The sequence below is a fragment of the Hetaerina americana genome, unplaced genomic scaffold (assembly GCF_022747635.1).
Source record: "Hetaerina americana unplaced genomic scaffold, ioHetAmer1.1.p SCAF_3, whole genome shotgun sequence".
Lineage (NCBI taxonomy): Eukaryota > Metazoa > Arthropoda > Insecta > Odonata > Calopterygidae > Hetaerina > Hetaerina americana.
Window position 1 is genome coordinate 19,866,261 of NW_027286874.1, and position 72,089 is coordinate 19,938,349.

General features: G+C 37.2%; 1 protein-coding gene across 1 annotated transcript; it reads left to right on the forward strand.

The window, feature by feature from the left end:
* The first annotated feature begins 8,312 nt into the window (after nt 1-8,312).
* LOC139690711 (protein yellow-like) lies at nt 8,313-35,796 on the forward strand. The gene is made up of 3 exons (XM_071588222.1): nt 8,313-8,551; nt 27,789-28,911; nt 35,026-35,796. Exons 2-3 carry the CDS (start codon nt 27,808-27,810, stop codon nt 35,215-35,217), a joined length of 1,296 nt encoding a protein of 431 aa, XP_071444323.1. The 5' UTR covers nt 8,313-8,551; nt 27,789-27,807; the 3' UTR covers nt 35,218-35,796.
* Nucleotides 35,797-72,089: the final 36,293 nt, after the last annotated feature.

Below are 72,089 nucleotides of genomic sequence, written 5' to 3' on the forward strand. Positions count from 1 at the left end.
CGTTATCATATATACATGCACAAGCGTGTGCTCATAAAATCAAGCAATAATGTATGTTTTTATTTTATGCTTGAATTGAAAAATCAGTTCGATTTCGGTATGAATTGAGAACAATGACACAGTACTGCTTAATAAAATAATAATGGCGACCAATAACTGTAGAATCAATAAAATATCTAGGCATCGTTTTTACCCATGATCTCTCATGGGATAAACATATTACGCAGATATGTGGCGAAGCTAACCGAAAATTAGGATTCGTTGAGGGGATATTGGGGAAATACAATGAGAAAGTGAAAATGCGATGCGACTCCTTGCTTGTTAGACCTCACCTGGAGTATGCAGCCAGTACCAGGAATCCTCATGATGCAGGTTTAATTAAAGAGATAGACCGCAAGCATCCTAGGGCAGCGAGATTGGTGAACGGAGTTAATGACGCAGAAAACAGTGTGAAAAAATTGTTGAAAGATGAGGGGTCAATCAAAAATGACATCCTAAATCCATCTATTCTGCACTTAATCTCTCGAAGTTTATTGACATGGTCTCTCCTACCGTAATACGAAGGGGCTAATAACGCATTTTCAACATCATTCCTAAAGAGACATCCTTCCAATTTATACAGGAGATTTAATCTGTAATTTTTCTTTCGCTTCGAGAGTGATTCCCAACCTAGATCCTCTAATAACTTTGATACGCTACTTAGTTTTTCATAACAGCGTTACACAAATCTAGCTCCTCTACGCTGCACACGATTCAATACGGCAAATAATCCAACTTCATGAGGATCCAATATACGTGCTAGCAGCATTATTACGAACGATTTGAAGAAAAGGAAGCTTTGCGCGCGTACCGCGGCGAAAAACACTCAATTTTTGGCCAAAAAAATGGTTCCTCTGATCAGCTACTCTCCGTACTCAGAGATACTTGAGACCTTCTGACTATTTCCTGCTTCCCAAATTAAAGATGGACTTGAAAGGGAACTCTTTCGCGTCGATAGACGAGATACAAGAAGCCGTTGCAATAAGGTTAAACAATATTTCAAAAAAGGACTTTTCGAAAAGCATAAAAAGGCTGACAGATCGTTCCAACATGTGTATTACTTCTCATGGCGACTATTTTGAATAAAACATATGTTGAAAAAATGTTTGTAATGTTTTGCTTTATAGCTACAGTCTTCAAACTTATGGGACACACTTTGTATTCCAAATGATACCTAACGAGGGGAAGGTAACATTTCTCTTCAACCTTTTTATCACATTTACACAATTCTCTTCTAATAAATCCTACTTTTTTGCTATTTTGCCCGAATATTCCCCGTTTACGTTTCACCCATGAGAGGTCGTAACGCCTTAGTATTTAATCGAATCTACACTTACTATCTCGGTGTTCCTGATGCAGTAGGAGTTCGGAAGGGAATTTATCTTTTTCAAAAATTCATCACCACACACTTTTTTACATTAATTCTAATTGCCATGAGTCGTACCAGAGTTTTGACTGAATCTCGTAAATATATTTCAGAGCGATTAGTTTCCCAAGGATATTCAGTAGATTTAAAAATCCCTCGTTACTATGGATCATTTATTCATTTATTCATTCATTAATTTGTTTCATTCATTTATTTGGATCATTCAATTAAGATTGGAGAGATAGAACGAGAATAGAGCTGTAGAACGGATAGGTTTAAGATCACGTTTTTTCCGAAAAAAATTAGAGACAGTAACAGCTGCTACTCCCATCAACTAGGATGAAATAGAATCATCATAACTTACATATATATATATATATATATATATATATATATATATATATATATATATGTTAGCATGTATATGCGTACAAAATTTAGTGTATCAATAGGCATGTATTTATCTGCGGGCGTATGCGTGTATACCTATTTATGCATACACAGCGTACACATTTTATAAGTTGTCGAGGTTTTATTAAACATCAAATCGGCTTCGGTGGCGGCGCGGTAACGTCCACGCCTCGCTTTTCAACCCAGAGATCGCGGGTTTGATTCCTTCCTAGATGGGCTTTTCTCCACCTAGGCCTTGGCTGTTTGTAATTGTTCATACTGTTATATCATTTTTTAAAGTCCGATGTAAAGTCCAAGTTTTCTGATTAATGTGAAATAAATAAAAATGCCACTCTTGTTGCATGATTTTACTAAAAATGGTGTTGGTGCTATGTGCATTTCTCTTAAGTCCGATAAATGGCTAGTAGTTCATTGCATACCTAATTTTTTTTTCTGTAGTAGTCACATGCATCGTGCGTAACTTGGTTCGTGAGCTATGCATGCCTAGTGTGGATACACCCCTGCCACACACCTTCCCGGTGGCTTGCAGGGTATTATGTAGATTTAGAATGGATGCTTTCAAACGATTCAAAGACATTTGCTTGCAATTTTCTGGTTAGTTACTGAGGAAATGAAGGCGGTACAGGGAAAGGAAATGATTTCCCTATTCTTAGGTGTGAATTTCACACGCCGTAGGGCTAAGCACGAGGTGAGCTCTACTACCCTCGCCTGCGAAACTGAACTTCCGGTAGATTACTGTGATTCCGTTATCACTGGGCAGTTTGGTTATCGCTAGTTGGTAACCACTGTTTCAATAGAAACAAATACAAATATGCATATGTAAATACAAAAATGTATACAATAACCTATCTATCTAAACAGGCTTCCTGAACTGTGTTTATATAAAGCCATTTGAGGCAGCGTGGCAGCCTATTAGCAAAGGGTGGGGCGTTCGGAATGGAAGGATCTGGGGTCATTTGGCTTGCGCTTCTGGACACTTTCAGATAAAACCGATCCGCGTGACTTTCTTGACGTAATTACATAGGGAACGGCAGAAACGGAATGTGCCCACAGCCCTCTGGATATGTGAATTTCACATGCCGAAGGGCTTAGTGCCAGATGGGTTACGCCTTCACCGATCAAACCGACCTTCGGTTTCGAAGATCTTCGTGGTAAGCGCTTGACCTTGGGTAAAATAATTCGAAAAAGGAGTCATTAGCACTAAGAGAAGAAATTGGAAAGGTGTCCATTCTTTCTATTGTCTTTTTCTAAGACTTTCAATAAGGACATGGCTAGAAATAAAGAGACTTTCACAAAATTATCGGTGTCTAAAGAGTCTGGTGTTGACAAACTTCGTCCATCCGATAAATGCTTGAGCACAATAAGTTATGCAATCAATGGACTACCTGAGGTACAGTGATTATTCTCATGAATAGAATCGAATGTTTTGACAAACACGTTCAAATACTGCTAATTTTAAGGGATTATCGTCTTCGAGGAAAGTTAACCGAAACAGCTCACCTTCTATGCTTTTAAGTAAAAGAAACTGATCAGAGAAGCAAGCTCATACATTTTTCAAGTTGTAAAAAGAAGTTATCTACCGACTGAAAACATAAGTTAATAGGAGAAAGTTTCAAGCAGAAACTCTTCCTTGGCTGTAAAGACAAAGCCACGCAATGATAATTTTAACATCTGTAAAATGTGGTCTTCACAGTTTGTGGCTCGAATTATGTCGCGGTCGAATATTGTTTCGACAGTGTGGCAGCGTTTTTCATTGAAATAAATTACCTCAAATGCAAAAATATTAAACAAGGTTCATCACAATGGCTGTTTTTATAAGCTGCAAGTAATTTTACAGGTCCACTGGTGCCAATCGTAAATGCGACATAGAATATTGTAACTCACATATCCTAGGTTATGTGCATTTGATACATTTCGGGACGAAATGAACTCATTAGAAGGTTACAAGTAGTGAAATAATATATCATCTTAAACTCAATCAAAGGCAGATACTACATTCGAAAATATTTTACTGTGTAACTATAGCAGTTAACCCTTCGGGAACGAGACCTTACCTCAGAATGGTGACCGAATGTCTTCCTAAATAGGAACATAAAGTCAAAATATGAAAAAATTATATTAATATTCAAACTAAATAAGAGATAAGTAATCACGCGTTTGTGCTGCCGGAGAGAAACCAAATCGGCAGTAAACTTCACAAGCAGATTCAGAGAATTACTGACCACAAAACGTTATAAGCGTAAAGAAGCGCAAATCACCAATTATCTTGCACTGACGAATACTATACAGAGTTAAGTTCTTGATTAGATGATGTTCGAAAATGTTACTGTTATGTTTTGTGTGGGTGTTGAAAAACAGGCCTAACTGTCGAACTAGGTCACAGCTGCGAGTGTCAGCTTTAAAGCAGACATAGCTGCCAAACAGATGTCAGCACTCAAGAATAGTTTAGTCTCTCGATTCATGACGTGGCCAGTCTCTTTATTTCACAATTTATCGGCTGCTTCCCTACCCAGCACCTATACTAATCTTTTACATTAAAGTGTTATTCGAAAGGTGTCTTGGGTTCCCCCGAACATTAGAATCACAATGGTCACGAAGCTTCGGGATTCACCACTAGGATACGGTAACCGAAAATGTCGAGATCTGTGCAAAAAATAGTTACTGAGAACTGAATAACAACCAGGTAAAGGGTAACTGAGATCGGTTCTCGATTTTAAAAATTATATTCCCAATGTATGTTGATGTATACTACTCCATACGCTACCTAGTGAGGTATAAATATTTATCAACGCCCATTCATACAAAGTCAATTCAAAGCAAGCAATCGTATCCCATTGATTAAGTGGTATTTTTATTGGTTAGTGTTGATCAGATCACACTATTGCGTTTTATTTTACATGCAAATTCAACAAGGCTACAGACTCATTTTGAAGCGATTTCATTGATCACTTTTCCTGTCATTTTATACATCAATTGAAAAATTAATAGGTTCAATAGATACAAGCACTTGCTTAGTATTTTAGATATTAAACTGAATAGCTTCGACGCTACGGCTTCGCAAAAAAATCATGATAGTAAACTTTCAATTACATTTAATATTACATCAAAATTAAAATTTTAAAGCAGATTACATTCTAATGTTAACATTAAAATCTTTATCTTCAATTAAAATTTTATATAGTTAACTTTAATAATTTCCTATATCATACACTCCAACGAAGATAGAAAATATCTCTTGGCATATCACAGTGGCTTTTGAATCTAGGGGACGGCTTGAGCATTTTTAGAAAAAATATCAGTGATCAATTGGTTATTTTCCGCGAATTGCAGAATATTTAATCGCTACGCCATTAATTGAAAATGAAAGATCCAGCCTTCCTAAATTTGCTTACACCCTATCGGTTGCTACAGTCGCACACATTATACTGAGCGATAAATGCTTTTCATCCTTCTCCGGCTAACACTGCGGGGGTGCAAGGACGTTTTATCTTAATGACATAGAACGAACAGCATGCACCCCTGACACTGCAACGGGGTATGAGGCCCACACTGAATTTGGCAAAAAGATTAATAAATAACAGCCAAGATGATGGCATTGCGTATTTCCAACTTCATAATTTTGCGTGAGAGCAGCTCAATGAAGAGACGCCCATGATTACAGAGATTCTTGGAATAATCATTACACGGCAAATTAATGGCTCACGATTTGAAATATTAACGTTTGAAACGTGTTCTCGAAGAGAAGACTTCACGCATTGCGAGGAAAAGCCCTTTATCATTCTGCCAATCATAAAAGCCGAAATAAGGGATTACACAGATGGGCGAATTTCAGACTCAAGAGACTGCTGCGGAGATTCCAATTGCGTCACACACGCGGTTACGACTACGCCGCTCGGATTGCCTTTCCGCTTGTTGATTTCTTTTACATTTTATTGCTATCCCACACTGTCTACAACGTATTTCTGTTTTCCTGTCTCAAAATCTACCTCCCGTTTCCTCTCTCAAAAAGTTTCATTTATTTCCAGAACACGCGAGATATTCTCATTTGACGCGGCAAATCCACCCCGCGTGATTCAGCAAATTCGCACCTCATTAAACGGGCGAGCACCTCCACAAGCATGATTTCAACCGCATTTAAAACTCACTGTTGTGGTGAAAAAATGCAAAACCACGGACATAACGACATCTTTTAATCCTTTTTCCTCCTTGCTATTAATTACGTCAGAATTCCGCCAATCGTCTGGCCTTTTCTGTCACAAGTTCCTCAACCATCATGGAAACAAGGTTCGTAAACGGAAAAACCACCCGAATCCTTCGAACTCTAGCATAACTATGTATAGTAATTGATCTTGTGGACATTTGAGACATTCTCCAGACATTCGCAGCCAATTATGGGAATAGTCGGAAAGAGGTCTCCAGATCCGGGCGACCACCTTATCACAGTCGTGTTCCCGCAACTTCCTGGGAACCCTCTCATTTATTTCCCTTTCACTGCCACCGCACCCCTTTCCTGTGTGTATCTAACCTCATGAACTCTTTCTGCCGTGGGCAACCACAGTGGCGAAGTAAACCTGACCTAACTCTTCCCAAAGTCTCTCTAATCTATTTGTTTATTTTTTTTCATATCATGGTAACCTGCATAAAAGAAAAACAAATGGGATAGGTCAGAAAATATGTTTTTCATATGACTTACAAATTAATAATTGCACGTCAAGCCAGAATCGGAAGAGGTTTATACAGAAATTCATTAGTTGGTCACATAAATTAAATAAGGCGACTCATAATAAGCGAAGCCCATAGTTTTATTTGAATGATTAAAATACTTATTAATTTATTTATTTTACATTGATTATTTATGTAACTGTTGTTGCGTCAGCCAAAAATGTAAAAATATTTGGTGCCATTTTGGTGACCTTAGAATAAATGAATACATATTTATTGGAAGCTAATACATAATTTGACGAATAGCAAAGAACGAGATCATAAGCATAAGCAAAAAAATTGATGAACGGGCTGTTCAGTAGAGTATGCATAACTTATTTTCGCCACACACATTGATAACGTTATTTGATAGCAGCTTAAAAGAAGAGGAGTTAAAAAAGAATATAGTTTATTTAAAGAGAATACTTTCTGCGAGTGGATGATAGCTGCTAAATTCCAAAAGCGAAAACAGTTAATAGCAAAATAAAATGATGAAACCAGCATGATAACAATTGGTTCAGATTGTTCTTTCCACTTGAACTTACGATGGACTAAAAATATTCCGCAGAGAATACGGTTTGTGCAGTGATTAGTGTACTACCTTTCTACCCTTATGGCCGAAGTGTTCGAATCCTGAGTGTTTTACGTCCCATTCGTCCAATGGCCTTTCGCAAATGCCTACGCCGGATTTCTCTCCGCCCTTATCCCATTCTCTAAATATCCTGCCCATACCGAATTGCCCTCATATCGCCTTAATCGGAAAATGGCCTTTGCCTCCCCTAGGAGGTGAAAGATTAGGTCTAAAGGTTCCTCAACGACATGGCGGCGAGCTAATATTCAGGGGCATACAACAACTGCCTAAGCGCCAGCAGAAATACATCTACCTAAATAGTGATTATATAGTATAATACAGAAATTTATAAACTTTAAAAAATGTATCCATTGTTAAAAATAGGCGCTTCCTCAATTTCTATTTAATTGGAGATTTTCCTTATGGCATTAACCTCGTACTATCTAATTCATTCCGCAGTGAACAACTACTTGAACGAGCTACGGAACGAATGAAATGAGGTTTCGTGTGTTTAGGGTGTATGCACAATAAGTGATAAGTACACAATAGGGTAAACTAAGTACTTTGGTATATGTCACTAAAGTTTCGTACGCTGAACAAGAAACGTGTAAGTTGGGTACCCAAATACTGAATCCATTACGTCCAATGTCCCAATAGAACGTATTTCGGTCTGAAATATTTTTCCACGTAATATCAATGAGTAAAAAAAGGGAGTCCATTGACCTGAAGACTTATATCAGTGCTTTCTAAGAAAAATATGAAAATACGACATGCGTACGCCTAGAGAGCAAAAAAACTTACACTTAATAAGGTCTATATTGAATCGGAAAATAAACGGGGATGGCTATTTTTTTACACACTCGGGATGGCAGTTGTGAGCAAAAAAGGGGAAAAAATCACGATATCATTAAACAGAAATATCAAATTATTAATGTGAATCATGTATTTTTCATCTTTCCTTATCGCCTTTCCCGTCAGCCCGGTGACCCCTGCCCTAGATGGGACCTCCTCAAAAGTTCCTACTCTTCCTTTCCCGTCACATACTCACTCTTCCTCGATATAGTCCTGGTCATCCGCGGTGTTGCGGTTCACTCCTCACACCCCTCTACGTACTTCCCCTCTTCCTCACACCCCTCCTGCCTTCCACTCTCACCCCTACGCTTCCCCCTCTCTATCTCCCCCGGGAAGAAACCCCGTCATAACCAAAGCCGCGCCAGGCAGCCGTCTCTCACTCTGTCGCTGCCCTCACACCGTTCGCTCCTTGCCAATCCTTGATCGGAACAGCGTGTCGGTGCGCCGGAGCGTTTTCGGCCGTTCCAGAAAATCGGAGACCAGGAAACAGGGGAGGATTCGCGGGCGGGACGTAGCCGACCCTGAAGTTCTGGCAGTGGAGGCCTGAAGAGATTCATAATTCCTCCGTTCCCGCGGGGAGAGGAGATAACCGGAGGAAAAGGGCAAAGAAGGTACCTATTGACACTACACCGGAAATACACTTTTGGCACAACTAATCTGAAATAGTGTTCGCGCGAACGGAGAAAATGCTTTTTCCCGGAGAGTTGCTCTCTGCGTTGCCAATGAAAATGGTTACTTTCGAAAGCATAGACCTATTAGTGCATTTCTGATTTATAGGAGTCGTTCTTGTATGTATTGAAAGTACATTTTCAGAGGTAGTGACAGCAACAATTTATATATAGTAGGTATTTATGTGAAACCCCGGTGACCATAAACGTGCATCGCGTATCTTCTATAGTTACCGCCGGCGCACACATTCACAAAATTCTCGACCTCCTGTCTATAAACTCCAAGACGCAGTCAAAAGGAAATAGTTTTTCTTAAATGGTTTTCATTATATTATGTCGACCCCTATGTCGGGAATCACTCCAAAAATATGTCATGATTCTTAAATTTGCTTAGAAATTTTTATCTATAACTATTGCAGCCCATATAATCTGGTTTAGTCGAGAAGCCCTGAATAACTTGCACCTATCTATATTTCGTCAAAATCGTTATTCCGGATTACATATTTGGACTTCGCCTCTCGTAGAAGGTACTTCGTTTAAGTAATGACTCCCGATGTAACTCTATGACAGTGAATGGGTTACTAATAACTTTTTCTGATGTCTAAAATGTACGGAAGCAAAAGAAAATTACCGTTCCTTTGACTGCCGCCCGGTGGTGATGGAAAAATCAGCAACTATGAAACAGTTATAAACAGATGAACTCTGTGAACCGTTAAGTGCCAAGCATGTTCAGGATTTATTTCGATATACCGTTTTAACATAGCAGCGGGGCTCTTTAAGCATTAATTTAATAATATTAAAATGTTAAAAAGTACAAAAACTAAAAAAAATATTTTATGTAAGCCAACCTGTTGTTTCTTTCTTATCTTTCTCATCTGGGACGACAGCCGCAAAATATGTAAGCATTATTAATCTACATTGTTTTATTTCGTTATACAAATTCAGAGTAAGGATCAAGATAGGAATGATAAACTTACTTTGTCATTATATATCAGGTTAAAACTATTCATTTAAAAGTGTTATCAAATTATCAATCCAGAGTGCATCATTTATCAAGTTTCTGCAAACACGTTTAATAGCACAACCCAATTACTTTGATCGGTTACTTGGTGTCGGATGTATATTGATAGAAATTATTTTTTTCACTCTAATCACCTTATAAGAAATTTTAATCATTCCTTTATTTATAGTATAATTTGTTTAACTCCAATCCTGGTGTATAAAATAAGATTAATGATCAATGAACTGAGCTCCATCAAAGGAGAAAATCAGCTGCTCACATCCGGGGTTTTTACGTTCCATGAGTTTACTTTTTTGGGGGATTTGAAGGCTGGAGTTCTGACGAGACCTAAAGAAATAGAAATTTTTCGAGAATATTCCCTCTAATTTCCAAAAAACTTGTCACGCCACGTTATGTAGGAAGGAGAGGCCCTAATGCGGCCGTTTCCTGGAGGTATGAAGTTAATTTCTTTCGCGTCAAAAAGAAGGTACTCGCTGAACTCAAATAGTTTGAATATTAGTTACCAATGTTCAATGTGGATCCGTGACTTTTCTCCATTGGATTTTTTTAATGAAGAGGAAAAAATTATATAGGGCGTTACTAATAAGTCCGACAAAAATAACGGGGTGACTTCCTTGACAAAAAAATGAGTATTCATATCATAATCGGAGATATACGGTTCTATTAGCTGAATTCTGTAACCTAGAGGATTAAATTTATTTGATAACTCCTTTCGTTATCCGATTATCCGTACAAATTATCATGAGTTTATGTTTAATTCAAGTTTTCCCTCGTATAAAAGCCGAACTCTTTTTTCAGCCCAAGTCAAAAAAAGATAAAAAGTATGTCCACTTACAACTTTTTTAATGCTTGAGGTACTGACAGCTGCTCAAAATATCTTCCGTTGCCATTGATATTGGGATCACTAACTTAATTAGAGTTGAGATAGGTATACCACTGAACTAAGCACCGGCTCAAAGATATCCGACAAGCCGCATCGAAAGCTGAAATGCTTTATACTTCGATGTTCCCTCTGGGCTCTAAAAGGATGTTATTGATAAAGGGTTCGTATTTGCCTTTGGCACTCAGTATGTGAGCGAAAAAGTAGAAACGGACATTGAATGCTCGTACGGTAATCTTGGCTGATGTTGTCGATTGTGTTTCCTAACATTCTGAATGCAATTCCAAAGTAAACACAGCAATATTCATAGAGTTCTATGGATCATTAAATTACTTAGTGGGAAATATTTGTTACTAAAGAATTGAGAATGCGATCACTATTTTTTCCCCTTTTAACGGGGCTACTGGTTCGTCAAAAATGAATGTGGGAGAAAACAATTATGAAGCCTTCTTGTCATTCTTTATTTATTGTGAGGACTGCGGCGATATGCATGAATACCACAAGGAATCTAATTCACCCACATGGGTAACTCTTTCTTATTCACTTAACATGTTCTCGATTTTTATTACTATCCGTAAAAAATGTGGAGCTAAATAGAATTACGAAGTACTGACGAAAATAAATTTTTTTCGATGAAATCCGTGGTTTATTTAATGGCGTTTGATATGGGTTTATCTCTCGCACTTAAGGTCCAGTCTAAGAAATGTTCATCGTTATAAATATTCTATAAGATAATTAAATCCACATCAATGTTCCCGATAATTTCAGATTGTGTTTTTTGTCACTCTGACTCTAGCGCGTCCCATTTCAAATCCAGAGGTCAGCGAGCCATTAAAAATAAACTCCCGCACGGAAAACGCAGTGTTTGACGACAATGTCAGAAAAGATAGCACAAAACAGCGTAAATATACAATCGGAAGCGTTTATATTTTCTACATTACGAACAAATATCCGCACACCAAGAAATATAATCAGAAGAAAGATTCAAGAAATCGGACAACTTAACCTAAAACCATCAATCTAGAGACAGAATTCTATCTTCACTAGCGGTAATATTTTTGAACACACACAAAGTCTAATGACTAATAGACGAATTTCGTCAGTAGTCTATGTACCTTAGAAAACAGCATCAAACCATGGAAAAAGTTAAACACTCGTACAGTTATTACTCATAACCGCCATTTAATATTTGATTTATTTGTACCCAGGAAGATGGGAAGACAAAGTTTACGAAAAAAACATATGAGGACACGAAGAATTGTGCAGAACTGATTGCCCTAACGACAACTCTGCTAAATTATATTCTATGCGTCTCAAAATTTTTAAATTAAAATTTATTCTGATATATATAAGCAAAATGTATTAACACACAGTTTTTCAATCTGTATGGTTCTTTGGGTGCCATAGGTGAATTTCAGACGACTACAAGGCTTAGTATTATCTGAGTTCTACTGTGACCCATGAAACTAACCTTCAGATTGACTACAATGATTTTTTTCGAGTTTCTATGTGTTGAGGATCTAATGACCTCCAAGATACCTATCGCCGATTATATTCTATAGGATGAATTATATTTCATGGAATAAATTATATTCCAAGGAGTGAAAATCATTTCCAATCAGATTAAAATATATTTTCACGCGAATATACTAAAACTATTTTCACGATAGGTCTAATCTAAAATATAGTTTTTAAATGCTAAACTACTCTTTATATTCAAAATAATTTTGACTAATTCAAGAAAATTTTATAATAACGCATTACTAGTTGCTAATGCGTATCAAAAGTCACAATAATTAGATCGAATGCGAAAACACATAATTGCTATCAATACTTTGTTTTTACTGTGGAAAAAAGCGACGTTTATGATGGTTCAAATTTCATCACTTAATATGAACTTTGAAAAAACAAAATAACGGCGCCCAGGTTAATGTAAGATCAATTTAGCTCACAAAATAAAAACTATGATTCTTAGATGAAATCACAGGCACGATTACTTGAAAAACTGGTCTTACTATTCAACCAAATTTCTGCCGACAAATTAAACAAAAGGCTATAAATACTAAGATAACTCTGCCTCTTTCTAATTACGATTAATATGCAGAATACGCGTATTTTATTGGTCTGTTCTTAAATTATCATGCTAAACAAACCATTATGATCCGCTATAGGTAAATCAATATCCATCATATTATAGCTCATAAAATAAATAAGCAAAGTTGAAATTTTGCCTTGATACCCACTTAAGTTCTGCGCTGGCTAAACAAAAATAGACCTGGTAAATGTTTAGTTTTTATTTTTACATACCAGACTCCAGTGACTGTGAATCTGAATGGTAGAACCTGAAAGCCATTCGCGTATTTTTAATTCTATGCATTCTATTTTACCTTCCTAATCATAAAATATTTCATTTTATTATAACTAATAATTCTCTATGTACTTTTAAATTATTTATATTCGGTACTGTTAACCACCAGTACAGAAAATGGCTCTCATTCGCGAAGTCCTGTGGATGACGGAAAATTTGTTTGAGGCTATCATAGCCTCAAGCAACGCAGGTCAATTAATCAATTCATGAGAAATTCTCTGACAAACATAATTACTTTGAGAATTGCGTGTAGCGGAATGATGAGGAAGATCAACTTTTATCTATGTTCCAAACAACAATAGGTACTCAAAGTTTTCACGAAAAATGCATCAAGCATGTGGATATATGATGAAAATTATGCAAAAAAATGTTATCACATTTGTTAAAACAGTTGATATAATGATGCTAATATCATCTATAATTTTAAAATTTGCTAGATCACAAAAATGCTCTCCGTTCAACGGATTCTTATAAAGAAATGATCACATATTTGGTCAGTCGATCGGTCGAAAAATTTAAATAACTTTAAAGAATAAGCGTACGCACATATTTTACTAAGCTAAAGAGAAGTAATAAAGGGACGAAAATTTACAAGCACGAAGGTTAACATCATCTAAATATTAACAGAGACCGGAATTCGGACCGGTACTTTTTTGAAATGTGATTTGAATCTGAATGGACACAGTAGTGAGAAAAAAACCAAAAAGAGCTACTGCTACCAAGCGCGTTTAAAAACTTTTTCTCAAGGCATTTATTGGAGGTCAACTCTCTACGGAAATGGTATCAATGGACAACGATGGCAGCATAAGAGAAACTACAATAATGGAAAATATGGTGATACAGGAGAATAAGTTTGCTGAATAATTCCAATTACTAATAATGAAGATATACCAAGAAAAAGGAGAGAGAAACAATATCTCATAAAAAAGTCTAAACGAAGATGGAAAATCATAATGGAGGAGGAAGGCATCATCACTTGATGAAGATCATTGTTGGAAAATTGAACTAGAATAAATACAAATTAGGTCGGCCCTCAGATAATGTTTATGAAACAAAGCATGACCGATTTAAAAGCGAGGAAATGTAATGATAAAAATAAATCGATAAGAGGACTAATAATGGTGATGAGCAATGGGCCGGGGTTTTTTGATAATTTAAATGTTTCACACGGCTAAGAATCGTAAATACAATAACTTCTCATTTTACAACATTCGTATGGGCATAAGCGGCAAACCAGGAAGTAATATATGCCAGTGAAAACCATAAACATTAATATGGAAGATTGAGCTGTTGCGGCTTTATAACAAGAAGAAGCAATCTTCCATCACCTCTCATTTGAATACAACGAAGAATAAATAGAAGTTGATAGGAGTAAGAACTTGGAAGGATGCGTAAAATGATACGCATTTACTCTAGGAAGTTTCATGATAAACGTTTGCCTTACCTGTGTGCTTATTGTCGGCCGTCACAAGGTCAATGCATATAGCGAACCATTATGAGGTTGTTATTTCTTACTTATCTGCTTGTATTCCATTTGGTCGCCACAAAAAATATACTAATATATGTATATATTATAATAATATGCATAAAACACATAATATACTATATATATAAATATATAGACACACACATGTAAGTAAATCCTCTTGATACGACTTCTTCGACTACCGGCCCACAATCATCTATTTTACTCTATCATTAAATACAATGGACAGAAGAGAATACGGGTCTCCATATTTTGCAAGTCTTAGACTAGTGTCTCCTAAACGTATTTAAATGGGAAGTATGTATAAATTGACAGTTTAAGGATCACGAATCAAAGACTTCAACATTATTTGCCCAGGTTCAAAGTCCATCTTCGACTGAAAACACAACCATGAGTGAGACGATGCTAGCAGTTCGGCGCATCGCGAAGGGCAAATGCGCATGAGAAAATGCGGGAAGATAATTCTAAACGTCTGAGGTGAATATATACGAACGCCGACGACAGAAAGATAGCGCAGACTACATCCTTATGCCGCAACACCAGCGAAAGATATTAGTTTTATTTATTTTTTTTTAAATTAGACCTTTGGCCCTACACTCGCGCATTTTCAATCGCGCTGCGTGACCATGACCTTTCAGCGACTATTTCCTGTTCTACGGCGCTCCACTGATGTTCTAATCCTCCTATTCAGACCTCTCCACCTGTTGCCCCGAAGCAAGGATCACGTCTCCTCAGCTTGCGCACTTCGGCCCATTATTCCTCCTCTCCCTTCCTTCTTCTCTCTCCCTTCATGGGGGCTTTCCCTCTCCTCTTCTCCGAAACTACTTATGGGGAATCCATCAAACAGCCTCTTCGCACGAGGAGTGACGCAGTCAAAAGTGAAAAACTCCTCGAATGAAAAATAAACGAAGGGAAGCCTCTCTCCGGAAACGGGCGCCCAGCCCATCACGCGCATTTGGCTTTGATTGCGAAAAAAATTTCCGAGATTTTTTCCGTCCGACTTAACCTTGAGGATTTCTCGTTGGAGCGAGCGATGACCCAAGGAAGACCAGATCGCCGTATGGCCACTGTATTCCTTTATTTTTCATCTTTTCTTGACGTGATTCTAGGAAATGCTAAAGCATTTCCTCGCATCGCTCTGGACAAATAGCGCTCTGCAGAAAGGAGTTACAAATCCTCCTTCACAAACAATAAGGCCTGTGCACATTGGCAACCTTTTAGTCTGCATGTTGACATCCTGCACGTTTTACCTCTCTCTTTTTTTTAGAAACAATCAGCGTAGTTTTATTAATACTGTCCCTCTTTCTTCTGATACATTCAAGATGTTTACAGTAACGATCCCGTCGTCAGACTTCCTGAGAGCCCAGTGTATAACCACGTAAGTGAAGGCACACGGTGGAAGAACCGCTACTTTCTTAGGCTGACATTGAGTCGACAATACATCATTCGACGTTCAAAATCTCTAAATGAATTTTGACGAACCTACCAGACCACAGCGCCATTAGCCAAGTTATTACGCCACAGTAACTTCACAGTACCACGGTAATTGCTTTCGGTTAATGCGTGCGTCAAAACTTAAAGACTGAAATTGGAAGAACTATCATGAATTTTATCATGGTTTTTGCCACGTAATATAATGTGTGCTAATTACTTCAGAACTCGGGGGCAAATAAGCATGATATTTTAATTGGCTCCATGTTCTATAAATAAATGACGGATAGGTCACTTTACGTAGCACGCGCACGTTTTTCTTCGGCAACTTATGGGAATATAGTCAATATAAAAAGCCGTTTATGGTACAATATGGTGATATGAGTTGGATTTGTTGGGCTGTTAAATTTCATCTTAGACATTTTCAGCTAACTATTTATGGTATGTTTTGATATTGGAACAACCAAGACTCACACCCGAAAATTCATTTTCTCCTTGCTGTCATTCTAAAAAATATTACGGACTATTTCAAACTTGAATCTCCTTAATTTATCGGCCACTTACATTGCTTTGCTACTATATTCTCTATCTTGATAGCCACGGTGTTTTAATCTTATTACTTATGCCGTAGAAAATGAAAACAATTAAAAGATCACGTAAGTAGTATAAATTTCTAAGCTGCGGAAAACGCTTTAAAACGTTTCACGCAAAGAAAAATTTCAAAATAGCAAAAGCAGCAGCACGCAAAAGTAGCAAATTTAAAATAAATCGATCCGGTAGTTTTTCTGTATTAGAGTAAAAGGTACGAGACACCAGAATGCAGACTCCAATTATTCTATATAATATAACATGGATGATATAAAAGAAAAAGTCTTATCAAAGTTTTCTTCAGATGGTAAAACATTCAAACGAATTGTTGTCATTGATCAGAATGACACCTTTAACTCCTGCATTTTCGGGAGCAAAAATTGAAAATTTCAAAATCAAGTCTCAGCATGATTTAATTTTCTGGCAATCACTCCATGAGTATTTAAATATTTTATTACCCCCGAACCTCCTTCTGCTACCATTTGAAACCATTAACACATTCCGGACAACTTTCGGTTAGAGGACCTAAGCAAGGTGAACTCGTTTTTCGATCATAACCTTCTGTGCCTTTTCTTTATATTTCTCATGAATTCCTCTCACTTCTCCTTTGAAGGAATGTTGAACTTGATTTATTTCGGCTTCCTAATGGATTTTAATACCGATGACTCTTATCAGCTTAAGCAGGCTCCTTCCTGTGGTACGCATTCAAAATTCGTAAGTTTAGAATAAAAGTTACGATCCATTACATTTCCTTTCCCACTCACTTGTTCCCGTAAATATATTTATTGGAATTAATAATGGGTATGTTGAACTATTCTAAAGAGGCAAATGCTAATCGGATATCCCCTAAGACCTTGACTAATATTAAACAAGTCTACAGGAGCTAAATGCTTTTGGAAAATACTACTAGGATTCCATAACTTTAAGCCAAGAGATGATATTCATCATTCATATAATGCTGCCTGAAGAAGAATGGAAAGCATAAAATTGACGGAAGGGAAAACAAACGACCAAATTCTGGGCATGGCAGAGGATGAATGACAGCTGGCTCTGGGGAGAGATTCGAAAAGTAGGTGCAGAAGATCCTGAGGCCCAATGAGTTGCTGAAAACTGTAACATAGGGGATAACACTGCAACATTGAGGTAAATAATAGGCATTTTGGATGGAGTTGAGTAAAGAAGAAAGCATTTAGAGTTGAGGAACAAGTTATAATGATATTCACCATAGGTGTTGAAGGTATTTGGTACAATTTAATCAGGGCTTAGGAGTGCAGTAGAGTGTAGTTGAAAATATACCCTAACTCGGTAGACTACTGATAATAATTCTGATATACTACCTTGATCAAAGAGTTCCCGGAATAACCACCGTGTGGCGCTCCCATCGTTCCGATTTGAGTTCTGTTTTTTTTGTTAAATTGGTACATCTGTTGTTGATATTCCCTTTAAATCTTAGTGTCATAACTTGACATTTGCAAAAGTTACGTAGCCAAGAGTACATCTATCTCTGTGTGTGTTGGCGATTTTTTACAATTTCAGAAATGGATTTAAATTTGCAACGTTGGAAATGTTGGAAAAGTGTTTCGGCAACGATTCTCTAAAAAAACGGTCGTTTACCAGTGGCACGAGCGGTTCAGAAGTGGTCGTGAGTCAATCGAAGATGATGAACGCAGTGGCAGACCATCGACATCGAAAGTCGGTGAAAAAATTGATAAAGTAAAAGAAATGTTGGTCGATAACCGCAAATTAACCATCAGAGAAATAGCGGAGGACTTGAACATTGCCTATGGATCCGCCCAAGACATTGTGGTTAATGATTTGGGTTTCCGTCGTGTAGCAGCAAAGTTGGTGCCAAAAGACCTCAATTTCATGCAAAAAAGAGACCGTGTTGACGTCGCAAAAGACATGATTTGCGAGGCTGAATCCGATCCCACATTCATCAAAAGGATCATTACTGGAGACGAGACGTGGGTTTATGAGTACGACACGCAATCCAGACATCAGGCAAGTGAATGGCGTTCACCAAATGAGCCGAGACCAAAAAAACCACGTCGTTTTCAGTCAAAAAAGAAGGCAATGCTGACGGTTTTCATGGATTACAACGGTGTAGTGCATCATGAATTTTTGCCAGAAGGCCAGACAGTAAACAAAGAGTATTATTTGGGCGTTATGAGACGTTTGCGTGAAGCAATTCGCCGAAAGAGACCAGAAATGTGGGCAGAAAACTCGTGGATTTTGCACCATGATAACGCACCGTCGCACAGTGCTGTCATTACTCGTAATTTTTTGACGAAAAATGCAACAAATACCATCCAACAGCCACCGAATTCACCTGATTTGGCTCCCTGTGACTTCTTTCTGTTCAATCGAGTTAAAAAACCATTACGGGGAACGCGTTTTAGCAGCCGAGAGGAAGTAATGGAAAAATCGCAGGAAGCACTGATGGACATACCGAAAACCGAATATAAAAAATGTTTCGAGGATTGGATCAAGCGCTGGCATAAGTGTGTTGCAGTCGATGGGGATTACTTTGAAGGGGACAATATAGATTTAGATGAATAAACTTGTATTTTTAATTTTCTGAATAAATTCCGGGAAATTTTTGATCAAGGTAGTATATCTGTCTTATACTGATTCTGCTGTCAGCAGAGTTGTTGACCAGGTAATCACGAATAGGTTAGGAAATTAATATAGAGTTACACAATGTGATCATTTAAATGGCAAAGCATTACTCATATTTCACCAAATTGCATTTTATCCTATTTTTCACGAAAAAAGAAGTAAATTCATTATATTTTTTTCAATTTTCTCTAAAAATCATGCATTATGATAGTTTCATAGTTTACATTTGTGGTGCAAACCGATTCCAATTCACAATGGGACCACAATAATTCATATTATTAAATAAAAATCAACGCAAATGGCCTTTACTGAGAGTAGACTCCTCAATAACTACTACCCCCTTCTTCCTGTCACCCCGAAGGTTACTTTTGAAAGGAGAGGGTGGAGTTCACTGTGTACTAAACCTTAAGGAGTGGGAAATTCACATCTCCAAGGCAGAATTTCCAATGATACATGTCCTGCATTGCCCGGGATTTAAAACCGAGACCCTTTGATCAATAGTCAAATCTCCTGACCACGTTTAATGATTACAGCAAGCTGCGGTGATACAAAAATAAAATTCGGCGACGAAGAGTTCATTTCAGTTAGTTAGCACTTAAAAAACGCGCCATTCAAAAGTTATCGTTTGTAAATTTCCTTAATATCTCTTCAATGACAAGACTTAAGAATATCAACATCGTTATCACTAATTACCCAACCCATAAATCAGTTTAAACCAGATCCTCATGGAGTACAACATTAATTAGTGTTCCATACACACACCTGAGAGACCTATCTCATAAAATAATAACGCAAGGTAAGAAAATATTTACCATCTCAGCAGATTCTTCTCTCAGTTCTCCTCTCTCAAGCTAATCCCTTCATGTCTACGTATTTTTTCTATGACATATGTCATTATTTCTTCGAGGTTATTTTATTTCTTCCAGGTCATTATCTCATCCTAAGGCTCGTGTTTCCTCTCGTTCGCCTTTCCATCCTTAATTGTTTTCATTCAGTCATCAACTTTAAAAATATATCCGATTATATTAACCCTCTTTCTTCTAGAGTCCCCATTATACTTCTCCTTCCATATAATGTGAGAACTTCTTCGCTGGATATCAGTCCATTTGGCCAACAATATTTTCCTCTAGCACTACATATATTTTCAATTCCTCCAAACTACGCTGCTGTTATTATCCATACCACACTGCCACAGAGAATCATGGTAATAATTCCCGTTTCAATGAAGTGCCTCCTAACTTCAAGGTTTGAGTTGCCGGCTATCTGTAGTCTTTTATTCTAGTAGACATATTTTTGCGTCGACTATTCCACTAATTATTTCCTAATCGTTTCTTTAATTGACTGCTGCTGCTTCCGATATAAAAAAATATTAATATTTAAAAATCTCATTGGTCTCTGATGGAGACTCCATCTAAGATCCTAATTTAGTTTCATAACTCTGCAGGAGATTCTTGTCCAAACCTTCGATGAAAGCTTGGTCAGGTTAATGAAATGAAAGCTTGTTCAAAGTTAGATGAGATAAAAGATACTCCTTTCATGTGTTCACTTAATTGTCATCGTAAAATGAAATTCCATCAATCTTGTCGGGAATTGAATGAAATCATACGCTGTATTTCTAGAAGCAATGTCTTACTATCTAATAGATAGCTGCAAACTTTTTCTGTTTTCCAATGTTTTTTTCCCTTCTCTAAATTCTCAATCCACATTTCACTGACGTTTATAGAGTTCAAGCTAGTTTCATTTATTATCCTAACAAAACAAAAATCTCCTTCGACAGTCCTCGTGTTCTTATATTTTCTTTTCTAGTCAACAAAATGTATTACTACCTATGGGATCCCGTGCTTCCCCTTCCCATAGCTTATTGTCCACCTTCTACATGACCGTATCAATAAGCCATCCAATGTAATGCCTATAGCAAAATATTTTCTTAGTCCTATATTTGAAGGCTATCCTTAGTCGAGTTTTATTTGTTTTTGCTGCTTGCCAACTATTCTTCGCGGGTTTCTCGTTTCTTAAATTTAAGATGGCTTTCCATGATCGCTAAATTGATAAAATTGTTGGTATCAGAAGGGTAATTTTTGCAGTCTATGACTTGTCTCCTGAGTACCTCATTTGCTAAAATGCTATTTAAATTCTTTACGGAATTCTTATGTTTACCAACTGTACATTCTCCTGCGAGCCTTCGATGCTGCTTGCAACTAATAATTGCTGTTGCCCTCTGAATTCTACTAGCCTATCTCCGCTTTTCTCCCGGTTTCCCAATCCGTATTTTCCAAACGTCGTCCATTCATTTTGGAAATCACCTCCTCTTCCTAATCTTCATATCTTTCCTTCTTCGTCTGCCATCCTTAAGCATGATCACCATTTTAGTGCCCGCAGGCTAAACTGCTATCTCAGACATAACTATCTGTTTGCTATACGGCAGGACGCTCTTTGCACGCAATCTTGCGATAATTATCTCCTCCCTGAATTTTCCTTCATTTACCAAGGGAGTAGTTTGTGTCTATCCAAAACCTACCTTAACCGGTAGATTACCTGTTATCATTATATTATTATATCAAGGAAGTACGATCCTTTATCTTCCAAAAGACTCCCTCTTCGAGTCCAAAATATCAAAGTTTATTTTTTTTCATATTCATCATCAGGTCCTCATGTTTTGCCGAGTTTCTGAGTTTACATTGGAGGTTTTAATATTAAATTATCACAATTTATTGGTATACTTTATTGAATAGTCCCTACCAATTCGGGAACAAGTTTACCACTGGTAGGTTTAGATCGAGACGATTCCAGATATTTGTTTACCTACAGGTATATCTACATCATACCACACAAAACCGCCGCAAGGTTGTCTAGCGCGGGAGTTTAGTACACTAGCCATACATACATTAAAATGAGTCCTTGCATACATTTTAATAATATCTGAGTACCAATAATCTGAAAATTGATTTGTTTACTTGGGAGTAAGCTTTTCTAATTGTTTGCATAAGTAGGAAACAATACAAAAAGTAACATAGGGTAGGTCCGATTTATAAACTTTCTCCTGGATGTTTTGGATATAAAAAATCGATCTTTCGGAAAAAAATTCACACACAGTTGGAAGCACGTTTCACTAAGAATTTAGATTTTAATGATTCACTTCAATGAGGAGCGACAGTTCAACTGTCGCATTCTTTCTCCGGCCACTCCATCATTTACAAATGTATATTAGGATATCTGAGTGGACGCTTCGTATATTGTGAATAGCTGCTGCAAAATTCGACATTCTCGGATTATTTCTTTAAATTTTAACTTTAAAGGTGCATAATTTTTTCGGTTCAACGGTCTCGAGTAATGTCTTTCAAAATTAAACTTTAAAAACCATCAGTTCGTTCTTTCCAATTCATGGTTCATTATGCCAGTCAAAATCAAATCTCATGTATTTCAATACTGACCAAATTATGTAGCACAATAAACTGTACTACATTAATGATCAAGTAACATGTACTAATATTTGCTTCCAGAGAATTATTTCAGAATTATGTCGTATACCAATAAAAGCAATTATTTAGTTCAGAATTATTTATATTTTTACGTACACAATTCTAGCACCTTACACAAGTACATCCAGATGCCTATAATAGGAATAAAATTCATTTAGAGCTGTAGGGATGGATTTTTCCGGTGAAGACGGCATAGCCGCTGGTATGAATTTATATTTGCTCATATACACAGACAATCGAGCACATACACAAATGCATGCCTAATGATATGTACCATGCAATAATTGGCGAGATTGACAGAATAATTCAATTACGGTCGCTAATTAAAAATATTCGCGTGCTTGACTTCGATTTCGTTGTGAGTGTCTGAATCTGTCAGAGACGGTTTCTCTCTTCTTTGTCTCTGAACGAATTATTCGACGAAGGAGGACCCATCTCGTTATTCAAACGTTTGTATGTTGGATAAGGAAAATTATAACTCTTAATTATGCACAGGCTTTCGAGATTTTCCAACAAATGATATTTACGATGTCCGCCCGTTGCTTTCCGCTAAAATGAGTTGAATAATCCAAGGTGCACTTCACTCAAACACTTTAATGAGATATCAATGTACACGCCAAGCTAAAGATTGCTAATGTTTTCAGAAACATATAAAAGCTTATATTCAAATATTATAAATTCATTTACATAATGAGATCCATTGATTCGACAACCTTCATTTTTAACATGCTAGATGATATCTACTAAAAAATTATTTTATATTCAACTCATTAATTTTCAAAATTATTTGGATGTCGTATTGAGCTTATTTAAACAGAATTGTTTGTATGCCAGTGTTCATGCGTGTCCAAAAAAAGCTGGCATACTTGCAGAAGACCCAGGAGGTTGAAATTTGACACGGTAGAAGATTTTACTCCTAATCCGACAGAAAATTAGCGAAACATCATGTGGGGTATCTCACACCCTGGGCTGAAAAAATATTTATGTAGTCCTGATAGAATGTATGGGAAATACAACAAAAATGCAATGCAGCCCTTCATTCATTCCGGACATTAAAATGCCTAAATATTAACGGATATTAATCGTAATGTCTTACTTCAATCGCATGTGGTACCAAATATTTTTCTAATGCTGATAATTATCTCTGTTCTCTCATCATATTTTAGAGATTTTGGCCTAAGAATAAAATGATTTTGTGGTCTGAAGAGATAGCATGTGAATTTATCCCATTGTCGTTCATTTCTTATCTAGGTATTGACATCAATACAAGAGTAAAGCTTTCATAATTTAAAACAAGGAAATAGATTTTCATGGATAACTTCGTGCGTACCAAAAGAGTATCCGCTTCAAAAGGAGCACACATATTCTTCCTTGTATCCTCCGCGTAATTTTTCCTGTCAGTTCCTCAGATTCAACAATATACGAGAATTCCCAGGCGTACTTAGAAAAGGGAATATTAAAAAAAGTTTCCTTTTATAACCCGTGCGAAGAAATTGAGAACTCAACTACTTGTGAATATGAATAATTCAAGCGAGTAAAAAAGCCGTTCTCATTCACCAACGCTTCTGTTTTCAACACAAAATTTGCAATAAAAATATATGGCACGTTAAATGTAATAATATCGCTATATATTCCGATCATTGTACGTAAAAATTCATTTTTAATTATTTACACAATGCAATTTAACTCCTATCAGATTACATCATTTTATGACCAATAAATTCCAAGTTCAGTACGCATATCACCATGATATTATCATTTTAAACAAGAAATTCCTCCCGCGTGTCAAATAGTCGTATATTGACTTTTCATGCTCTGGCATAGTGTACAAATAATTCGCTCGTGTACCGAATTTCGGAGATATATAGTATAGCAAATATCGAGTAAGTATGCGGACAAGAAATATTTTTGTATATTTACGTGATCTAATGGGTAAAACTATGATTCAACCTAATACCATAGTCATTAATTCCAGCGGTTAGTAGGAGAAAGCACAAAGCTCCTGTTTTATAAACGCGATACAACAATAGTAATAATTTTAAATCAGAGTATGGAAAGATCCAATGACTCTCTTTGATTTTTGATTTATTTCGATAGTCGAGTTATGAGGAGAGGGACAGAACTCTGAGTTCTGTCCCTCTCTTCCTCTTTGATAAACCACCGAAAATTCGAAAAATAGTGAGTCTCTTTTTTGTGTGTTTCTGTGTGTTTTTGTCTGTGTCGACTAGTGCTAAGTGTTATACATTATTATTCACGTCCGTGAGACTTTCAAAAAGTGTTATATATATATATATATATATATATATATATATATATATATATATATATATGTGTGTGTATTTATAAGTATATATGTATATATATAATATATATAAACTATATATATATAAATATATAAACTATTTTTATAAATATATATATAAACTACACATAAACAAATAAATATGTATATAATATGTGTGTGTGGGTCGCGGTAGTCCAGGGGGTAGAGCGTTGAGCTGCTGACCAGAGAGGCCCGGGTTCGATTCCCGGGCAAGGTACTCTGGGCATCTGCAGCTATACCCAAGCTAAGTGATTTTTCGGGTGCCAGGTCTTCCTGGGAAACCATAACCGGCACAGGGAAAGGAACTGGCCCCCCTACCCTGATGTGTGAATTTCGCACACCGTATAGGTCTTAGTACTGGGTGAACTCTACCATCTCCTATCAAACCAACCTTCGGGTTGATTACTATGTTTATGGTTTATACATACATATATATATATGTATATATACACATATATACATATATATGTATATATATGTGTATGTATATATATATATGTATATATATATGTATATATATATGTATATATATATATGTATATATATATATATATATATATATATATATGTACCTAAGAAACCACGGATTAAGAATATTTTATTGCCTTGAGTTACCCTCTTTCACTCTTCTTAAAACATTATACATTATGTGTACATACGTCGAACGGCTACTTTTATTAGGTCAACTAGATGTTTAAATTCAGCAGCCCAAAATTTCATGGTTGTAAATGATTCTGCTGAGTCCCCGCAAAGAGCATCCAACTCGTATTTGAATGACGTAGGAGTATTGCCTTTCAAACACAAATATTAAATGACAGTTCGATACTTAATTTTTTCCATTTCCACAAAACTCCTCACTACGAATCACTCAAACGATTGTCAAACACCAACTGAATGCCCTAAATGGCTGACATTGTGGCGAGTACCTACAATGCATGCGCAAACACATTCATTAATTTGTGTTGAAGATTGCTGCCATACCGTCATACACTCGTACATGTTGATGTCGGATACTTTTCAGACAACCGTCGTACAGAAACCACATACAGATACAGGTAATATGGTGAATTAAACCGCAAAGCTTTAAACCTAAGATCTATATTATTTTTCTTTTCGTCTTACTTCGAGAAAAATAACTTGCCTTCACAGCTGCATCAGAATTTTTATTGAACTACATCATATGACACATAACACATGTCATATGATTGACATGATGCCTACTAAAGACAGTTACGATTAGAAATGTGATCTAAAATGGTTGAGTTTCCATCTATTGTGCATCACAGGAACTTGAAAAAAAAACTAATTGAGAACCACAGACCGTAACCAGGAAGGAGGTATAAACGGTCATGAGCGACGAATTCTGTAACAGGAACGCATTGTCACGCCACCAACCTATCTTCAGACAAACGCACTGAAGTTATTGGGGCGTGAAGAGATATTTGCCATTAGTTTCTTGCTCACTATCACCCGAAAACGTAGAAGACATGCCTAAAAATACCCAAACCCTTTCGGAAACCAAGAAAGATTTTTCTAGAACAAAAACTTCCGGGAAACGAATTGTGGCGACCCAGAATTTAAATTTCCGTTGGTCAGGTTATTCCACACCACACTAGCACTTGCCAGCCGTGGCGTGCGACTTTGGATTCAGGACCTTTCCCATAACAACGCCAATATGCGTTACCTGAAAAAAATATATTTCCAGTGGCTTGGGAAGTATTTGAAGCGCTCCATAAAGGAATCGCGATGAAATATGATAGTTCATTTTCAGTCACAACTATAACACGGAAACAAAAATTATCACTAAATCATCAGTTACATACATGATGACAACGAGGTGATTGAGTCGCCCCCGCGTTGTTCCATTTGGCTGGACGACTTATTCGCTAGCATGGCAGTCAGCCATTTCAGGTCCGAAGTTTCTAAAACTAAAACCGTCGTGCCCTAAACCCTCTGCTAGGCCTTCTTTTGCCGACCTTTTTTCAAAGAAAAGAATAGGGCTATCAAATAAGGATAACTCCCCAGTGGACAAAAAAGTATATATAAGAGTTATAAAAAACTATATAAGAGTTACGCAGTAATAATTACTCTAGGGGCAGGTACGAAGGAGAAGACGAGTGATGATACTAAATCGAAGGCGTTTAAAATATTAAACCCCAAAAAACAAAGGATTAAAATTTAAAATACCACAAGGACTAAGAATAACGCGATTGAAATCGAAACAGAAAACCAGGTAATCGAGGAAAAACTTAGCAAATGTAAAGAATTCGCTGTAAACAATCTGTTAATAAAGATACCATTGAAGGTACTACCAAGGTTGGCTTTATATGCGATGAAGGCTAATATAGAACAAGAAGACATTGTGGAAGGGATTAAAAATAAGAACTATCTAATCCCGGAGAGTCAAGTCAAGCCGATGTTCAAATTTGGCAAACTAGAAATGCAAACAACGAATTGGGTCATTGAAGTGGATCCTAACAACAGAAAACAGCTGCTAAATAACAATTGGGTATTCCTAGATTTTAGCTAGCATAGGGGGAAAGACTTTATATCGGCCACAAGGTGCTATAAATGTCAGAAATATGGACACACCACCAAAAATTGTAATGGAGGCCAAGGTACATGTGAACACTACCCTGAGAACCACGAGTCCAGCTCACGATGACCGGTCAACAATATGCAACGCCATTTAAGGTCACAGAACTACTTACGTTGGAATATTTTTTTGTTTTCGAACAGCTGATTCTATGGCGTAGAAATGCGGATTATCTGTTAATTATGTAACTTAAGCGCACAAAAAGAGATGACGCATGACTAAGGCCAAACTCAAGCACAAAAAACGCATTGAGCTCAAGTAACCCCTTTCAAGGACATAAAATAACTTTATTGTCATAAAATACAATGGATGCCTGACTCCATGCCAGGCCGAGGCGAATTGATATTCACGGAACAACCCGATCTAACGATTCTTTCTCTTCTCTGTAGAACGCCGACACCACCCGCGATGGCGTTCCGTGCGACGACGTGCGTCCTGCTGTTGGCGCTGTCCATAGCACCCATATGCACCGCGGAAGGGAACTTCCCCGAGATCTTCGGATGGTCGACGTTGGACTTCGAGTTTCCGAGCGACTCCGCCAGACAAAGCGCCCTTCGCTCTGGCTACTTCGTTCCCGGCAACAGCCAGCCCATCGACGTGCAGGCAGTGGGAGACCGAGTCTTTATCACGATGCCCAGGTGGAAGGAGGGAATACCCGCCACCCTCGCCTCGGTGCCCCGTTCCCCGCCAGGGTGCACCGAAGGAACGACATGCTCGCCCCTACTCAACCCCTACCCAAACTGGTCCTGGAACAGCGGAGACAAGTCATGCGACGGCCTCACCTCCGTGTTCAGGGTCAACGTGGACAAGTGCGGAAGGCTCTGGGTCATCGATTCCGGAGCCGTCAGCATTCTCTCCGCCGAAGGTCGCAAGACTCTGTGTCCCCCTCAGCTGCTGTCCTTTGACCTAACCACAAATCGGCTAATCAGGAGATACAGGTTCCCCAAGACAGCGCTCAAGGAGGGAACCCTACTCGTCACTGTGGCCCTCGACTCGGTGTCCACCGCGGATAACTGTCTGAACACCTACGCGTACCTGGCAGACGTCACCTCCTACGGCCTAGTGGTCACCGACACCAAGAGGGGTAACTCTTGGAGGGTAGAAAACAAACTCTTTTACCCATATCCGACGTGGGGAACGTTCAACATAAACGGGGGTACCTTCGACCTGATGGACGGTGTGCTTTCGCTCGCTCTTCACCCCGAACTGAACCCTCAGAATAGGAGGCTGTACTTCCACGCCATGGCGAGTGCGCGCGAGAACTATGTTCCTACTTCAGTTCTTCGAAACTCAAGTCAGGCCAATTCCAGACCAAGGGAGTTCGTCATGTCCTCGGGGGAGAAGCCATCGCAATCTGCGGCTTCCGCATTTGACAGCAGGGGAGTCCTGTTCTTCGGACTCCTAGGCAGCAATTCATTGGCTTGCTACAACCCAAATAAACCACACAACCCATCCAATATTCACACTGTAGCAAGAAATGATCTGACTATGCAGTTTGCTAGCGGTATCAAGGTTAGTTTCCTTATACAATGCATTTATATTTTGACATAGCTTCTTATAGCTTAAGTTACGCCCGACGGTCCATCTCGGCATGATATTTCCTGTGAAGCATCATAAAAAAAATTATAGTGCACACACTTTCTAACCTTCACCCACTTTTCTTAAAGTTGTACTTGGGATGCTTTCTCGCTCTCTTTCAATATGTCCTGATTATTTGGACTAGTTTTCCACAAAAATCTGGGTCCTCATAGAGTTGTTGCTCTCAGGGTAAGGAATAATAGCACAAGTGGGCATCAAGTTTGATTGAAGATACGATAGACGATATTTAAAAAGCGAAACCAAAAAAACAGTTTTTGCATCAACTTAGAATTTGAAAACCAAAATGCAATTTAATCAAACACATAAATAACGCAAAACTTTTAGCCGCATGGGAAGTTCGTCTGATTTCTTCCTTATCATCAATATCTAAGATCATCATCATGTGCTCACAATTTTAAGAATTCTCTGTATAAGCTCTCCAAAATATCCTTTTCCCTGCCAATCTCCTCATTATGTCGTAGCTCTTTGCACCGACATTTTCCATCGCCCGTTTCGTGTAGTCATACCTCGGCCGTCCTCTGCAATTCTCCCCTCTAAATATTCTTTAATTATCATCCTCGATAAATATCGTGCCCCAGGTTGGATTCGATTAGTTCCTCTCTCCTTCGTGTTAGAGTCCTCCATGGGCTTCTCTCTCCGCCCACGCATCGCAAGATTCAATTGTTACCCAGTATATCCATTTGATTTTCATCGTTCGTTAGGCTAAAAATCCGACATAAGAGTAACCAGTAAGGTAATACAGGGACAAAAAAATAAAAGTGCTTGCCAAATGCCCTAAGTTTATGGATTTATAGTTAAATATATAGCCATTTTATACATTTATACATACAGGGTTCGTCCGGAAAATAAGTGTACTGAGCTCAGGAAAAAAATTTATTACACTTTTACATATCTTAAGCTAATATTCCTCAAAATAGGACCCTTGTGAGTCGATACACTTGTTCCAGCGGCGTTCCCATTCCTGGAACGCTCCCGCGAAGGCATCATCGGGAACCTCTCGAAGACACGTCGTCACGGCCTCTTTGACGGCGTCCAAAGTCCCGTATCGCGTTCCTTTCAAACTCCTCTTTATCTTCGGGAACAGAAAGAAGTCCGGTGGTGCCAAGTCCATTTTTGCAGTGATCCGCAAGTTGTGTCGCGATTTCCAAACGATTGAGTCTTTGATCATCACTGAGCACTTTCGGCACCAACTTTGCACAAATTTTTCGCATCTGTAATTGCTCCCTAATAATCTCGTGCGCTATTGTTTTTGGCACATTACACTGCTCTGCTATCATTCGAACACTAAGACGACGATCAGAGTTCAGTACATCGCGAACTTTTCGCACATTTTCGTCGGTGAGTGTCGTTGATGGGCGTCCAGGCCGTGGTTCGTCGTCGACCTCTTCTCTGCCCTCCACGAACATCTTGTGCCACCGAAAGATCATGTTTCTGGACATGGCTGACTCCCCGTAAGCCTGGTTAATCATACCGACAGTTTCGGTAGACGATTTCCCAAGCTTTACCGCAAATTTGATGGAATAACGCTGCTCCAAAAACTTCGGCATCGCGTTCCGTGACGTGGGTCGAGCGTGGAGGTTCGCGTTAACAGAGCTCCTCACTACACCACAGCTCAGAGCCGACTGCCTTTTTCAGCGTCGCTTGCCAACATACCCCCCTCCAATTGCAGCCCGTCAGAGCGGTGCTGGGCGCGCCTGGAGCGGCGGGAAAAAATCAGTACACTTATTTTCCGGACGAACCCTGTATACATCGTCCCAAGCGTTAAGCACTACGTTCATACCCCAAAATGAAAAAATGAAGGTTTGAAGTAGGTTTGAAGTTAGCCGTTGAAATGATAAAAATATTCTATGACTTAAGTTTTACTTAAGTATATTATCTTGAGCCGATATCAGCTGTGCTCGCTCAGCCCATTCAAAACCTTAACCGGTAGAATACCAATAATAATAATAATCTTCTTCACGAAGGCGCATATTTCGGGGCCACTTTTAGTATCCAAAAGACCCAAAAATTCTTTCTCCTCTATCTTTCTTTACCACATCTACCAATCTGAGAATACAAATATGTATTTTTGTGTTTGATTTTTTTCAGTATCATTTTTGAAACTGCTCCTTTAACTGCATAAACTAAGTTGTAGGTATAACCGGTTATACCAGTTTATATTAATTAATATCAACATCCTTGAAAAGGCTGCCGATAGTTTCACGCGTTCGCAACGGCCGTAAAAATATGTATTTGCACAGAAATAACTTGAGGCAATAGAGACGCTTCCGATTCCCATTTTCTTCACAATGGACTCTTCAGTATCTGGAACTTCGAAGGCTCAAAAGAAATGTATATTATACGCGTTAGTTCATGATACCATTATGTTGCTAAGAAAGTCACTCATTCGGCAAGCCTTAAGGCTATGATTATCAGGGCTATATAGCCTTAATAATAGCCGTATAAGCCTTAATAGTTTATAGCCCTAATTAGGCTATATATTTACTTAATATCTTAATATATGCGCGTACACACGCAATATATATATATATATATATATATATATATATATATATATATATATATATATATATATATATATATATATATACCAATTTTTGGTATACTTCAAAGGGAAGGATCATAGTTTATCTTAAATATATTTGAACGCCGAAAATCAATGGAAGCTAAGCCCACCAATGAGGCGTCCATGAGCTATTTTCTGCCTTTCTTCATTGAATATACGGATTTTCCGAGCGCAGTTAGCAATAACAGTGGAGGTAGGTGAACCTAGCAAACTTCTTGAATGGGGATTCATTTAAATAAATTATTGAAATAAACATTCTCAAAAATATCAGATTTGTTATTTTAATAAGTACCGGAGTTTACGTACCTTCCTTAGCACTTTCCGTCAGGGCTGAATCCTTCTGCCACTCTGAATTTTTTATTACCCCACCGCATTACTATCCTTGGCTAATCGGTTATCTTAATAGTAATTTTCATGTCGTATAATTTTCATTGCTTTTCACGTTGCGGTTGTGCATCAAGGTACCCAGTCATCGAAGCATGGCTCCGTAATATTTTTTCCCGATTATTTTTATGAGAGGCATTTTATTTTTATTGAGTACAGTAGGTCCATAATTTCATGATAACTGGGAAGCTATTACTTCTTTATGAATTTTACATGTTGTGAACAAATTATAATAATATATCATTATGGTTGACACACTAAAATGTCCTCGAAAAACATCTAAATGTAAGTGATGATATTGTAGAAGAACATATTTTCCATTTTTAGCTGACATAAAAAGCCCTGCTCATGATAAAATTTATAAATTTAACCATCTATAGCAATCAGTAATCATCATTATTTTTTCGCTGTGGCAGTTTCCATATCATGAATATTTGCAGATTTAACCAATCAATATAGAGGCACAAGCAGCATTATAGATGCTCTGATAAGAATACGTATTTAGTTCAATAGGAAAATAATGTACAGAAATAGGCTGGCTCTCTCACAAGAGGAAAGTGTCAAACAATCGCATTTATATTCCATCAACGCTGGAATTATTCCAAACAAACGCTTGCGGAATGTTACCGTGAACTCCCAAGGCCTTTTCAGTATTTAAATGTCTTCGTCTTAGTACACTGTGAGATTCTCATCACCATTATTTCAAAGTGAATCTGGCAGGGTCTTTTGTTGAAAATGTTTTTCAGACCTACATAACTTTAAAGAAAACTTTTACTATGAAGAAGTCAAAACGTCGATGGGGCATGAATGTATTGCACTTTTTTGGAACTTTCTCTCAAATTTCCTTCTTATTTTAAGGATTTTGGATGCCCTACCTAGCCATAGTGTCTCCACGTCACATATAAAAAACGTTAAATCTGCCCGTAGCATGCCTGCTAAATTTTAAAGGGAAAAAACAATATTGTGTGCGATAAAGTCACCACCCAAAAATTATATTCAATAAATAAATGATTATAGCATTACGTGACGGATACTAGATAATTATGATTCGTTGCTCACGATTATAATAACTTTTAATTTCTATTAATTACAGTGCATAATGATCATGATAACAATAAACTAATACATATATAATGGACGAAAATCCAATAAATTCTAAGGTTTACCATAAGACTCTTTTCGTGCCAACTAATTTACACCATTTCTATAATTCACTTTATTTCGCATTACGGCTCATCTAACCTCATTTCCTTATTAAATAATTGGCAAAAAATGGTTTCCAACCATTAAAGTTTTTTAAAGACTATCTTGGACCGATTTTCTCAACTATCGATTGAATCACACATTCCTTTGCTGATATTTCATTACACATTTTTGCTAGCTGATGTTTGAATTACAGGCTTAATGAATCAATCGATCAAAAATTAACAGCAAATGTATACTCACCAGCAAATAGATAGTGCAATGCACAAACTGTGGATGGCATGAGTAATTTATTCGAGTCTCGCGAAAATGAAGGAAGACGGGAGGAGGCAAATCGCTTCGGAAAACGGCTTGCTTAGCAGTGCGCAACTGCTTGCGGGAGCGGAAAACTGTAGCCAGAGGAGTTATAATCAACGTCGGTTTTCCCCATAAAAATCGCCAGAGAATCAGCTGATGCCTGCGAGGGCCTCCGGAAACAACTAATTCCTCATCTCTGCCGTTGAACACGATATCTACCGATCAGCGAAAAACAGGTTCCTCTTCTAACGCACGCAGAGCGCGTCTTCAAAGGAGAAAGAAATGTGACTCAGCAGCACACTTCACAGAAGGGCAAAAACGTGATCGCCCGTCTTGGATCCGAAATAAATATAAATATTAATATAAATTCTTTAAGATACGGAAAAAATTCAGAGGGGAAAATTTTTGCAAGTAGCTAAATTGTCAACAACAGCGTTTTGATTTTGTTCGAAGAAGTGAACTGAGCACAGGAGAAAGTTCCATTGACCTCAAGGATTTTTTTGGCATTCTGTTGTGTTGGAGCAAAAAAGACATCATAACATTAGAAATCCAAACAGAAAATGGTTCGCGAACAAAAGAACGCAAGTAAAAATCGAAAATTCAAGTGAGCGGAAAGAAAATACCCTCTTCGGACTCCGGATGAATTCGACTGGAGTACATAGTATACATGAATTAACATGTATTTACATTGTCAGAACTTTAATCTGTCTAAACTCATTACCACAATTTAAATAGGTTTCAGTACCTACTACGGTCAATAGAGGAAGAATATTAGCGAAAATACTATGTAAATTTAATCTGTATTATCAATATTAATAATATGAACCGAAGTCTTAAGGTAAAGCGTTTTCCATCACCAATCGAAATTGCACTCCAAAGGTTTAGGGGGAAAAAATCTGTGATTAGGATTGGATTGGTGAATTGGGCCATGAAGCAGACTGAATCTGTGCTTTGACGGGCGACATTGGGGAATAGGGATGGTGCGGTGGCTTGCGTACTGGCTCCCCTGAGAGCCCGAGTTCGTATCGCAACGGTGGCAGGACTTTTTCACTAACGTCCAATACCCCAGTTGGGGCACTTTGTGGAGAGCACTTCAAGGGGAGTACGCCGGCCGTTGGGTGACACTTCAAATCGTGGCTTTCATTAATATCGACTAGGTTTCACTCCACCTTTCCTCTAGTCTCTGACCATCATACACCGAGCAAATTACTCACCATAGGGGGCAGATGACTATAGATGTCGGTCGCCTCCCCTAATAACTACCATTACTCGGCGGGATTCCGTCATGATACGGCTAAGGGGAAATGGAATGGCTGCTTCCTTGCCCCTGCGGAATAATATCCCAGGCGGGTATTCAGTAGAAACACTGGGTAGTATTCAGTTCGCAGAGATCCACTCACAAGTTTAGCAAATGCAATTATGTTACTTTGCTCTTGGCACTCGTTTCAGGGAGCACAACCCGAATTAGAACACTCGGATTCGACTACAGTAACTTCAAAAAAAAACTTTCCCTGCCATCCCCCCATTCCAGATATTACAAATTCATTTTAAAACGCACATCTAAAACTCGATTTCAGGTGGACGAGGACGACAGGGTTTGGATGATGGCCAGCCGATTCTCAGCGTACTTCCTCGGGACCCTAAACAACAACGACGTCAACTTTAGGGTGCTCGCGGCTCCCAGTCGGGACCTGACTCGAGGCACCCCTTGCGATGAAGGCATTAGAGATAGCGCGGGGGGGTACAACCCCATCCGGTTCGGCAATTGACTGCCTCATCTAGCGCCGGAGGTACAACGCTGGACGAAAAAGGGCTTCGCGGGTAGCGTGGTAGCGCCTACGCCACCGTGGGACAGATGGGATCACGCAGTATCTCCGCCAATAGCGAAGTGGTACCGCAAGTTTGTGTCACTCTTGAGCATTTGATAGGTGGTGACTGAGCGGCGAGTGAATGAGCCCTCAGTCGGGTACCGAATGGGATGGTGAATGGTGTCATTTATCTAAGTTACTGAACTGATAAAAGATGCTTTTATTTTTTGTTTACTTCTTTTATTTTTATACTTTTTGTCTTATTTAACAACTAAATCTCCAAGTAGTTAACAAAGAAATAGTCAAAAATGCATCTATAAATTACCCATTGCCCGTTGATTCATCATTTATAGCCGAGTTATTTTTCTCGGTTTAATTCCTATTACATGTACAAAGATTAAATGTTAAAGCTAAAGGTATTATACACTATAGGAAACATTTAAAAGGACTAAATAAACTTATAAGGTCAGTGTATCAATGGACGACAATGTAATACATCAAACGAATGCTCTAATAAAATTATAAACCTTTTTACCAATATTTATTCTCCTAATATATGCCCATTCAGAATATTGGATGGGATTTCGTCGTTCATGTTATATCCAATTTTTTTTCGATCCAAAAACAGAAAACATGGCAATATTGAAGGCGCACTATGACTTAAATACATATAATTACTCATGTAATTATTTTTCATTCATGGAAAAAGGGAATAACATTTTTCATACCTGAAATATATATATATATATATATATATATATATATATATATATATATATATATATATATATAATATATATATATAATATATTAAATATATAATATAAAAAATCATATATTATTTATATATATATATAAACATAAAAACCATAAACACAGTAATCAACCCAAAGGTCGGTTTGGTAGGTGATGGTAGAATTCAGCAAAAGGAAGCAAAGGAAGCATGGTGGAAGACGCAGTGCGAGGATATGGAAAGTCTGCAGAGGAAGGGTGAAATCGGTGCGCTGTACAGCAAAGTTAAATCGTTATCGGGAAGTAAGAAAGAAAGAGCTATGCTAACAGTTAGAGATAAGGCGGGTAAGGTAATAGTTGCAGGAAAGATCCAAGAGAGATGGAAGGAGTATATAGAAGAACTGTATAGTAAAGAACTCAGACCGACAAAGTTAGACATTGAAAAAGAAAATGACGTAGAGGAAGACAGCTTAGGTCCAGGCATACTAGACAATGAGATAGAAAGGGCATTAAGGGAGATGAAACTAAATAAGGCCGTGGGGGTGGATAACGTTCCCGCGAAACTATTGAAATGTTTAGGAAAATGTGGGAGGAAGAGGCTATAGGGGCTGATTCGTAGTATCTATGAGGAAGGAATCTGGCCGGAACACTTTGTGAGATCCGTTTTAGTTCCTATTCCGAAAAAGGTAAAGGCTACATCATTTGAGGACTACAGGACAATAAGTTTGATATCCCACGCAGCTAAAGTTGTCCGCAGGATCATAAACAAAAGGATAGAGAGTAGGGCAAATGATTACTTAGGGGATGATCAGTTTGGATTTAGGGAGGGGAGAGGTACGCGTGATGCCATTGCAGTAATGAGATTATTAATCGATAGAAATATAGAATACAACAAGGAGGTATTTGCCTGTTTCGTAGATTTCGAAAAAGCGTTTGATAGAGTGAATTGGGAAAAACTAATGAGTATATTGCAGAAAATAGGAATAGATTGGAGGGAAAGGAGGCTAATCCGTAACCTGCACATGTCTCAGACTGCTCAGGTGCGAGTGGAGAACGGGGAGTCAGGATGGGCAGTGTTAGGAAGGGGTGTAAGGTAGGGTTGCCCATTATCACCGTTGCTGTTCAACCTGTATGCAGAGGAAATGATCAAAGAGGCATGGGAAGGACTGGAGGTAGGAATGAAAGTGGGCGGGGAATTCGTAAAATCAGTTAGGTTTGCTGATGACCAAGCTTTAGTTTGTCAGTCAGCCAGGGGGTTGCAAGCATTGCTGAGTGAATTGGAAATTCAGTGCGACAGGTATGGGATGAGAATCAATATTAATAAAACAAAGGTTATGCGATTTTCTAGAAAGAAAAAGGCCAAGCTCAACATTAAAATAGGAGGGCAAAAACTAGAGCAGGTAGAACAGTTTACGTATCTCGGAAGTGTTTTGGACCAACACGGTCAAAGTAGTAGGGACGTAAGGCGAAGAATTGCGCTAGGCAAAGAGGCTTTCACAAGGAGGAGGGATTTGATGACAGGGACTTTGAGTAAGGATGTTAAGAAAAGACTAGTAAAAACTTTGATATGGAGCGTAGCTTTTTACGGTGCGGAAACGTGGTCATTGAAGCAGGAGGATAGACGTAGATTGGAGGCTTTTGAAATGTGGCTGTGGAGAAGAATGAAGAAGGTGAAATGGACCGAGAAGAAAACAAATGAGGAAGTACTTGGTATGGTGGGCGAAGAGAGGGGTTTGTTGGGAGCAATCCTATGGAGGCAGGAAAAGTGGATGAAGGGGGTGTTGACTGGCAGTGGGATGTTGAAGACTGTGATAGAGGGTAGAATGTTGGGCAAAAGAGGAAAGGGAAGAAACAGGATAGGGATGTTGGACGGGATGAAGGGAGGAAGAAAGTACTCAGAGATGAAGAGGGACCTGATATAGAGTAGGATGATGGATTTTATGTTTTGTTAGGAATAATAAAATGTTTCTTTGGTAGTTGTGTCCATCCAAAAACCTACCTTAACCGGTAGATTACCTTAAAATAAAATGTAATAAAATTGATAGAGTTCTACAACAAGCTTAGACGACACCCTTACCAATTCCGCCAGAAGAAGAATCGATTTATGACTGATTTAAAAATTTTCCAGTATTTCATCAGTAGACCATACCTGTACAATCAGACTACATAAGCTGATGACACTAATTTTGTAGAATAGATTCTACATGGATGTTGAACTTTGATCATTCATAGGAATTCAAATAAATAGCTGGATTTGAAAAGAATAATAAACCTGTCTTCTCCAAAATGAACAGATAACTCTAAGATAACAACAGATAACTCTATAACTCTGGTAACAGATACCACTAAGGATTGTTAGACAATAGAGCATGATAACTAATTCAAAAAAATAGTAGTCGTTAATGACGTCGGGACGAATACTACTAAAATGTAGTGCTTTCTGCAAGGGAAGACTGCGGTATTCACTAAAAAATCGACCGAAAAATTTCAATGGAAATTCAAGATTCTAGGTTCGCTGAGAACAATTCTATCTGATGCCTGCTGCATGTGAGCTCAGTCGAGGGTAACTGCGAGAGCGTACTTATGCGCAGATATGGGATTAAGATACCCTGAGCATGATTTAAAGACATTAATATGCAAAAATTGAAACATTTAGTAATCTCATTAAAAGTGGAAGTCACAATTTGATTTAGTGGCCCCACCGGAAAAGGTACTTGACTATTCTGCCTGTTTTATCGGCTAAATGTCGAAAATTTTGAGTATTTTCATTAAATTATTTAAATGTAAAATATATATATATGTATTTTTAAATTTTGAAACGCTATGGAGATTAAGCTCAGTATAGGTTGACGGTAGAGGAAATAAACAATTTCGGAGGAATAATTCCAGGAGGATACTGCGGGGAGCAAAGTTAATCGTCCTATGTCGGGCTTAAGTGTTCATGTAAGAGTACAACAGTTATGTATGATAACTATGGCAGTACGTTTAATCTGGTACGGTAGAACGGTTACCTCCCTCTCGTAGTTCAAGTGGACTCAAATTCACGCAACCTTATGGCTTTTATTATTAATTTAAGTTTTACGAATTTCACAGTAGTTGTTGTGACTCTTTCTGCTCTTCAGAAAAACGGAGGGAAAAAAGGAACCACGTAACAAGAATTTGCAGTCGAAAACGAAGTATCTCCCTCTCACCTTTAGAGGGTAATGTCCTAAGATAAGTCCTGTAATACTTACATAACCAAATTTAATGCTTCCAATGTTGACTGTTCTCATAGGTGGAATTATTATACAAGATATTGAAATCCCAAGTGCAAATTAATTAATTAAAGGTTTACTCACAGAGGTATTATTTCACGAAACTATAGTCAGAATTTGATTAAATATTTTAAACCACCACTAGACCTCTAGACATGCTGATTTTTACCCTGGCAAGTACATACAAGTGAATTAATTGTTATTAAATATCAGTACACAATTTAGTTATCAAGGAAGATTGAAAAAGATAACTTTATGCGATTCAAAAGTCATAAATTTAATTGAATGAGTATCAATTGCCTCATTTATGAAATCTTTCGAGTCAGGTCTACGACGATAGTCCCCGAAAATGAAATGGATAATTCGGAGTTAAACGACCTGCCCGATAATTTAAATCACTCAAATAAGATTGACGGAGTACGTACCTAGTTTTGGAGCTGAAAATGTTGAGGAGGATACATTTTTTTACGAAAAGGACGGCGTCATATTTAACGAAATGTTTTAACGTGATGTCACGGTTGGGTGGAAAGTAAATTTTCTCATGGATTTGACGAACCACATAACAGAAAGAGTTTTTATAAAAAAAAAGATTTGTCTAACCACTCACAGAGGTAGGTATGTACTTATATGCGCACTTGCAAATAAGGAAGATGAAACGAGATTCCACAATATAACAGGTTTATCAAGTGGACAAGTTAGTTGAATATTTAATCAAGTACCTTGTCCGGTTGATATTTGAAAACCGACAACCTTCATTCTGTCCGTTAACCATATTCTGAATACCTAAATCAACTCTCGAAAGTACAATTTACGAGTACAACACAACTTGGTTATCCATCTCTTTCGGTATTTATCATCATCGTTATTATAAAATTAACTTTATAATATAATGAATTAATACTATTTTTCAAATTTAATCTCCATTTTTTTATGTTATAGGGCGTATTTTGTTTCATTATGAAAAAATGTCCAAGGAAAGTAATTTAGTCCCACAACGATGAAGAAATCATCCTTTATTCCACTGCGTAATTTTAAGCAATTTGACGATTCAATCCATCGGAAAAGATAACTGTTACTTATATGGCATTTTAAATAGTAATTTCAACTGATTATTTACCTCACCACCATTCGAATTGCCTCCCTCAAATGTTAACTTTTGATCGGTTGAGGGTAGACCGATTGAGGTTACTATTGTATACCATACTGCATCCTAAGCAACAGTATTTTTCATTAATTGTGTCAAAAGATGGTATCACCCGAAATTGAACGGGATATCTTACGGTCAGATTCCCAACGGTCTAAAACATTGAATTTAAGCTTGAAAGAAACTTTACGGCAAGGAAAGATTTTTTTTCTACGCATGCAATCAGAAAAGCTCTATGAAAACCCGGCGTATTTAGCAAAGAAATGGCCTTTGGGATCGGGAAATAGCCATTGTAATGTCTTCTTTCGGAAACTGACCGGGAATATATTTTATGAGATGGCCGACACTCGGGAAAATTTTCACTCCAGCCCTGCAATTAACCAACAACTTGAGGAACCTCATAGCGGCTTTCGCCGAAGACAGACTTACTACCACTGGTAGTCAAGCTTTAAAACAATTACATACTCCGTTGCACCAAATATCCAATGCTTTCCCGCAAGTAGCTACGATTAGTATAAACGACCGGCTCCCTCTACAGTTATCGCACCGAAGGCTAAAAATTACGTAACCAGTGGATCAACCTAACATTACAAAACCGCGAAATAAACGAAGTCATCCGAACTCCTTCAAGAAGTCCGAAGAAATGGGATTGGTAGTCTACTGGTTAAGGTAAGTTTATGATAGACATGAACTGATTACCACTACACTTCCCAGCTACCTCCAAGAAGGCAACCGGACGTTCAACACAATATCAATCGGTTTTTTCTATCTCCCTTCATTTTGTCCAAAGATACATCCTTTTCCGTCCTCTATCTCGCTTTCCCAACATCCTCCCCTCTATCACAGTTGTCAGCAATCCATCGCCAATCGATGATACTTTGCATCTACTTTTCTTGTCCCTTTTGGACCCAGAGACCTTTAATATACGTACACGGAGCATGATGTCATCGTTTTGAGGCAAACATAAGAAACGATGTGGTCACGAGACATTGGGAAAAACTAAAGGTATCAACATAGTTCACTCGTGCTGTCCGTATGGATGGAAAGATATATTCGTGAAAGGAAGCGCTATATCCTTTCACAGGTTAGTTATTTCATCATGTTGGCATGAATACAATAATTACTTTAATGACCGTTAATAGTTTAGGTAAATCAATGCGCAAAGATATGGAAAAAGTGAATATTAACACAACCCTGCTTATTTCTCCTCTCCACATTATAGAATGGCTCAAATGGATAATCATTCTGATTTATATGGTATTCTAATAAGATCAATAGTTTTTCATCTGATTAAGAGTGAAACGAAAGTGAATTAACGCTTTGAAATAATTTTTCGCGCCAATATCACATTCCAAACTTTTGCCTGTTACCAAAAAATGGGAGGGTTTGGTAGGGAAAAATGCTTTTTAGGCTAGATAAGACGATATTTCTTCGATTTGAAATTAGTGGATCATGAAACACTAATATTTCGAAATGTTTTCCCGAGGACGGAAAAATCATAGATGATAGGGTATACCAAAAGGCCCGAAGAAAATTGAATATAATGAATACATTGAAGAAAATGTGAGGGAAAAAGAATTAATGATTCAAAACTGCGAAACCGTACTGATACAGGTTAAACATGTTAATAATATGTCTGGTAAATTCTTAGACAAATGTAAAAATAACATATAAGAAGTGTATTAAATATGTCAAAAATAGCAAATCATAAGGAAATATCACAGAGTCAAAAATATCTCAGCAAAAGGGAATGAATAATATAGATACTAGCCTATAGAATAGCTGCACATGGGAAAAGCGGAAATAAATACTCCGCACCAATTAGAGCACAAAGGTAAGATAAATATGAACGGATACATTTGATAAACCCCTAAAAAATAGGTAATGCTCATACCGCTAATTTGCAGAAAGAAGGGTAAGAAAAAAGAAATAATAATGAGATAGTAGTCAATTATAGTATGGCCAAAAGATAGCACATGGCATGGAATTTAGGAATAAAATGAATAAATAGGTAATAGAGAGTGTGGAAGAGATTGAAAACATCACGATATAACCATTTAGACGAATAACTTTTATTTGGCATTGATTACATGCCAAATTAAAATGAATTACAATTTTGTGACTTCGTATCATTTGCTGTACACGGTTTAAGAAAGATTATCTTTTAACTTTAAAATCAAAAGGCAAACCCAATTGATTAAAAAGCCAAGAATTAAGGTAAAATTTGCCGAATACTGCAAGGCATCGGTAAAAAACAAACATTTATCTTTAACAACAGGTAAAATAATTAATAAATGGAAACCACCAACTGTAATCACCATCAAAAAAACTCAATACAACTGAGGAACGCCAAATAATTACTTTGTTATCATTATTGGCAACAGTCAGAACTTTTTATTCATCAACAACAAAATAAATATTCATAGCATAATAATATGTTCTATACTCATTGGACAGGTAGCAGGAAAGATGTGAATAGAGAAAGTGCAATACGACAAACGTTTATAAGAAGAAGGAAGCTAAATGATGGAAAATCGTGATATCTCTGAGTAGAAAATGAGACGAGCTGGAATGGGTGAATGGATGGGTCACAGGCATAGAAATGAAAGAGTTCGAGTAACAAAAGTAAGTCAATGCAAATCACAAAAATTAATATAAACATAGATATCCTCCAATAAATTTTTTGTACGAATGTTTAATTATATCATGCATGAAAGACAAATGCTATAGTATTTTGTCAATTCAAAATTTGCCGTAAAAACTGTCTTTTAGTTCTATCAATATCTTGGTGACTGTTGCACTGGCACGTGTATCCGGTAAAAAATATTTTACCATCTGTAACACACCGAAAAAAGAACTGATGGAGCAGACCAAATGCTTCCAAAGATATTAGTTAAAACTGAATGTTAAAAAATCTGTAGCAGTGCTGAGACAAATTCAATTAGAAATCGTGAAGAGGTGTTAACAAAACCATTCCCAAAGATTAGAGCTAAAAGGTCAAATGTTAGAATACTAAATGGACGTAAAATACCTCGGCGTGGTATTTGATTCAATTCCAAAATTAAAAATCATATAAGGTGAGCATAAAATTTTTTAAATTCTGCAATTTCATCATAATTAAATCAATGTGAATATGGCTCGTGGAAGACAAATCGATTACAGTCTCTAACTTTCATTACAGCCTCAATTCTCTTTGACACAGGCGAAGAAAATATTAAAAACTGCAGAAATTGTATTAAAGGATTACGAGGGGTATATTAAACCATAATAATAAACCGGAGGATTGGTTTAAAATATGAAAATCCCAATACTAAACGCAATGTACTTTTCAAATCGAGATTTTGTAGAGCAAACACCTTCCAAGACGGCATGTGAAAAAATAACTGAATTCATACATATGCATAAGATGTCGGCATTGTATTGTATGTTCCTTATTTTGTATCGGTCAACTTTAGATTTAATTGATTTACTTTAAGAAAGCGGTTCATAATTTTCAAGCGCCATCATTATTGTCTCACTTCACCCATATCCCTGGCCACCCATGGATGGCATGCGTCACCTACCTACATGTATATAAATGACTGATCTAGATTTGGGTATCACCCAACAACCCTCTCTCCTCACTCATCAAGCCTAGCACTTCGTTGGTTTTCCTTTCCGTCCATATTACCTTTTCCATCTTTTTCCACACACGCGGTCCAAAAGCCTACGAAGCTTCAACGATCATGTTTCGGTACGGTACAAAAACACGATACATATAATGAGTTGCCAATAGTCTTTTCTTAACATCCTTACTCAACGTCTCTGTAATCAATGTCAACCTCCTTGCGAAAAGCAGAATCGAAATGTAATTGAAAGGCTTTTCTGTAGAAGACAATGGAGATTCGCATGCATTTAGCTATCAGTTATTACGGAAAATGTACTGAATTACATGAAATACACTTTCAGTAAAACCATTATTTACCTGTAAAGAAAAAGGGAAAAATATTATGCTTAGAAAATCCAACTGCCGGCCAAAAATATTAGGGGGGGGGGAAGCCTTGATCTCTGAGAATATTTGATACTTTAAGGTTTCAAAACCTGTACATACATACGATACACAAAAATTCAAGCGGGCCTTCATTAGAAATCAATAATTCAACAAAATTAACCCGACAGCTCTTGGTATTAATTGGATCATCGAATGAAATCTTTATGGAAACATCATAAAAGTGTTGCGGACCCCTCCCTTTTCAGCATGTATATCAAATGTGCCAACATCTGGACATTTTCGTCACCTGCTGCTTTGGAAGAAATATAAATATTCTACCTTAAAAAATGTTCTCTAAGCGGTTGGCAACTGACAAGTAACGAGAGCTCGAGGACGTCCGATATCCTTACCGGGAGGAAATGGCACCAGTACAAATATGTCGGTGTTAAAGATATAAACGTGTCAAGTCGATTAGCTCACAAATGGAGACACTACCCAGCTAACCATAAGTTGACTCGAATTCCGCCTGAGACATGTGCTTTATGTTGCCAAAGATTTATTTTTCCAGTGTAGGTTTAAGGTGCCAAATGACTTTTGCCGTGGAAGCACCACCAATCCTAATAATTACTTTTTTATTTTACCAAAGATCACGGCGAAATTATTTCCCCCGGCACCCAAATTCGAGCGGCACCCCCCCCCCCCCCGCGCCAATTTCAGTCCCACCCATTCAAATAAATTTCAGGAATAGCCACTGCTTTTTCTAAACCTTCCAAGGGCAGACATCATTTCGCTGCGTGGTTTCAAGGTAAAAAGGAATCACGATCGTGGTAGTTGGGTAACTCGTCTTATTAAGGTTACCGGAATTCGAGTCCAAGTATTTTTTAAATTTAAATTCATTGTAAAGAAAATATTTTGTTTGCTTAACCTTGTGATAAAATTTTCAAATAATTAATGATGATTAGGATTGGCGGTATATTTTACTTAGTAAGCTTTTTGATATGACACACACCAATGAATTCGATTATTCGGCGCCTAACGTACAGATATTATTTACTGCCGAACAAAATGATAGAAAAAATAAATAATGACGACAAAAATTTGAAAAACGTTTCGAGAGGTTTTAATTACATTTCGTAGATTTACAATTTAAGTATTAGAATACTAAGTATTATTACTACTAATATTTAACATATCTACACAAAAATATTCACATAAAATATTCATGTCAATAATTTGGCAAATCCAATGGAAAATACTCGTTCGAAATATCTGCACAGTGGCATTACAGAAACGTTTTGACTATAATGGGGAAATAATATTGGCACGTCAATTTTAAAAATCATTTCGCATCATTGAGTCATTTTAAAGAAATATGCATCTATGATATGAGTCAAAGCACACAGAAAGTTCAATTATATAATTCAAAGTAAGAAAGAAACCCGCGAAGTTTGTTGAAAATGATTTTTAAGACACTAAAAGCGTCATGTGATTACTAAAAAACCTTAAATGCAATGCACACACAATTAACATGGTGACATGCAAACCAGAATTCCTCGATAAATAGACAACATGCGAATAAAACGCAAACAACGAGTACGTAATTCTAAACCCACATTACATTGGCAGACGAGTTTAAAATGGGAGGTAAAGAGAATTCGACTTTAGCACCGACCAATATCACAAATAGATCTTAAAGAGGTAAACAGAAAGAAAGTATAAGACGACACTATTGAAACTATTTAAGAAACTACACCAATGGCTTAATGAAAAATTTCCCTTTATTATTGGTATCTGAACACAGTCTTTGTAGTAACTTTCATGGTCTGGAGATGATTGGTTTTGTAAGACAGTTTAACGTCCGAAATGTAATCGCAGAATTCAATCCACTCCTAATTCACGGCCATTTCTGGATCATTTAAAAGATTTTCTAACTCGTGGGATATTTTTAGCAGATTATTTTTATGAACACGCTGATAGCAGCGTGTTCATAAAAAAAACTGCTAAAAATAAATCTGCTCGATATGATAAAATAATCTCAATAAAATAACCATGATGTCTCATTTACACTCTGATAAAATGAAGCAACTTTCTCTTAGCAAGTAAACAGCAAGCAAAATAGTTTTACTATCTTTTACGTTGAAAATTTGGAAAAGAAACGGAATGAAAATTTCTTGAAATGAATCCAGCAAAGAATTCGCTAACAGGCATTGTTTGATGCCGCCAATTTTATCATCTTTCTGGATCTTATAAACAAATGAGCTCAAGTCCACTGTTTTGCCAAATTTAGCTGATAGATCTAAGTCATGTGAATGTGCCACGAAATCAATTAGTATCTAAAGAGGAAGGAATATATTCAAATACTTTGTGTTACTTTAAAAATGCCAGAGGATTCTAAAAATGAAATAGTCTAAAACTTCTTAAGAATGGATAACATGAGCTCACGCTAATCTGCTCCTCAACTCCTGGTTCTTAAATGGTGAAAATAAGTAATTCGCTAAAAGATAAAATCCAAATTAATTTCTCACACCTGATTCTCCCACTTGGTGATTGCACTTATCTGCACGTTTTAAATTACGGGTGATCGATGCAGAAATTAATGAGACAAAATATCCATTAAAAGTAAAAAATATTCTGAGCTGTGGTGGGCATAGTTCTGATGAAATGGAAAATTTCCCAAGTACTAACTTTGGGCAGGCCAACTAGAATTTAACATGCAAGCAACATACGAACATTTTTCATAGCATCTAGCTTCGTGGAGTAATATAGCTAATTACATTTTTTTACTCGATAATAGGAAAAATAACTTGCGAAATATGCATAGGTACGCAACACGCGTAACAACAAGAAAACGCAAGGTCGCAAGTTCAGACTTGGTCCCATACCATCTCTTTTCACCTCAGATTTCGAATTTGTGAATGCCAACGCCATCTACAGAAATGGCTGGAGAACTAACAATGGAATCACGAATCGAAAAAAGAATTCACATGCCAACACCCGACCTAAGCTCAACTCCACTAACTTGCCATCTATTGATCTAATAATGAACTTCAAACTGTTTCATTCGAAGAAACTAAGGCGGGAAAATAAATGAGCAGTCCCTAATTTTTCTGTCATGTCAATTAAAGTCGCTGAATTTCGTTTTAAGAGTCAAAATCAGCTGGAATTCGAGGAATAATCGTATGATTCGGTATCAATGTAGTACACCTCATATCTAAATATTAGAATTAGAAAATTAGTTTCATTTCATCCCATTTTTCCTGCATGTTTTTCTATAATATATCTATATCATATATTTTTTCGCGACACAGAGATAAAATATTACTCATATCACTTGGGATGTAGGATATCTTTCGTATTTTTTGCGTTAAATAGAAATCATTGACCATGAATTGCAATATTAGAATCCATGTTAGCACCCAATTTCTAATTCATATCTGGGAATTCATTCACTCCTATTGAAAAAACTCATTTAGCCTCGGGCTTTTAGAACGGCTCTCCTCTGATTTGGCATTACAATGCTCAAATTCTCCCGTGCGAAATAGTCCCTTAAATTGTTTGTCATTATTATAATTCGGTAGTCTACCGTTAAAAGCAGGTTTTGGATGGACACCGACTGTACACCGCCACCATTTGTAGCATCGCCTAACAAGACAACCAGATATTCAACACGGCAATAAACTCTTATTCAATGCCACATACTTTTTATCTCCTTTCCGTCCATATTGCTTATACCTTACCCCGCTTATATTTTGAATTTAATTTTGTGAACTGGGTGAGAAATGTTTTCAGGAAACGGGATGGTAAATAATATACATAAATAATATGGTGCGTGTCATAAATTAATGCCAAACTGGAAAGTGCGTAACCTTATATTCGATATTATCCCAACATCAGGTTATATACTCGTAATACTGAGATTCAGAATTCAATTTACTTCATTTCTTTTCCTTGAATATATATAATGGCTATCCAATCATATTATCGTAAAATACTATTCAATTCTCAATATTTATTTGAAAAAGAATTAAAAAATAGCACTGTTCGCAATATAATTCCTTCTCATGCTTTGTCAAAGTTTTACTAACCTTCAGCACATAAGGATTGTATCAGCAGAACGAAGAATGAAAATATTTCATTCACGAGTATAAAACTGAGCATTGAAATCATCGTAAATTAATAAGGTGGGCAATCCATTGAAGTTAGTTAATGAGTGCTCCTCTGACTTGAATTAAGAACTAAGTAAAATATTAATACTTAAACAATATCAGCATTAAATGGTTTGAACACCAAAAGTCATCAGCCACCCGCTGACCAGTGCTCAATGTTTGACACAAAAAATAGTGAAGGAAGAATTTAACGCAAATTTCTGAGAATACCAGATAAACCATTCTCTCCAGAACTCTCTTTTTAATTATACCATAAAAACACACCAGTAAAATATCGCAAAAATATTTTTAAGAACAGCAGAATATATCTGCGTGCGGTGACTATTGTTATTACATGAATATTTTTTGTTAAATATAGAACACGCTTACTTATATTAAGTTTAACACGGCGCTTTTACTAATTGCATAACTACTCACGAAATGTGTTTTAACCGATTACACCCAAATGTCAAAAACATGTTCACACCATGGTGAGCCTCGAGGAGTTTTTAACATCAATATTGCTTTCTTTTGGAATGTGTATCGGATACGTAAGGGCATGTGAAAACTACAGGCTGGGGGGAAACGGATGGCCACATGATGTGAGGGAAAGAACGAGTTACCAGAAAGAGTATTTCTCAGGGTGACCCTCAGAGGGAAAACAACGGCAGGTGTTGGGAGGAAAATGGAAGTGGGCAGGTCTCTTTGGGAAAGGGGTGTACCGCAGAATGGGGAAAGGGAAAAAGTGGTGACTCGTCGGAGGGATGTGTTTAGGGTCCCATCTCCTGCCCAACTCCTATGCAGACCTCGCTTCCACGTAGTCTTTTCCTCAGCCGGTCACATGAAACAATGTGGAGGTCAATCCGTCATTTCCCAACCCGCCCCGTAGCCCTCTCCATCCTGCGATGTCAAACAAAAATTTCCATTTCCGATGCACCCACTGTATCCATCCCGTAATCAAGCGGCCTCGGATTAAAATATAACCCAAAGGTCGAGAGTTATAGCTTTAAGTAGAATAGAAGGCATTCGTCATTCAGGTTCAGATCTATCTTCGAGATTGACACAGAGAATGCTTGAGGAAAGAAATGGCAAATTAAACAAAGTCTTAGCAAGCAATGCCTTTTAAAGAGATTCGGGAATAAGATACTTACTTGTTCCTTCCTAAATTCCGGAATAAGTTAAGCTATTAATAATAATAATGATTTTAGATGCATAATAATAATAATAGTCTTAGTTCCACCCAAGGGGATCTCCCAAGCGCTCTTTTGATTCTTTTAGTCTTCGCAAGTAAGCTACTCGGAGATTTAAACCAAAGGGATAGTCTTTCCCTGGGGTAATTGCAATAAAAAGCCCAAAACGGTGTTTCTCGAATATCTAAGCATACTTACCTTCCTTCCGTCCCCTATTCTTTCCTCCCCTTGGCTCCAGCGTCTAAGTTTCTGCGTACCCTGCCATACGGGTGTCGCATCATGAACGAGACTCATCATCACAGAGTGGTGAAAAAGTGTAACATGCACCACATAGTTACTCTGCGTTCATCGCTACGTTCAGAAGTTTTTCTTTCCAGCGTCTTTGACCATGATTAATTTGCACACATCTCTCAGAGATGTGGGAGTATAAGAAGCCAGGCGTCGCATGATACATAAGACAACGGGAAGCCCTCTTCCTTCTGTTATCATAAGTAATGTTTCTTCTATTGTGATTTGTAATTGTTAAAATTTTCACTTTTCCTCTCTTTTACATACTTATTAACGGCAGCGGGGGAGGCAAGGCTTCCGCGATCGCCATCCCACGAAACCCTTGCAAGGGAAAACCGACAGGAGCAGGACAGATGACACAGGAGAAGAAGACCAAATTAGTTAGAATAGGAACTTGGAATGTGAGGACAAGGTTGATGACAGGAAAATTAGAGAATATTAAGCAAGAGATGGAAAGAGGAAAACTAGATATTTTAGGTCTATGCGAGAAGAGATGGAAGGATAGCGGAGATTACTGGAGTGATAATTATAGAATAATATACAGCGGCGGGGACAAGAGCCAACGATGGGTTGCCATAATATTGAATAAAGAGGTAGGAAAAAGCGCAGTAAACACAGAACAAGCAACAGATAGAATATTGCTTGTAGAGATAAAAGCAGAACCAACGAACTTGGTTATTATTCAGGCATACTTGCCAACGAGCAACCATACGGAGTAAGAAGCCGATAGGTTAAACGATCAGTTAGAGGACATAATCGCAAGTGTTTCTGCAGGGAAACATTTGATAGTGATGGGGGATTGGAATCCAATGGTAGGCGAAGGAAGAGATGGCGATGAGATGGAGGACTACGGTTAAAGTACAAGGAATTATCGCGGGGAGAAAGCAATCGAGTTCTGTAGAAGACCGGCGGTTAGTCATCGCTAACACTTGGTTTAGACACCACAAAAGGTGTAGGTATATATGGAAAATGCCAGGTGACTCAGGAAAGTATCAGTTAGATTATATTCTGGTTAGGCATAGGCTTAGGAACAGTGTGATCAATTCACACAGCTTCCCGGGAGCAGATGCGGACTCTGACCACAATTTAGTTGTTATGAAGTGTAGCGTCCGTTTCAAAAAGATAAGACAGGGGCGGCGGCTTAGGAAATGGAATGTAGAAGCATCAAATAGATTGACAAGGAAGGAGTATCAACAGACTGTAGTGAAAAACATGGATGACGGTAAAGAGCTGAGTACTATCGAAGAAAAAAGGGAATGCATTAAGAAAGGGATATCGGAAGCCGCATAAGAAACTATAGGAACCGCTAATGGGAAAAGGGCTAGGAAACCATGGATCACGGATGAGATGATTAGGAAGAGAGAAGAAAATGGAAGAAATGTAACCACAGAATTTGGCAAAAGGAAGTACAAAGAGTTAAATAAAAAATGTTTAGTTTACGTTAAACAACAAATAAAGCAAATAAGCATAGTGGAAAACACAGTGTGAGGATATGGAAAGTTTGCCGAGGAAGGGTGAAATTGGTGCACTACACAGCAAGGTAAAATCACTATCATGAAGTAAGAATGGACGATGCGTGTGAACAGCCGGATAAGTCAGGTAAGATAATAGTTGGCATGGAAAAGAGCCAAGAGAGATGAAGTAATACATAGAAGAACTGTATGGCAAAGAACTTAGACCAACAAAATTCGACATAGAAAAGGAACATGACATAGATGAAGATAGCTTAGGTTCAGACATACTCGACGATGAGATAGAAAGGGCATTAAGTGAGATGAAATTAAACCAGTTCTGTGCAACGTATATGTGGAGTAAATGAATCATTATTAGTAAAACAAAGATAATGCGATTTTCCAGAAAGAAAAAGGCTATGCTAAATATTAAAATAGGAGGGAAAAAACTACAGCAGGTAGAACAGTTTAGTTATCTCGGATGCGTTTTGGATCAACACGGTCAAAGTAATAGGAACGCAAGGAAAAGAATTGCGCTAGGCAAAGAGGCTTTCACAAGGAGGAAGGAGTTGATGACAGGGACGTTAAGTAAGTTTGTTAAGAAAAGACTCATAAAAACTCGGATATGGAGCGTAGTTATGTAGTGCACGGAAACGTGGTCACTGAAGCAGGATGATAGAAGAAGATTGAAGGCTTTTGAAATGTGGGTGTGGAGAAGGATTGAGAAGGTGAAATGGACCGAAAGGAAAACAAATGAGGAAGTACTAGGTATGGTGGGCGAGGGGAGGGTTTTTTGGGAAAAATCCTGAGGCAGGAAAAATGGATGAAGGGCAAATTGATCAGCAGTGGGATGTTGAACACTGCATTAGAGGGGAGAATGTTTGTCAAACGAGGAAAGAACAGGAACAGGATTGGATGTTGGACAGGATAAAGGGAGGAAAGAATTACTCAGATATGAAGGGGGACATGATGTATAGTTGGTTGCTGGATTGTTTTGTTGGGAGTCGCAAAATAAATATTTTTTATTTTATTTCGTAGTTGTGTCCATCCAAAACCTGCCCTAAACGGTATATTACTTAAAAAACATATGCTTATATTACAAAACAAACCCATATACATATGTTACAAAACGGAACTCAACTGGCAAATTTGAAGACAAATTTATAGTGAAAATATGACTTTGTCAAAGGTTGGCAAATATTTTTAACCCTCTAAGTATCTTAATTTATTCTATTGTAGTATAGTCATATCAACATAACTTTGTTGAAAACATTACATTTTTTCAAATGATTGAATTAAAAATTAAAAATGATCTCTCCAGTCTACATAAGTCTTGAACTTAAAAGTTGAAATTGATCGGAATTTAAAAAAATAATCACCCCCTCAATGTTTAGCTTAACTATAGCAATATTTATTATAAACTACTCTTCTTTTTAATCTATTAAGCATGTACATATAACCAGTTCCCGTTCAATTCTTCTTAAAGGAATTCACTCCCAGAAGTTGTGGAACATTACAAAGGTAGAACTCTTATCAGTACAGCAGGGTAAAATATTTTGGAGCATTTATCGCCTTTCATTTGGACATAGACTTTGTCGCAGACGGAAACGCGGCGCTTCGTAGTGAGCTAGTCGCTCGACACATTCCAAAGATGTAAAAAACTAAATACCAACTTAGGAATTTATTTTATGATTTCATGACGGAAGGAAGACAAAATGTATATAAAATAGTGAATAAAACGAAGAGGGTGGTAATTTTCTCGCATGTCGGTAGCGCTTTAAAGAAGTGCTTTGTTGAGTGGGGAAAAGAACGCTGATAGGTGGGAAAGAGATTGGGGAAGAGAAAAAAAACGAAAAATGAAACAAACGTTTTTGTGAGGTGAGCTAAAAAGAATGTACTGTTTTCAATAAGGAAAGACAGGTCCCATTAGGAGAGTGGGAAATCTAAATGGATTGAAAAGTCTCGTTGATAAATGGACGGGACGAGCTGTCAGAAATACATCGAGTATCGAAGAGAGCATTCATTAGGTCATAAAGCCATATCTTCGATTGTATGTTGAGAAAGGTAAATTGCACAACCAAGGGGCTATAAAGCCTCCCTAGATACCGCAGGACACCGAGCAAAAAATGGCAGTGCGTCCCTTCATTCTCCCTTATCCTGCGAGCTACAACTGTGGACTCTTGAGATATAATGAGATTATCCGCAAAGAAAACTTTTTATTTGATTAGGACAGTTAAAAGAAATTAAAGTTTAGTTTAGTTTTCAAGTCGCATGAATACCTGTAGTTTAATAGCCTTTTCCTTCTACTTTGATGGCAAAATTTTCGTGGGGAAAAGGATTTCTTTTAATGGTTCTTAAGCAATATTTTCAGCGATCTTGTCTACCATGGGAGAGGTGGAAGCTTTCCTTTTGGATCTCCTGATCTATATTTCTTAGTCATGTGGAGAGTAAAGAAAGAGTAATACATCCCATTTGGTAGCACCTGTAACTAAAAATACGCAAGTGCTTTCAAAGATTTAATTTCAAATATAATTCCGGCCGATTTCTACCTACCCTTATTCAACTTACTGTTCTAAATGACAAGTGACATGTGAAAAGTGGACGATTACCCCAGGTCTACAGCGAAATTGTAAAAAATCCTAAATATTCAATACAATTCCAATTAAAAAAGGCTCAATGATCACTAATCAAATCTAAAATAATTGACAAAATTCAGTATTTTGATAGTATGAAGTCTTCCAAATAAATTTCGGTATTAAATCGTTTAAATTTGAAAAAATAGGGTACGTATCTCAACAGATCAACTTGAAGGGAGCGAGCTTGAGAACTATGAAGTCAGAATTATTCATTCACACACTTGATTGAGATATCCAACGATTTTATCAAGGCAAAAGTTCACTCTAGCTGTTGATCGAAATTTTCAACCAATCGTATACTTTCCAATAAGTACCATAAATGGCGTGGCATCAGTTGTTGTCTCAACATGCTATGATGCTTTACAACAGTTTTCTTGTGTGAGAGGTAGCGTGTTGGGGATATATGACACAAAACGCATGTTAATCTAAAGTTTATAAAACGAAAAACCGATTGAATATGAAAGTACAGTGATACAATAGCAAAACCTAAATTTTCGAGGTTTTTTCAATAAAAAGTGATCGTAATTTTTCATTTGCATTATATTTTGTTTAAAATGACAATTTATGTTATATTGTTAGCTTTAGGTGTACTCTAAACGTTCACTTTTCATTGATTTGACTCAAGTATTGAGTCAGCGACAACCGGTGTAAGTTGAAGCATGCTCAGTTCGCCTCCGCCGGCATCTGATGATGATCTTCCGATGAAAGTTTTTATTTACATTTGGGAACAGGAAAACACACATGAGGCTAGGTCTGGACTAAAGCGAGGATGAGGAACACACTTCACATTGATTTTCGTGAGATATTCCCCAATAACATTCGCGACGCATGGTCGTGCATTATCGTGGCACAACATGTTGCTTTTGCTAGTAATATGGCCTTGGAGACCTTCCAGTACAGCCCTATCCATGTACACACCATCCCCCGAATTTCGATTAATCATAAAACCATAACTTTCCCAGCAGAGTCATCACTTTTTCCTCTTTTGTGTTTATGACGCAGGAGATTTCCACAAAGGGCTCTGCTATTTGCTCCTCGGATCAAAATAATGTAGCCAAGTTACATCTGTAGGACGTTCGAAAGAAACTACTTCAATAGCAAACAAACTTACATGGGCACCTCCCGTTGTTCGGGTATAACCAGCCCCTTAACCCACCCGTCACAAATATGTTTCGTGTGTCGTTTTTGTTAGCAGCATGCGGGTGGATTCTAATGAAAATTTCAATATATATATATATATATATATATATATATGTATATATATATAATTGTGTTGTTAGCACTATTCAACGATATTCTCTCACAATGCCAGCAGCCGTGTCAATATTTACTTCCGTAAGCACAGTGATTGGTGCTTCGGATCAACCTTCTTTTAAATTTATTGTCTCCCCTATTTAACATTTTTAACCATATTCTGGCTGTACCACAGAGAAGTACTATTTTTAAGCCTCCTGCGGCATTACATAGGTCTTGGTTGGTGATTCGTTTAGGCAAAAATAATATTTCAATGCAGCATTTTACTTGCTTTGTTAACAAAAAGCGAGTTAAACGCCATCGTTGACGTAAGCAAACTGCACATGTTTCAACTTGTAACGGTCGTAATACAGGAGTCGAATCAATAATACTCGCACCATATATACATTACATATTTAGCTTTGAGCGTAATTTAAAATTAAATTCGCGCAAGATTAACTTGCACTTGACCATACTTAACTTGTGATAAAAAATTTTGATTAATATTTATTGAACACCTAGCATTTTAATTTGCAAAGTTTCATAAATGCACAGCGAAAGAGAAATGGATGGTTATTATGACCGTATTTAATGGGCGAAAATGGGCGTGGTAGCTCAGTGGGTGGAGCGCTGGGTCCCCGGGACTAGAAAGCCCGGGTTCCATTTTGGTGATGCCTCTGGGCACCCTCCGTTTCAACCAAGCTGTGAGCTTATTCGGAAATCAGGTCTTCAAGGGAAACCACGGCCAGAATAGGGAAAGGAACCGGGCCCTCTTTATTACCTCGGCAATGCATGAATTTCACAAGCGTTAAGCTAAGTGCAAGGGATTTCTGCTCTTACTTATCAATCCAATCTTTAGGTTGATCAATGTGGTTGGTTACAGGGAGTTCTAGTGGATAATTTTACATACTTTGGAAAAATATTTACGACTGATGACAGGGCATAATAAGATTAGAGTAAGCACGGATTCCGGCTAAAATATTGTCGGTAGTAGTTAGAAATTGTGATGAAATTATTATTTGCTTGAGCCTACAAAAATTGGTAATGCTTAAAAGTTCTCCATACCACTCATGGAAGTGAAACTTGGAAATGTAAGGATAAACATAAATACGTACAGTGGGCATACGGAATTAGAGAAGTTTTTATGGTAAAAGTATGAGAGGAAGGGTAAGGAATGTGGGGGTCACGAAGGATATGGTTTGAATGCACTGGTAATAGGCAAATACGAAAAGTATACTTTAGTTTCACCCCAACGACAGAATGGATGAAATACGAATCACCAAGCATACTTGTCCATAGTGATCAGTGTGTGGAAGAAAGTGGTAGACCGAGAATGCCACGTGTGAAACTCTTTACATTTTACCCCGAAAGGGGTATCTACGTAAAAAATGCCGATAAGGAAAATTTATTTTATCACTTTAATTTAAATTTTGAATAGCAAAAGATTCAGAAGACCATTAGCTTCACATGATAGCATAAATTATTAGATATACAGGATGCGGCAACATACCTTCCTTTTTTCAAACGCAAAACATTTTCAAAAAAGGAAGTTATGTTGCCACACCCTGTATTTGTGCAACTACCGTGGATGTTGTCAAAATTAATAGGAAAATGTAGCAAGTTTCTTCGCAGAATGTTGGTTGCTCATAGGCCTAAGAAAAAGTAATATATCACGTCAATTTTTTTCTCGCGTGCCACGAGGTGCTTTGCACCGACACTGCTGTTTATCGCCACTAGTTTACCTCCAACAGTCCGTACTTCTATTGTCTTCGAAAGCGATTCTCATGGAAAAAAGACGCTAAGGAAAGCATATTCATTTCCCTTGACCTTGGGAGAGAAACGCTGCGGAATAGCGAAAAAATTGAACCGCTTACCAGGTTGAAGACGATTCAACATAAGTTAATGGAGTAGCAAAAACTGGGAAGAACCTTCTGAAATAGGGCAAGGTGAAAAGGGAAAGTTTTTGGGGGGAAGAGGAGGGATGGTTGAAAGATGCGCGGGAAAAGGAGTGCGCCATTGACAGTGACTGCAGCCCACGGCGATCACTTTCGCTCCACTCACGGCGAAAAAGTAATGGCCGAATTGGTGAGTCGCCGAACTAAGCCGAGAAAAGTCTGAGAAACTGTATGCCGGTAAATTGGTAAGAGGCCCTTTTGACAGGAGTATTTCGTAAAATAAAAACAAAGTTCCCTCGGCATATCCCAATAAAGAATAGTAATGTTTCTCAAACTAGATGATGAACTCACAATAATTATCTTTGATGAATTGCATGCGGAACAACAGGGTAAGATACATGTAAATGTAAAATTTAAAGCCTTTTGAGGAAACAGCGAAAGAAAAAATGTACTGAAACAGGTGTAAAAAGAATAGTACCACTTGAGTTCCAATAGCAAGGACTATTTTTCATACAAACATATCCCATAAAATAAGTGAGGCCATTTATAACGTTCATTATTACCGAGAAACAAGTTTTCTGCTATTGAGATCGCATTCAATAAGGTTTTCCTCGTAACATAGGATTGCGATTTCGGGGATGGATCCCATTAATTATTTGAAATTATCAAAAATATCCCATTTGTTGAGAGATGCCAAGGAATAGAAAGAAAGTGTTTCTTAGAGTTACCTCTCCTCAGGTTAACTTTATAATAAACGGCAAATATCTAGGTCCCGATAATCGATTATATTTAATCAAGGATTTTAGCAAAATTCAAACCACATCAGCGAGATCTATTAGAAATTGATAGAAAATAAAAAGTGTTAAAGGATCTTTAGGAAAACACATGATAGATTCGCAGATATCACTTATTGTCACTTCTGAAAAGAGAGGGTAGAATCAGCAAAGGAGTTGAATTATCTTTGAAGCATTTTAATGCTAATTACATATTGAAATCGTAAACCATAACGCAATATTAGACCAACTTAGATAAATTAATATAACTTCCCAAACTAATGAATTAACAAACTATTTCTTCCAACGCAGATGCAGTGAGTACAAAAAAATTATTTAAACGCCCCAATAACTTGGAAACGTTTACTCTCAAGTTTGCGACCACTTTGAAAAAAAGGTCATAATTAGTTTCATTTACAAAAATAACGGCTATTATCCTGGCACCTCCGTCACAAGTCCATTCATAGACTCAAAAACGCAGTCTTGCGACCAATACCACATAGGATAAATTTCAAGTAACTGCGGGAGATGCCGTGACAGTAACTTTTAACGGAGTCATCCGCTAAATGTGCATTACAATTCAACAATTTCAGTGTATCCAAATGATTCGCCTTGACCGGGATATAGGTTAAGGATAACTAGGATAACTCACAAACAGGTGAGATTTCTGGGGAGAATAGGCAGAGACTGATCCTAGCTTTGACAGCACTCAGGCAAGAAACTTACACGTCACCATTTTGACGAAAGCGCCAAGGAATCGCAATCGCTTGGCGTCCCGTCGGACGTACGGGCGGAGCACTGCACTTTGAAGTGCTCTCCACTCGACAGCAAAATAGGTACCAATAAAAAATCCACCACTACCACCATCCAAGCCTTTTGAGTGACTAGTACGTATACTAACCATTGCACCAACCAGAAACGTGGAATGCAACCGCTTTCCTGACTAGTTACTACCGAAACACGATATTGAAAGAAGTATTTTATTATGAAAACATACATATCCTCTCCCGTGACGCAGCGAAATGCTAAGTCAGTGGACACCACTGAGAAAGCTGGGACACCAATAACAATTTCTCATCATTGATTCAATCCTCGTCCAGAAGATGGCTCTCGAAGATATACCCCCGGAACTTTTCAACGTGCGGGCGTTTTAAGATTCTCTCGGCCACCCGACGGGCATTATTCAGTATTACTTCATGCGGGGAGAAGGGAAATGCTTCCACGAACGCAAGAGAGGTTTGAATTATTCATGAAAATCCCACTGGAAACAAACCACTCGCCAAACACAAGCATCTTCTCTCACCCTACTCCTCGATAGAAGCACACCTAGGAGCAGGGGGGTCTTCAGTTGTACAGGTATACACTGTATGGTATACTTGTATGAGCCTACATATGAGCCCTCTGCTACATTGACGCGAGGAAAGTTATGATATCAACTCGGGATTGCTATTTCTTAAACGTCTTTTTATTTTACGTAATGAGTCTGTATTTTTATTTACGGCTGTAATTTGAGATAAAAAACTGACAGAATTGGAAACGCACTGGGTGAGATACTCTTTGAATTTCACGATCATTCGGCATCAATCATCTTGAAGCTATAAAGTCGCGAATGGCAAAGCCATGTTGAGGACGTCAGCTGTAAGTCAATCTACAATTGAAAAACAAGCGACGGTCACTTCTTTTTGAAGGCAAGGGAGAAATATATCTCATTTTGTTGAGGTATTAATAATGGGAACTCTATGAAATACAGACAACTTTTCAATCAAGAACATTTTTGAATGAGTATAATATTCTTGGAACACGGTGAAAAACAATCAGCAATGATCACTAAACGAAAGCATCGTTTCATTTATGAACTTGGATAATGATAAAATGAAAAATTGTCTTAACTGTCTAAACCAAATAACTGCCGTGACTAATAAAATAAATTTAATGCGATAAATCACGCAAGTACTAAAACAAGACACTTGCCATAGTGTAAGCCTTTATGAAAAGTACTGTGAGAAATCATCTACAGAAAATATACTATACCTTTAACGGCTGAGAGGAAATTCACGGTCTTCGCGTCATTTATTATTGGATGTTCTATTTGTTTTATATTGAAATCTTGGATAAAACACATAAATTTACTCCTGTAATGACTTCCACGGGTATTATTTTGCGAAAAGGAATGTATTAATTTCGCCATTCTTTCATAATGCCTCAAACTTTCGACACTTTACGGAACAGAAATTCGTTCCGAAATAGATCCAGATATTCTACCATCCTGAAACTATTGTAAGAGTAAGACACAGGACGAATTGAATTCCTCAACTCATTAAATACATTTACTCCGCGTCCCAATCTCGTCCTGTGCATAAGATTTACCGCTCACATATATATAATCATCATAAGAGGCTGGCCATTTTTTCTGGCACTCGTTTCTGCGCAATTGAGTTTGGGGTAATATGTCAAAAATTGTAAGAAAAATAAATTGCGAACCAACTTTTGAATTATTATTTGTTTTAAACTTGTTTCTATCAAGAGGTATATGTAATATACAATCAATGCCAAAATACGAGTTTGTGATTTTTCGTTTGAATTTTCTGTCGTTGAAATTTAGACAGCGACCTCAACCTCAGATAAGCTCAAGACCTCTCGTAAAAATAATATAACTGAAATTCTAAAAAATGTATTGTCTGTTTGGTTGCCATGAAATACGAAGGTCATGTGTGAGCAAAAAATAACCAATCATCGAGATCCAACATTTCGAAAGCCCTCAACTTCTTAACAACTTCAATGTTTTTATCTCGTATAAGGAAATCACGAAAATGACAAGTCATGCTTGGTAGCACGAATAATTTTGCTAACCCGATATTCCCAGGAATAGAAAAAGTAATAACCTATGCTGTACCTGAATGATACAGCAAAAGCATGGCTTACAATTTCCGATTTCGGAGAAGTATTATTAGTAATTTTTTTTATCACCGAGAAGAGGTAAGAGTGCTCTCCACATTTCTTCTTTACCTTTGTTTTTAAGACATACCATGAGTAACAGAGGTTAACGAGCATAAATTCGCCAATAATTATTACAGCATGTTAAGCATCGAAACACTATTCAAAGTAACCCTAGAGATCCGAACAAGGTACTAATAAATTAACTTAATGGGCATTTATTATTAATGTCTCCATTTCATAAAATTAGCGACATATAAACTTTTGAGGTCACTCGTAAATAAAATTAATAATTTGGTTAAAGTATGGTGAGTTCATGACGCTGAAAAATGAAAGATAAAACCGATAAAAAGAAAACTTTCGAGCCAAAGTAACTGGTGAAAGTAAAGTTGCTGGAGACCCTTGTCAATATTCCTCAAATTTCTAAGAAATGTGAAATGTCTTCATAAAGTATTTAAGAGCATTGAAGAGACATTTCACCCTTATCCTTTGCCACTGCATCAAGAGATCCTTAGCGATGATTTAGTAAACTATGTAATATTCTGCAAATGTTTACAATTCCGAATAGATTAAAATATGAAATATGGAAAATTTTCTTTCCTTACTATTCTCATACATCTCAAATTTTGAAAATGCAGGATAGGTAAACCGACATAATATACATTATCGTGGTGCAAAAAATCAACATTAATTTAGGAAAATTTATTTTCAATGTCCTAGGGCAGTAAAAATTTTAGCTGGTTCGCTCTATAGGCAATTGGTACTTTTTTATTGCTGGCGCGTCAAATGGCGGAGATTTAATGGCTAGAATGTGGAGTAATTTTACTCGAGTTGACATCTGAAGATTTCTTGGAAGGGTGTCCAATAGCAGCGAAGAGAGGAGAGACTAGGATGAGGATGAGGGAGAGGTGAGGATTAGACCGGCAAGTGATTCTCACGGGGCTCGGTTGCTCGCAGGAGAATCTCTCTACGATTGTTGCCTCTATGACCAGCTGAATTTTGTTGGCATATATATTGTGTCCCAGGGGTATCAGATGTAGTCATCGGGGTAGAGATGTGGTTAAATGGAAGTTAGGTAGGTAAAGAGGGACAAAAGGTATTTAACGACCAAAGAAAAAGGGAAAGAAGAAGGAAAAAGAGAGATATGCAAATTGCTATTTGGCCAAAATTGAAGTCCATTTATCATTTAAAAAATGGATATATATGTGGTTCTGGCACGAAGGTTTCCTAACTCATTTTTCAAGAAATATACGATAATTATTGGATCTGGAGCATAATGCCCTTGGGATCGGCAGAAGTGGGCAAATACATGCACATTGGCTTGGTTGGATGACCTTACCAGGTTAAAAAACGAAATGAGTTGAATATAATAATGAAATACCACAAAAACATAATAAGGTTCTTCGGTCTGGAAAAACTTCAGAATAACATGCTGTGTACAGGCCTGTATGCTTGCAGAAAATAGACATAAAATTAAACTTTTAAGATTTGAATTTTCAACGGCTTGAAAATTGCACTGAAATATAATATGTGTATCACTTTGTATGATTCCATCAAATGCCATTTTTGTTATTTTATCTAATTAAAAAACATTAAACATATTTGATTTTTAATGGAAAAGTTTTCAACATCTTCCGCTAAAATTTGATTTTTTTTTATTTTTAATCTGTATTTTCACCGTTTTTATATTTTATGAAATATTGTTGGAGAGTAAAAAAAAGAAAAAATATATTTAAGCATATAAATTCCTAAAAGCACAATTTTTACTAATGAAAAACTCAAATATTAATATTCCCTAAAAATTTCGCCATTTCGAATTAAATTCGGGAAAATTTTATAATATCTATGTGTATTTATTAATTTAATATATTTACTATTTTAAGGCCGAGGAACAAAAGTTACTTTATAATCTTTTTCATATAAAATCGCCAGATTTAAATTAAATGGTAGCAAACCATCTGGATAATTTGTAATGCTTTCACCATAGATAAATGCCCTTACCTCACCGCCCTTACTAGTATCTTGCTTAAACTATTTTTCTTTTTTATTGCTCGTCATCTTGGACTTGCATTGTCCCATTGGACAATGCAAAATATTTTTCTAATTTTAGATGATATGCAAAACGTTTTGATTTGTAACCACCACACCCTACTCCTGTCCAATCCCAAAAAACCTCTTTCACCCCCATATCTTGCAATCATACCTTTGCTCCGTGACCAAAATATAAATATTCGTAAGTGAAGCTTGAAAATGTACCTGGAGTTGATACTATGCATTGAAACCCGGACCGTAAGATTAAATATAAGTGAAATTAAAAAAGTTGCAATTTTTGCAATAGATAAGTTCCACAAAGTCAAGCCTGAAATTATCGATTTAACTCATAGGTACCGTTACCGTTTGGTGAACTTAAAAGTGAGATGGAATGGATGAATAATTATAAAATGTCTCGGGTGAATGCCGAAAAGGAATTTCGGAAAGCTTTAAGAGAATTCAAAAGGAACAGACAAGCAGAAAATTTGAAAGAGAATCCGAAAGAAATTTGGTCGTACGTCAGAGAGGTTCAAGGAAATAGGTATACAGTTAATTCACTCAAAAAACAATAAAGGCGAAAGAGTAACCAGCGGTTTGGACAAGGCTATTTTATTAAATTCCTTCTTTCAAAGCGTCTCCACCAATATCTCACTGAATGTCTCTGATAGCTTATCAATTAGCTCCCGCCAATCAATGCCCAAAATTGAAATCTCATATAAAGGAATAGAACGTTAACCTAATAAATCCTACGGGCCCGATCAAATACCCGCTCTATTTTTAAGGGACTAGCGTCGGGAATTGCACCGAATCTATAAATCACATTTAAAAAATCGCTAGTAGACACTTGGTTCGCAGTGATTGAAAACGGCTAATGTAGCACCTGTATCTAACAACGAAGGAACCGAGCAATTGCAGACCTATTTCCCTGACATCCATAACACAAAAGATCATAAGAGATATAATGGCTAGTTCGATGGTGGGAATTCTCGATAGTCAGGAGTTATCGAAGAAAAATAAGTCCGATTTCCTAGCCTAGGGATGGACAGGATAGGATGAAGGGTGGAGAGAAACCCGGCGTCGGCATTAGCCTACTCTTTACGAAAGGCTCCAAGCTTAACGTCCCATCCGACGGACGGCGTACTCACTCAAAGTGCCCTCCGCAAAGTACTTCAAGTAGGGATCGAGATACCACTGAAATATATTCAACACCGCCGAGATTTGAACCCGGACCCTCTGGGTGGGATGCCAGCACGATAGCCACCGCACCATCTCGATCCACCTTGGAATAATTGTCCTATTGATAAATACATATTATACTTGTCTCTACCATACCACGTGTGAACGTTTTATCATAAGGTGAATGAAGTGAGGAAGTAGAAAAGGTAAAAGATGGAGTCTATATGGGATGAGACGCGAAATTTAATGATTAAACTGTCTGTAAATGTGGAGAAAATACACGGAAAAACACAAACCTTGGTAAAGCTCCTATGCTGGAAAATAATTTTTTGCATCGACAGGGATTAAGACTTGGGTGAAATATGGGTACAAATACATTTTATGGCAAGAAAGGGAAAAGAAGGCGAACAATTCAAAATGATAAAAGCAGTAGATAACTCAACTTCATAATTTATTCACGGTATGGATAAAAATGGAATGGACTAAAATATTAACCGGGAAGGAGTCGGCCAGAGGACATCATTAGGTAAATAGAAAAAAATAAAGACCAAAGGCAAAATGTACTGAAGTACTGCTTTCGACAAAATTGAGGGCACAAACTTATAAAAGTATTGCGGAGTATAGTATACTGGAGGGATAGGGTCTTGCATGAGATAAATTAATTAGGTTAATGGATTGCGAATCGTGATGGGTAGTAAAGGTAAGATCAGTGATAGAGGTTTTTCCGTAATCGCCATTACCTTTAAATTATACGCACAAGATATTGTGATGCTGCCATGAGATGTAGTGTAGGTTCAAATATAGGCGAGGAGCTGATTGAGACGTATTTTGGGCAAAAATAGCTGCGCTTAGCAAGTATTTCATGGGGTTTTGTTAACTGCTGTCAGTGGAGTTTTAGTAGAATACATCAAAGGGTTAACACGAGTGACATAGGATTGGTTGATTATTAATTACATGGTAAGGAAAGGAACATACCAAATGAGGTGGAACATTTTACTAATTTTCCTAGTAATTTAGAAGAAAAAATATCAGTACGGAGTAAGTAGTAGTAGAAGAATTGCTTTGGTGGGAGAATAATTCTATTCAAGAGGAAACTAATGACCGGAACTTTTAAATAAAGACAAAGAAAATATTAGACTGACTTAGAGTTTAACGTTATATTCAGAGAGTTGATCTTTGAGGAGAGAATTTGTGTGTAGATTGTCGGCTTCTGTGGGTCGTAGAATGATGGAAGGAGAAGAGAGGATGGAAGATGAATAAAGAGGAGGAAAAACTGAAGGAGTTTAAAGTATCTTTAGAGAAGAGAGCCCACCGCTGAAAAGTATACGAAGGAGGAAATAAAAGCAGACACTGGGGGTAATGATAGTTGGAGGGGCTTATGAAAGTTGTGACATAATGGAGAAGGTTGTGAAAATGGTGAAGAGGAATTTATTTAGGTTATGTGGACGATTAGCATGAGATGGCAGTCGGTAGAATGTGAGTGGAACTAGGCAAAGTGATCGTGTTAAGGAAAAAGGAATGTGCTCAGACGCGCTTCAGAAATATACGACAATGTTTTCGTGGGCCGCAAAAAACCAAACCGCAGTTCAATTCTTACAGAGTACTTAGCCAGGTACATAACACTTAAATTTATATATAAATCTCTTTAAAATGTAAAAAAATACATCAAGTAAGCTAGCAATTCCCCTAATAGTGGCCAAAATTATCAATCATTATTTTGGAGATAATACAAGAGTTTACCGGTACCTTGTGGAGAAATGACTATGCATTAAATAGCGCAAAACTTTTCCAGGTGAAATAAAAAATCCATTAGGCATAAGAAGCCAGTAGTGAGTGGCAACAAAATTTGACGGGACAAAAGATTTAGCCTTGAAATTTATAGCTATAAAATTTCCGGGTTCCAAATTAATGGAAACTAAGTTTTTCTCCAAGTTCTTAAACACTGCTCGCATAGAGAATATAATTTTTTCATTTATTCACGACCCTGAATTTTCCGTCATCACTCTCCATCATGCTGTCATCAAACCACTCAAATGCTAACTAAAGAATTATGGTCTTTTTTCCGTATTAACATATAATTATTTTGCTAAATAACATCAAAAAATTCTGACCACGAATCCTATTAATCACCTTGAAGCCAGCAAAAAGTAAATTATAATTTTTGTTATTTTGTTACCAGCAGTAGTCTACCGGGTTACGATTGGCTTTTGATCGGCCTTGGCATTTACATACTACAGTATTTCTAAGCTATAACTTGCATGACAAAATATCTTCAAACTAGATTACATATTACGATAACTCATTATTTAGCTCTGAATAAATAACAACCTTCAATGGGCAACTCTGCCTTAATCTCCTCTTCCTAACACTTCCCATTTTGTCTCTTCATTCGCTATCCGCACTTGCGAAGTCTGAGGCAAATGCAAGTTCCAAATAAGTTGCATATCCCTCCAGTCTACTTTTACCATGAGTAAAAAGTTCAATGATTTTGTCCAGTATAATCATCATTATACCATCCCAAAATCCGTTCATGCGTTCTTTTCTACTAGTGACCTAGTTTTTACTATGGCATCAAGCGCCTCTTTCCCCATTTAAAGACCCTAACTGATCTCATAAGTGTTCATTTTCTCACTTCTCCATCCTTTAGTCGACGATTCGACGAGTATTGGTCTTTCCGCATGAGAATTGGACATCAATACGGATCTAATTAAATCTTACAGCCAATTTCCCCCCACAGAAACGTTACGAATTACCCCATAAAAACTATTCCTCCTTCATAATCCGTAATACTTATAATACTTTAACAGGGACTCGATCTATTCAAAAATTAAATTCAAATAAAATCATTGTAATAAAATATTTCGCATCTGTACTAAGGAAATGTTTTCGAAGTTTTTTTTATAATTTTTCAGAAATATGTACACTTGTGTGCATCTTTAAAAGTTAAACACCCATTAATTTGGTACATTTATTTGTTTCAACCAGAACAGCCTTAGGAGAAATACCGATTGTTAGCTCAGGGCATCCTGAGCTCTCCTGTAGTATACCTATACCATCTGCGCCTGCACACAACTTCGTGCGCAAAATCAGGTGCGACTAAAATTAGGACCTAGATTTTTGCCGACCGAATGCTGACTTTTGCCGAAAGATATTTAACTATCAGTAACGACATTGATATATTTCTCAAGCGAATTAAATCGTTCTCTATTTTATTAATGCAGGTAAAAATGTGGACGTGGTTCATTTTGCCCCTAGATATGAAGCGCTACAGGTGACAGCTTATTTCACAACTGACTCATAGTTATTCCTTTCGCAATTAAGAGGTATTGAAATACTTTTACTTCGGTTTTAGGGTTGTTTACTGGCTGGCCACTACGTGAAAGCTACCAATGTTTTATAACTGCTTTTATGCAGCTATTAAAATAAAACTGAATAAGCGATGGCAACGAAACAATGATACTCCTATCTACAAGCACGATGGGCTCAAATAATTTTAAATTTAGGCAAAACGGTAAGGGTTCAGTTTTTCAGAAAGCGTAAGGAAAAAAAAGTTTTAAACATATTTTGACAGAAAAGGAATCAAGGTAAAATGTTTATTTTCTCTGTGCGTGGTGTAAGGGAAAGTATCGCTGTCAGAAAAAAATTACATCGTGATTTCAACGGATACACATAACCTGAGGTCTTTTGAAGACTTTCCCACCATTTCCCCATGATGTACGAATGCATGTGTGCGTTTATGTAAGATTAGTATTTTTCGGCATTATACTATTAATACGTGAATCTCAAGTTTTTTCACAGATCATTAGTTAAAAATGCACACACTTTTAATGATTTTAGCCACAATCGACACACCAGAAGTGACAATTCTATTATGGTAATTCGTCCATTTTCTTGATTAACAATTCTAAATGTCAAATGATATCATCAACTACGATGGATATGAACTTTATTTGAATTGTTTTCAATTACTAAATGAATATTTCTCTTTATAAATAAATCAAGTGGCTATTGAAAAATAGGCGGTAAAAGTAGATGTTAAATGAAAATTGTCTATTTATCGAAGATGCATTCATGAAAATGATGCATTTAGCCAGCGATACTAGAAAATCCAAGATTTTTAGATTATGGCCCAAGGGAAATAGGACTGATTAAATTTTTAAATGCCCTTTCCTTCAATATTAAAATTTTATTCAATATTTTACGAATTTTTATAATTCATTTTATTACATTAGTACTACGTGCAGGTTATTGTGGAAACAAATAATGGATACATACCGCTTATCTTTGGCACAGTACTATAATATGTCGCAGTAGATTGGCAGTTTAATATTAAATTATTATTATTTAGGTAGTATACCGTTTACGGTAGGATTTGAATATACGCAGACTGAAAAATGATGCATTTGTTTGCCTCTTTGAAAGAAACTCTCTGAAAAACGACACTACAATAAATCCTTCTGGCAAACTTCCTTTCTCCCTTAATTCCGAACAAATTATTTTCCTACCCCTTCCTCGCTTGCCCAACCTGACCCCATCTATCACAGTCTTCCATATCCCATCGCCAATCAATATGTGTAATATATGCCAATAAATAAAAGTTGTTATATATGCCAATCCATCTTTTCAGCCGCGTTTGGATTTCTTTCCCATCTCCTCACCCACCATACCTTGCACTCCCTCGCTTGTTTTACGTCCTTCTCTACACTCATATTTCAAAAGATTCCAATCTTCACCTATCATTTTGCTTCAACAACCATGTTTACACACCGTACAAAACCATGCACCGTATCAAATTTTTCGCTAATACTTTTTTTAACTTACTTACTCACCGTCCCCGTCATCAATTCTCTCCTTGTAAAAGCTTCTTTGTACAGGTATAACGTTCTTGTATCCCAAATACTCTGACCATTTCGGTCCAAAAATGCTCATTGAAATTAGTTTTTCAATCAGGTTTGTCATATATTTAATATGATAATGTATTAGTCGCATCAAATGTTTGGATGCGATAGTAATTGGAGCTAGCTGCTGAAAAACCGAAGGACGGAGGTTTATACACCTAACCATTCAAGCATGCTATGTCGACTTCGTAAGCCAAAAGGTTTGCAAATGAGGCGATCGCCAAAAGGGGACATATTACATGCATTTTCCTAACGCCTACGCTTCTAATGAGTTCTCATCGGATTTCTTTACTGCTAACACTTCTGGAATTTCTTTCAGTAAAATGCGTACTGACAAATCTGCGAGTTCATTTTTGCAGTTTAGGGTACATGTAGACACTGTGATTCACGATAAATCAAACCTAAGCGCTCTGTTGTCAGCATTACTTTTTTCACCTTATACTTAAGCAAACGGTAATGCAAATATGAATTACAATGCAGGTGGCATGAAATTCAAATCAGAGGAAAATGAAGGTGTTAATACAAGAGTTAATGGCTGACCTCATTTCCCCTTTCCTTCATTTCCTTGCTGGAAGTGAGTGAGTGACAGTGATAGTCTTTAACTTTTAAATAAAAATGCCATCATTAAACAACCGAATACCATGCCCTGTTGCAATTGCGGTTAACCTACTTTCCAATTCGCTAAGAGTTATTCGCCTCTTTATTTCCTCCCTTAATCCTACTCAAATCCCTTAGCAGCAAGGACGGCAATAAACTGACATCTCTCACCTATATATAGATCAAGATAAGCAATGGAGAGGAAATGGAGTTTATTTTTTCTCGCATCAGTGATTCAGATGCTGGAACAAAGACTTTCAAGTCACGTCCTCCGAGGCGTGGGAAGTCGAGAGACCGAGATCCCACGGGAAGGAAATCCACCGAAGGAATGACTTGGTATTGATGTTCCTGAGTTGAGGGTATGATTTTCGCGGGACATTGTGGAGAAACGAAGCCACACACACCCTGTAGCGATTAGGGGAAAGCAAATGTTGAATTCTCAGTTGTAGCAGAGGAGATGTGACGCTTGAGGAGGCACAAGAAAGAATGAAAATAAAATTAATTACTTCATATTTGATCAATTCTTGAAAGTAAATCCATACCCGAGGATAAAAACTCGATTGTGTAAGAAAATCAATAAACTTGAATGGCTTTAATCTAACAACAAAAACGGTTCAGTAAAAACAGAAGTAAGGAGTAAACTAGTAGGTATTTGTGGCGATGTTTTTTAAACATAAAAACTTTTTTTGACCTTATACACACCAAACAAGCATAAAAAAATACAAACTCCAAATGGGTGGAACGATTTAATAAATTTATTATAAATTTTCCTCATAACTGCAAACTGAGACTAGTAAAATACAACTCGAGTACCAATTACGTAAAAGTAATTTCCGCTAGATCCCCTAAAGCGATAATAGCACTTAATGTTCCGTTTAGAGTTAACTTACTTTAATTTATAAAAATATAACGAGTCTTACAAACCGTGAGATACTTTCAAACTACTTACACAATATAGACAATTGTGCATTGCAATAGGCACCTAGTAAAAATATACAGCATTTAATTTCTTATAAAGGCAAAGTGACATATTGATGTACATTAGTTTGATTGATGTACATTAGCAAAGTGACGAAATTAGCGTCCCTGACCACGTAAAACACTTGGGATCATCGTCACATCGGGAAACCGTATGCGTAGTGTAAGCGGTGTGACTTTGAACAGGCATTTCTGAAATGCATAGCTGTAAAAGTAAAGGAAAAACTCCGTTTCTCTTTCATTGGGCCCGTTTTTACTTGATAGCAGATAGGCATTTGACACTCTCTCGAAAATATTGAACCCAAGAACTGAAATTGCAGATAAAAGTCTCAGGGTTCGTGAAAAATGGCCATGAATGGGTACAACGCTTCACACGAATACGACGTAACTTGGGTTGGAAGTCAACGAAGACTCGAACAACCAACGATGAGGGCAGAGATATTAACTTTGTTCTTTTACACACACAGGAAATAATCTAAGTTCCGCCATAAAATTGAAGGTCGGACACACAGTGAAAAAATAGAGAGAATGAATGCTGATGGGATAGATTAAAATATTCACGCTTTCCTGGCACAATACACGACCGCTAAATAAAGACGGATAACAAATGAATTCACATCTATCGTTTACAGACTTTCCCTTCTCTAATTTCATCGTTAGCGTCATACAATTATGCATGTATTCATGCATGTATGCGCCCACTACACGCTCTTTTAGGAGACTGGCGATGTACTGTGTGGATGAATACAGTGACCAGAATAGACCATGAAAGTAAGTCCACTCAGATCGCACTAAGAACTGGCGATGTAATTATGAAAATGAAAAAGCCGTTCAGTTAAGTACCCAAAAGATGCAAAATTTTCAGTGGCAGAAATAAAAAGATCGCAAGCAATGGAAATGTGCGCAACAGGAAAATGATTAAAGCCGAATGGACGAAGTGAAACAGATGAAAATTATATAAAAGTAGATTAGCATGAAGAGTATAGGAAACCTTAACAACATTTTGAAGATAGGATGCATTCTTGGAGCCTTTTTAAGACCAAGAAATCTATTCACCAAATTAATGGTAAAAAAATGACTTCGGGAACAAATGAGAAAGGCCATGAATGAGAAGAAAGAGCTGAGAGCCTTGCGAGGGATGTCAGCTGCTTATTACGTTAATGCAATGACCTGGCAGGGTATGTGCGGGGAGTAGGTACACTAGATCTATAGGAAAATTCAGCATTCAGTGTCCTCTCCAAACAAATTAACCATGAGTCACTTTTCTATTATTACGAATAAAATTACTATATGGAAGTTAAAGCGAATTAGCACTTATGATATTTCCGGTTTTGTGAGCTACTTTTTTATATTGGAATTCTCTCAGGAGCAGTTGGACAACAGAGTGCATTCTTTAAGTATCAGCTCCTACTTATCCGCAGATCTCTGAGTCGCTATTCCAACCAGAATTAAGACAATGCTGTTAATTTTATTCCAGACATTTTAATCTTTTAAGTGTAGGTCTCCCA

What these genes read in the sequence shown, in the direction of transcription:
- LOC139690711 (XM_071588222.1), top strand. Translation starts at nt 27,808, where the DNA reads ATGGCGTTCCGTGCGACGACGTGCGTCCTGCTGTTGGCGCTGTCCATA. An exon ending in AGTTTGCTAGCGGTATCAAG is followed by an intron (nt 28,912 to 35,025) that starts GTTAGTTTCCTT and finishes ACTCGATTTCAG; the next exon opens with GTGGACGAGGACGACAGGGT.